This window comes from Phaseolus vulgaris, unplaced genomic scaffold, assembly GCF_000499845.2.
Source record: "Phaseolus vulgaris cultivar G19833 unplaced genomic scaffold, P. vulgaris v2.0 scaffold_77, whole genome shotgun sequence".
Lineage (NCBI taxonomy): Eukaryota > Viridiplantae > Streptophyta > Magnoliopsida > Fabales > Fabaceae > Phaseolus > Phaseolus vulgaris.
The window spans coordinates 48,236-116,977 of record NW_027174124.1 but is presented as its reverse complement, the minus strand read 5'-3'; the positions used below and the strand labels follow the sequence as shown (position 1 = coordinate 116,977).

Genomic DNA, 68,742 nt, shown 5'->3' with positions numbered 1-68,742 from the left:
GATCCTCATACACTCCTCGCCACTCACACATGTCAGAATTAGGTGCGTGAACCCGTGCCTGAACAGCACTCCATCCACGAGAGTATACCTTACAAAATTCTTTTTTATCCTCTTTCCCTCTCCAGGCTCTGCTGGGAGGATCCCATCTGCAATATATCGCCTATAGGGTGTCATCCATGTGTCTCCCTCTTCCAAGGCACATACCTGCGTCTGGTTTTCTTCTCCGGGCGAGGCCACATATGTGCTAATGCGGGGTGTCCTTGCCGTATCTTGGGTCAAGGAGCGATGGCTCCTTAGCTTTCCTCTTGTGTGCTAATGTGGAGAACATCCACCCTGTTATCTTCCACGAACCTTCGCGGCGCTTTGAGCGTTTCCTGGATGACTGTCCTCTGCCTCCCCCCTTGCCTGAGTTGGCCAGCTTGGCTAGCAGGTCAGCTCTGGCATTCTGTTCTCTTGGGACATGCACCAGCCAAAGGCGACGAGCGCTCTTTCAACACCTGGACATACTTCAGATATGCCGCCATCTGCGGGTCCTTTGCATGGTACTCCCCAGTCACCTTTCCTGTGACCAACTGTGGATCACTCTTCACCACGAGACTCTACGTGCCCATCTCTTTGGTCAAGAGCATTCCAGCTATCAGCGCCTCGTATTCAGCTTGGTTATTGCTTGCTTTGAAGGCGAAGCGTAGGGCCTACTCGATCAGCACCCCGTTAGGTCCTTCCAAAACTATCCTCGCGCCACTCCCCTGTTGATTGGAGGACCCATCCACTGAGAGGGACCACTGTGATCCTAACTCCATCTCTTGGGCGCCTCCTGGTGAGAGTTCTGCGTAGACTTGCCCTTTGATGGATCCCCTAGGCTCGTACTGAATATCAAACTCGGACAACTCCACCGCCCAGCGAACCATCCTTCCAGCTACATCTGGCTTCTGAAGTACCTTCTGAATGGGGAGGTTTGTCATCACCACCACTGTGAAGCTGTGAAAATAGTGGCGGAGCCTCCTGGCCGAGAACACTACTACCAGCGCCGCCTTCTCCAACTACTGGTACCTCGACTCTGGGCCCTGCAAAGCCTTACTGACAAAGTAGATGGGCCTCTACACTTGGTCCTGCTCCTGGACCAGCACAGAACTGATAGCCCACTCAGTCACGGCGAAGTACAAACGAAGGGGGACGCCTACCCGTAGCTTGCAGAGCACCGGTGGCGTCGCCAAGTACTCCTTTAACTTGAGGAACGCTGCCTCGCACTCATCTGTCCATGCAAACCAGCTTTCCTCTTGAGGCACTGAAAGTAGGGGTGGCCCTTCTCACCTCCAGCAGATACGAACCTTGACAAAGCTGCCATCTGCCCAGTCAGCTGCTGTACTTCTTTCACTGAGGTTGGGCTCCTCATGGCAGTAATAGCTGCACACTTATCAGGGTTCACCTCTATCCCTCTCTCTGTCAGTATAAAACCTAAGAACTTACCTGCCTCAACCCCGAAGACACACTTCTCGGGGTTCAGCTTGAGGCGATACTTCGATATGGTAGCAAATAGCTCTTCCAGATCGCTGCGTGCTGCCCTCTCTCTCGTGAGGTCACCACCCTGTCATCTACGTAGGCCTTCACGTTCCTCCCCAGCATGGAAGCAAGGACCTTGTCCATTAGCCTCTGGTAGGTGGCGCTTGCGTTCTTTAGCCCAAATGGCATCACCTTGTAACAGTAACTGCATGTCTCTGTCATGAACGTCGTTTTGCTTTCATCCCTGGGATGCATCTTGATCTAATTGTAACCTAAGAATGCATCCAAGAAACTCAGCATCTTGCAGCCTGAGGTGTTGTCCACCAATGCGTCGATGCTGGGCAGTGGGTATGAATCTTTGGGGCACGCTTTGTTCAAATCTGTGAAGTCGACGCACATTCTCCACTTCCCATTCGCTTTCTTCACCAGGACGACGTTGGCCAGCCACTCAGGGTATTGTATCTCCTGGATGTGCCCAGCACTTAACAACTTCTGCGTTTCTTCCTTTACTACGAGGCACCTTTCCTCGTTGAACTTCCTCCTCCTCTGTCGTATGGGGCGAACCTTGGCGTACATGGTGAGATGGTGGCACAAAAAGTCTGGGTCGATGCCTGGCATGTCTGAGGCGGACCATGCGAACGCATCTAGGTGGCGTCCAATCACTGCTGCCACTTCATCCTGCTCCTCCTGGCTCAACAAGCGCCCTAGCTTGAATATCCTGCCGCCAATTTGTCTCTCTACCACATTGTCTACCGGTTCGCTACCTTCACTCATAGTCGTCGCCTCATTGGCTTCTTCAGACGAAGCCTCCTCCGCTATTTTCTCCATGGGTGAGCCCCCCTTGGATACCTCTTCCATCGGCGTATCTGAAATGAGTGGTCGTTCAACCATCATGACCGCGCCTAATGTTCCCAGAATTGGCTGTGAGAACAGTGTGAGAAACCCCCCTTGGTGGAGTAAACTGCTCAGGCTCCTCTATGTCGCGCCATCCGTGGCGCAACTCCTCATTTGTGCGGTGGAGCTCTTCATTCCTCGCCTGAGATGTCGCGAGCTCCGCTTGCATGCGTTCTTGCTCCACTTTTGACGCAACCATCGCTTCCTGCAACCCCTGCACCATGTCCATGACCTGCTGCATGGTTAGGTCATCACTCCCTGCGCGTTTTGAACCTTGCCTTGTGGGTCTCATCTTTTGCGGTTTCTGGAAATCTTTCTGACTGTCGTGTAACTCCAAAGGAAATGAACTGAACCCAGAGCACTTGGTACAACTGCCCCAGGTTCGCGACGAACGGTGGGTCTTGGATAAGTCTTAGAGAAAGTGTCTTGAGAACTGGAAACTGAAAACTGAACTTGTGATGGGACTGACGTTTTAAATCGGCCCCACGGTGGGCGCCAAATGTTCTCGCCGGTTGACCGGATGCGTCTTCGTGCATGGCTTGTCCTCGTGAGCTAGGGCACCTTCGTTCTGCACCGTCTGTGAGTACCTGAAAAGAAGTGGACAAAGGGGCGCCCTCGCGGCCGTTTGCACTCCGACGATCAAGTCAGTTGGCGAGAAACATCAAGTGTGACACACCTCCATATCGGAACACCGTGACTGGATGCTCTGAAGGTGGTCAAAATAACTGCGTAACTAAATAACTGATGCCTTTTTCCCTAATTGCCAGTGTGTACAGTGGGTGTGCGAGCAAGCAACTAGAGAGTGTCTGTGTAAATCTGAGTCTCTCACTTTCCTCCCCTTGTCTCAAACGCCTAAAGCTCCTTTTAAACGTCTAAAGCATTTAAAGCGTCTTAAAGCGCATTTAAGGCGCTTAAAAACGTTCAACGCGTTTAAAACGTTCAAATAATTTAAAGCGTTTAAAGTGCTTTAAAGTGTTCAAAGCGTAAGCTAAATAAACGCGTACCTTAGCAAACTTTCAGGGCAACGTGTACACCCTGATGATTCGGTACTTACTGTCATGTGTTCTTCTGACTTGATCGATATTCTCTATGGAGGGCCTTACAGTGTCGTAACCCAACTTAAAGATAATCCATCGTGTAAGTCCTCCTTCCTCGAAGTGCATCTGGCGCAAGGGGAGACTTTTTGGGTGCCAACTCATGCGCCCCAACCTCTAGTCACTTGCCCTAAGAGTGTATCTATCTTTCTCTCGTACCATGCACATGGTTCACCCCTGGGCGTGGCCCTCTCATGGGTTGTATCTGTCCCAGGGGTCTCCCAGAGGTGGCGTGGGTACTTCACAAGTCAGGTTACTCCTTATTGGTACTAGAACTATGGCCTTGAAGCCACCTGTCTCTTTTCTTTATTACTGTTCTGAAGTACTGAGGCCTCTCGTGGTGTCGCCCCCTCCACGGTCTTTCCTACCCATGGGTATCGGGGGGTAACACTGTCGATGTCTCAATCTTGGCGACGCCTCAGCTTGGCAACGCCCCAGCTTGGCGACGCCTTAAGCGATCAATCTGTTGACTTTCTTTCTTAAGGGGTCCCACCATATGTTGACTTTGACTTAGCATTGACTTTGACTTTGACTTTGGTCAACGCCCGGGGACGGGACGGTACAATTACATTCTGTTTTAATATCTAAAAGCTCTTGTATTTGTTTTGGTATCTAGTGTTATATAGGTTATTGATCATGATCTTTCTTCAAAGCTATGCAAAGCAAAGGGTATTTGTCTCCATCAAACAGGGGGAGATTGTTGAAGAAGGATGAAGCTTCTTCTCTACCTAGTTTTAGTGGGTGTTTGATGTAGAAAATAGCTAGTTTGCTTTGAAGTTTGTAATGGGTTTAGATGATCTTGTATTTAGGCTTGTGTATGTGTAAGGTTGCCTTTTGGTACATGACATGCCCTAGATGCCTAGTCAAGGTTAGATCAAGCACTTGAAGTGGTTAAAGGTTTTTCCAAAAGCTTTTTAGAGTTTTTCTCAAAAATCAAGATATTGCACAAAAATAAATTTGTTTCTCTATAAAAGAATAGGTTTATTTTTGGTTTGCTGAAAGGATTTTCGAAAGTTGGTTAGGGCACCAAAGGTACAACTCAGTCAATTATTTCAGTTAGCTGAGTTGACAGTTTTCCTAAAATAAATTTGTTTCTCTGTAAAAGAATAGGTTTATTTTTGGTTTGCTGAAAGGATTTTGGAAAGTTGGTTAGGGCACCAAAGGTACAACTCAGTCAGTTATTTCAGTTAGCTGAGTTGGCAGTTTTCCTAAAATAAATTTGTTTAGTTTTAAACTGAATCTTTTGTTTTCATAACAGATTTTCAACTGTTTTTTGAAAAGTAGTTAAGAACTGTTTTCTATATAGAGAAAAGTTATTTTTTTTCACATGGAAGGGTGCTGAGCAATCACAGTTTAACAGAGATAAAACATTCCTTGTGTGAAAAAGAGAATTGAAAAGGTTTTGCAAAGGTTTTTCAATAGGAAAATACATGTGTGCTTGTTCTTAAAGAACCTTGTGCTGGATGAAGGTGTTGGTGTTGTCTTGAAGCAAATAGAACAACTGGTTTATGTTCTTGCATCATACTTTCAGGTGTAATCTTTCCCTTATTCATTCTTGAAATAGGTGTAAGTGTTAGTCACTCTTTGATAGTGTTTCTTGGAGTGCAAGGTGTGTTGAAATAGTGTTTTTCAGCCTTGCTTGTTGAAGTTCTTGTAGGGTTCAAGAACTGTTGTCTATGTTGTAATTGATTGCATATGTTTAGTGGATTCCACCTTGGAGTAAGTTGAACTGGACGTAGCTCTTGATGAGTGAACCAGTATAAAAATTCTCTCGTACTTTTCTTCTCATCCCTACACTTGTTTTTGGTTTTTGCTTAATTTTGTCAAGAACGAAATCTGTTCATTTGAAATCAAATTTGTTAATTTTGGGCTTAGTAAAAACTGTTCATCTTAATCTGGAAAAATTCTCTAATCATAAACAAATCTTTTGAATATAAGTTTGTAATTGAATTAAGAACTAACAGTTTTCTTCATAAAATTCATGTTAAAGATTCATTGCCTTTAAAGCTTTGTGTTGAATAATTTGATTGTTCTTTTGGTATAGTGTGTTCTTCAAAACTGTTAAAAGTGAACCAATCTGATTTAGCTATCTTTCACTATTTGATCTTAATCCCAATCTGGTGCAGTTCTGTTTGTGTCAGTCTGTTTTGAAGAATCAATCTATTCATTCTAAAATCAATCTGTTCTTTTACCTCTGATATACTGAAAACAGTTTGTGTTTGCGAAAATTTTATATGTTCAATTCACCCCTCCCCTCTTGAACTTAGACATTAATAGACCCAACACAGTCTATATCACATCTAGGTAACAAACAATTACAATGACACTAGACTCAAGCTTCAAAGCCTAATGTAATGTTTATTTTGAATCAGGGTATTGACAGCATGGTGCCAGCTTCCACAAATTTTGGAGTTGCAATCGCTGAATCACTTGGGTTTTTCTAAAAGATATGTGAGATGTTTGCAGGTATGATATTAAATACTACCTGAAAGTGTATGTACAGTGTTCAGTGCTATAGACAAAACCTCTTATTTGTTATGCTATGTATTTTCTCAACCAATATATTACTTACTACAAAGCTTGACAGATTTCAGAGGTTGTCAATAGCATGAAAGACATAATACATATCTGTGCACAACACAAAGTTGGGGTAATAAGTAATTTGCATGTAGTTTTTATGATGAGGTTACCCTATCGTGTTCTTGTTTTCAATTAATCTAGTTGTACGAAGCTGTTTGGAATTATATTCTTACATTGGCCATTGGCCTTGCCTGCAAAGTGTTTCAAACAATTATCCTCTACTAACAATAGCTTCAAAGCTCAAGATGCAATACATGCAGGAAATGGAGCACATGGCAAATGTTCATGGTCTACCAACTTATACAATCACACTCAATAACTTGATGGACTCTAACCACCCCAACCATATATTCATACTAAACCCTAAACCAACAAATACAAAACTCGTTTGTTCAACGATTAGACCATACAATTTATATGCTCTAACTTCATCACTGTGAAAAACATTTATCAATTTTATATCAGTGTGTCTACTAATAAAAAAAATACCAACAGTTCAGCATTCAAGGAAGAAAAGCTTCAAGAAACTCAAACTAAAATTGAATCATCAAACCATACTATTGTCACTCTAACAAATGTTGTAATATGACAATCCTAGTCAACCCTCTAGAACAACATCAAAATCACACAACATCATCAAAATCACACAACAACAATGTTTCACTTCATAATCCATTGAATAAAAAATATATTACCTTTATCACCTAACCACCGTGAAAAGATATGGAGGGCGTCCACCAAGCTCACACCGAATGACGACGACGACGAACAACACCACGAAACCACGGGACACGAAACCAATACAACAAAAAACTAAAAGAGGGAACAGTGCACTGGAGAACCACGACACCTTTGTGAAGAAGAAATTCAAAGAGGGAACAGTGCACTGCTGAACCACGACACCAAAGGAAGAAGAAATTGAAAAAGGGAGACTTCGGGTAAATGTAAATCCTAACCGTAATGGAAATTTGAACCAAATATTAAACATTTAAAAAAAATAGTTGGCCCCGCACAACATTTTAATATTAGTTTCTTTGCCACCTGGGCAGTTGTACACTGGAGCAATTAGATAATCGATTTTTCAACCAACATTTTCCATAACTCAAACACATCAAATTTCAATCAAAACATGCTAAACCATACTAGGCTCCCCAGACAGATGATTGCAGTCAAAAGGTTGTCAAGGGGATCCAGCAAAGGAGGCACAAAATTTAAGAATGAAGTGCTTTTAGTGGCCAAGCTTCAGCACACAAATTTAGTTATGCTACTTGTTTATGCTTGGAAGGGAGAGAAAGGCTACTTGTCTATAAATTTGTTCCTAACAAAAAAATTGATTATTTCATATTTGGTAGGTCTTAATGACTAATATATATATACCACTAGAACTATTGGTTGTATGGGAAATGTGATACAAAATCACTAGAGCTCCAAATTTTCATACCAGATTAGCATTCTAGAATTTAAAGTTTTTACTTGAATATCCCAGTCCAAATGTTTCAAACTGATTCGGACGGACTTGTATACTAAATTATACAAACTGATTTGTTTGGATTATATAAATCGATTTGTAAATAATAATATACAAACTAATATTCAAAATAAAATAAAAATTATTCTCAAGGATGTGTTTGATATGTCAAAATTATATGGAGGTGCAGGAAGGAGGCAATGGAGGTGCAGGGAGAATTTGTCTAATAGAAGGATAAAGTACCAAAAGGTATTCAAATAACAGAACTTGGATAGAAAAGTAAAACAGAATTGAAAAAGTGAAATAACTAATTGCCAGCAGTTTAAACAGTCAAGAGCAACAAATGACAAGATTTGGTAACTAGTGAGTTTTAAAATATATCAGAGGTTGATGGAAAAATTATGGTTAACTGAAAATGACAGTAGAAAGCTTAAGGGATAAAATAGATTAATAAAATGTAAAATAATATTACATATTCATCCAATGACAATATTATATATATATATATATATTTTAATTTTACTGACATTTGCAATAAATGTCTTAAAAATCATTACAACAGTGAATTGAATTAGATAGTAGTGTAAAATTATCATAGATAAGGATTTAGTACGATTAAGAAACAGAATTTTGTACATTTAAAATGAAAAACAACTTGAACCAAAAGAGAAAGTGATGTACAGAAGTAATTATCTGTAAAATAAAAAAATCCTATGCAAAATGTTGTCCGGCATACTTAATGAAACAGTATAGAACATTCTTCCTCAAAACATTACAATTTCGAAACTTAAGACTTGTGGTTCCAAAAAGAGAAGGAAAACACTCTTCTAACTGATACCAAAAGAAGACAGAAAAAAACAAAGCAACATTAGAAATTCCATTCCATGATCCCAAGTCTTTCCAATTCATGCTTGATAGATTCTACGGAGGAATTCCCAATAATAGTTCAACATGTGATCTGTAGGTCTCACTCTATCCCACTTCCCTGTAACAAATATAGCATATGCATCTGCTGCATACCTGATTGAAAAAGAATCAGAGTATCATCAACAACAGAGGCAAGAAAAGACATAAATATATATACACACAGAGCCAATAAAAGACACACATAAATATATATATACACACACACGGAAAGGGATCAAATCACAAATTTAAGTTACACACACCTACTATGGCACATTCATACAACCTCACCATGGATTGAATGTTCTTGTCACTAAGAAAATGACTACAAAAATTATATAATTCTAAATTACTTAATACTCAATTTATATTAATTAAGATAGTCATAATATATAATTCTTAAAGTGTATATTTTACTGATAAAGTCCCAATCATAGAACATAAACATACAACACGCTCCCGACATACTTAATGACGCATGCTCCTCCCAATAATTAAACGCAGTTATCAACAACATTACATTACTCCAAAACATACTTGAAACTACAGTTAAGGAGTACTTGGGCCTTCCTCAGAAATATAGCCCATAAAAATTGAGTATAAACAGGGAGGTACCCCAAGGTAAGGACTTCTGAACGTTTTTATTTTGAACATTCATCATTGTATAACACTAATTTGAGCATGGAGTGTTTTGAACGTTTTCATTTTGAACATCCATCATTGTATAACACTAACTTGAGCATGGAGTGTCATTGTAGGTACCCCGCTCCAAGGTCGAGAACCAAACGAATCCAAAACCGAGACAATAGAGGAGATCATCACTTAGACTAGGAATTTCAGTTAACCAGTTGTTTTATAGGGTCAACCGGCCTTGTAAAGATATATATAATTTATGAACTACTTGATTACTGTCTTATTGCTAATTTTTTTCTAAAATTTGACACAATCAAGGTAATATGTATTATTAGTATATATAGCAGACAAGATGACTTACTTCCCAACCCCATGCAATTGAGTTACGTGAGTCCAGCTTTCGTCCAAGTATTCCTCAGAGAGACGCTTTAACATTTTTGCTCTTTTGTGTTGAAAACCTAATGTCTTTATTGTTTCTTCAATTTCCTCGCGTGAAACTTCTGTGCAAGATTTTGCATCTGGGCATAACTTGAAAAAGTCTGACACAATATTTTTTGTCTGCATTTTGCAAAAATAATCCATTAGTACATATAGATATAATTTCAACATTTAAACTACACCTAGTTGCCCATCTTAATTGAAAGGAAACTTCAAAATGCATTAGAGTTTTCAACAAAAGCAGAAGTTCAACTCTGCCAATAACCAACCACCGGTTCTAATGGTACAATTTTAATTGTAGAATAACAAATATGGAATGGTTTCATCAAGAGGGATTGACTAGGCTTCATGATTCCTTAATTTAACACATTCTCAAACAGTCACCTTACCTACCTAATTGACACTATTCACCATATATACCATAAATGACAGCATGTTTGGTTTCGCATTAGATCAAGTCAAACTCAGATTTATGAACCACATTCAAGTTGAGGCTACTTTGGATAAGTTTCATTTTTCACTTCAGAAACGTGGATCTAAGGCTGCAAATGTCAAACCAAACACACTAAATTGATGGATTCAATATCCAATTTCAGCAACCAATGTTAAAACACGAATCGGAAGAATACATGACCAGCACTCTTGAAGTATTCACCAGAAGAAAAGTACCTAAAATCTGCAGAAAGTGATATGTGACAATCCTGTTACGTGTAGACATCCAAACAAAACACTGGAAGAAAGCTTAGGACTTCGAATGAGTTTGGAAAGGAGGAAACTCTGAAGATTAGAGTAGGTAAGAAATTAAAACAAAGATTTCCAAGAAAAAACCGGCAGAAGAAGCCATGGTCTAAACTGCATAGTTTAGCTGAAAGAGATATACTAAAGTAAACACGCAAGACTGTAATTCGCTAGCACCTCTATGATTGAAATGAAACCCAATTTGAAGAATAAACTGGGATATAATAGAATTGATTGAGTAAATAATTAAAAGTTGACACAGTAAAAATGTGACTTAAAAGAACTCGTAGATTAAATGGAACATTTCCCATTCAAATGTCTTCCCCATAATATTGAAAATTCTTCGTTGACAGCAATCAAGCAAAAGGCCCTCAAGATATGAAAAGGATGGCATCTATATTCCTCTATACTCTATACACAGATCCATAAACTATTTTTTCTCTTTTGAAACACGTCAAGAACTTGACACCTGAATGATGATTTCATTCATTTGTTCAATGATCACCTATTTATTCAAGGCAACATGGCATCACTCATAAGAAATGGTGAATAGAATACAAGCACGGTTAGCAAATCTACAAGGTAGGAAGAGTGAAGAACTTATTAACAACCTAGCATCACCTTTTCACTTACAAAACTAATCCTTGTAAATTTATAAAGAAAATAGTACACACTCTTTTAAACACAATCTCTACTATTAACTAAAATTTATTGCAATTACAATTTTGGTCTTGCTGCTTATTTTATGAATATTTCCTAATTTTGTAGTTTCCAATAAATTTTATCAAATAGTGGGGTGTATTAGGAGTGTTAGAGAGAGTTGTTAGCACTCCTCTTTCAAGAAAGATGACTATGTAGGCTTAATTGTTCTTACTTAGATACAAAGATATTGGAAATATTAAGGAAGAAAATAATGGCTGACTCACCAAAACTACAATCACAATATTATTCAGCTAAGAATTATGATCTACGTATTGCAATAACAAGAACCACGTGTCTGCATTAAGAGGCTCTGTAAAAAAGGCCTAAAGAATCACTTGGGGAAAGTTATGATATGCTACTTGTCGAGCATATAATTGCAGAAGGGTGTTGAGATTTTATTAGGCCAGATTACAAGGAGATTTAACAGATTGACTGGGGTCCCCAAATTCAACATTAACTATACACAATCATATTATAAATATGGAATGTTAGCTAACTTCAAAGAGGAAAAATAATGCAACAGAACTCCATACTATATTGTGCATCAATAGATTTTAAATATTCCTTTCATGTGATAGGTATATACAAGTCACCAAAACTTGTGCAAATCTAGCAAATCGCTAATAAGATGACAGGGGAGAACTAAATATTAATTTCAATGAGATTAGCATTGCTGAGAACTTTGAACTAACATGACTATCACTATAAAATTAGTCATCAGGCTTTTATTAGAAGCAACAATTCTACCACTCACCGCAAGATAAACCCTAATTTTCTTAGACCAAGTGAGAATAAAATATAATTCCCTAAGACCAAAGAGATAAAACATTAACGTCTAATCTTTCATTTCAAAGATGGCAATAGTAACCCCACATAAAATCATTTTAGAAAGGAAATAACAAGAACTATAGCCCTTTTTTTACCGTGTCTTTTATTGCAGATAAACAGATGAACTCACTGATGCCATATAACAGCTACAAATACAAGAGCTGGAAACATTTATGTTCCTCCAAATAGATGGACTTAAAAGCATATTATATGATGCCAGCTTTGGGCCAAGAGTAAAACAAAGGGCTAAAATGCAAAATAAACTATGCAAAAAATGTAAGATTACAGATGCTGTGAAATTATTATGCAAATAATTGATACCTGTCTACCAGAAGTCCGATTGAGAAGCATACAAATGACCAACACCCTCCAAGGGTCATGAGCATGATCCTCTTGAATGAGAACAGTCGCAGAGCGGGGAGGCTTCCATGTAATATCAGGAGTTTTTCTTTTGTAAGCCTCGTCCCACTTCTCAGAAGCAGAAAGATTTTTTTTAATTTCAATAGATTTTTCACTGCAACTAGATTTATTTTCCTCTGGTTTATCCTCCACGAAATTTTCAGTGGCATGTAAAGCAATAGATTCAAACTTGCTTCCCTCATCCAAAGGTTTCACGTCAATGTTCTTCCCACTATCATTATGAAAATAAGGGGAAACATATCTAATAGCATGGGCAACATTTTTCTGAACTAGAGGTTTTGATTTCACGCTCATCTTCCCACTATCATTATGAAAATAAGGGGAAACATATCTAATACCATGAGCAGCATTCTTCTGAACTAGAGGTTTTGTCTTCTTGGGTTTAACTTTACTAGTGGTATCTTTTCCATTCCCCTGCAGTTTATTGGAAATTGTTTTCTTCTTGATATTAATCAATCCATTTTCAATTACATTTCCATCCCCTAGCAGCTTATGTTCAAGGAGCATACCGCCAGTACAACATGATTCAGCACCAACCTTCTTCACATTGTTGCTTTGAAAGAAAGGAGAAACCTTTTGAATTTGAGCAAGCTCAGTTGTCCCTTCCGTATTAGATGTTCTCTTGCTTTCATATTTAAACATTTCAATTGGAATTTTATTTCCCAAAGTACAAGCACCCATTAAAGGTACAGAATCAATGTCACTTTCAAGCCCTTGGACTTTTACATTAACTGCCTTCTCCTTGTAATTCTGAAAATACGGAGAAACCTTCCGTACCTTGGCATGCCCCTCGGCTCTTTTCGTGCTGTTGGATTTTCTCTTCAATGATTCAATTTTAATGGTTTCAATTTCATTTCCAATTATTTGAGGTTCAACCTCAGAGAAATCTCCAGAACTAAACGCAACAGAATCAGCATGAACATGCTGTTTAACATTCTTCCCTCCATTATTTTCCATCAGTTTATCCTCCATGAAATTTCCAAAGATAGGTAAACCCATGGATTCAGACTTTATTTCCTTTTTCAGTGGTTGAACACTAAACTTCTTCCCACTGTCATTCTGAAAATAAGGGGAAACATATCTAACACCAACTTGGACTACATTTTCTGGAGCCATGGATTTCATATTCTTGGAATTAACATAACAAGCATTAGTGTCATTTCCATTCACTTGCAGATTATTTGCAATTACATCTCCATCCTCTGGCAGCTTATCTTCATGGAAATCACCACCAGTACTTGATAAGGCACTGAATCCAATCACACTGTCATAACAACATGATCCATAATCAACCTTCTTCCCATTGTTACTTTGAAGAAAAGGAGAAACCTTTAGATTTTGAGCATGCTTCACTATCTTGTTCTTTGCACATGTTCTATTACCTTGGAATTTAAAATTTTCAATTGCAATTTTATCACCAGAGTTGGCAATAGAATCAAAATCATTTTCATGATCAAGCGCTTCAACATTGACTGTTTTCTTGTCATTCTGAGAAAAAGGAGAAACCTTCCGAACCCTGCCCTGCTCCTCAGCAGTTTTTTTATTACTGGATTTTCTCTTTTTCTTGGATTCAACTTTAAGGGTTTCAATTTCATTTTCATTTTCATGCCATTCCACAAAGTCTCCAGAAGCAACTGGAAACACAAGAGGGTCAATACAACTATCAAGTACGCGTTCTTTAATTTTCTCCACCCCATGTTTTCCCTCCAGTTGATTCTCAATGGAATGTCCATAGATGGGTAAAGCAATGGAATCAGAACTGCTTTTCATATTCAACGAATTGCCTGTAATCTTCTCCACACTGTCACTATGGAATAAAGGGGAAACGTATTCAAAACAAAGGGCTGTATTTTTCTGAATCACAGACTCTGTCTTCATGAATTTAACATTTCTAGTTTCAGCATCATTTCCATTCTCTTGCAACTTATTTCTGAAATCTTTGATCTTCTTGAATTTAGTTGTTCCATTTTCCATTTCATTTCTATCAGCCCGCATCTTATCTCCAAAGAAGCTTCTACCAATACCCGGTGAAGCAAGGGATTCAATCTCACACCAACATGAATCAGCATCAACCTTCTTCTCAATGTCACTTTGAATGAAAGGTGAATTTTTTTGAATTGGATCATGCTCAACAATTTCAAGCTTCTCGTAACTTCCCATGCATTTGGATTTATTTTTTCCAATTGCAAATTTATCTTCATTCACTTCCTCCTTGTCTTGAACCATGCATCCACAAGTACCCATTGAAGCGACAATGTTATTATCACCATTATTAGGTGCTTCTAATTCAACAGTCTTCTTCACATTGTCATTCTGAAAGTAAGGAGAAACCTTTCTAGCATTGTCACTCTCAAAAAAAGTTTTCTGGCTATTAGATTTTTTCTTCTCGGATTTAATACCAATGGATTTGAATTCATTTCCATTTTCTTTCAGCTGATCCTCAAAGAAGTCTCTAGAAGCAGCAGATAAATAAACAGAATCAACATAACCTTCATGTCCCAGCTGATCAATCTGTACAGCACAACCATCTTCCTCCAGTTTATCCCCCAACAACTCTACAGAAGTAGGTAATGCAATAGGATTAGACTTGCTTTCCTTATCCAACGATTTGGCATTAATCTTCTCTGCACTATCATCATGAAAATATGGTGAAACATATTGAACACCAACTGGAACTGTATGTTTGTGAACTTCAGGTCCCATTTTCTCGGGGTTGAATTTACTGGTTGCAGCGCCATCACTATTCTCCCCCAGCTCCTCCTCAACTGAATTAACCTTTTCATCTACCAGCAACTTATCTTCAACAAATCCAATGTCACAGCCATAACAGCACAACTCAGGATCAATCTTCTCCCTGATGTCACCCTGACACTCACGCTTCTTGAGTATGTATTTACTGGTTTCATCATCACCACCTTTCTTCTTCTTCTTCTTTTTCTTGGATTTAATCTTTCCGTCTTTCAGCAGGTTATCTTCAATAAATCCAATGTCACAGCAATAAGACCACGATTCAGGATCAATCTTCTCCTTAATGCCACCTTGAGACTCACGCTTCATGAGTACAGATTTACTGGTTTCAGCATCATCACCACTCTCCCTCAGCTTATCCTTGACAACTTTTTTCTTCTTATTCTTTTCCTTGGATTTAATCTTTCCATCTACCAGCAAATTATCTTCAACAAATCCAATGTCAAAGCAATAAAAACACGAATCAGGATCAATCTTCTCCATGTTGTCACCTTGAGCCTCATGTTTAATTAACATGAAGTTACTGGTTTCGGTATCATCACCATTCTTCTGCAGCTTATTGTCAACCAATTTCTTCTTCCTCTTTTCCTTGGATTTAATCTTTCCATCTACCAACAGCTTATCTTCAACAAATCCAACGGCAAAGTCATCCTCCTGCAACTTATGGTCGACCACTTTCTTCTTCTTCTTGTCCTTGGATTCAATATTTCCGTCTACCACCAGCTTATCTTCAACAAATCCAATGTCACAGCCATCACAGCATAATTCCGTATCAATCTTCTCCCTGTTGTCATACTGAGGCTCACGCTTCTTGAGTATGAATTCACTGGTTTCAGCATCATCCCCATTCTCCCTCAGCTCCTCCTCGCCTGCTCTATTCTTCTTTACCTTGGAGTTTACCTCTCTGTCTACCAGCAACTTATCTTCAAGAAATCCAATGTCACAGCCATAACAGCACAATTCAGGATCAATCTTCTCCTTATTGACACCTTGAGGCTCACGCTTCTTGAGTATGAATTTACTGGTTTCAGCATCATCACCATTCTCCTTCACCTTATCCTTCACAGCTTTTCTCTTCTTATTCTTTTCCTTGGATTTAATCTTTCCATCTACCAGCAAATTATCTTCAACAAATCCAATGTCAAAGCCATAAAAACAAGAATCAGGATCAATCTTCTTCCTGTTGTCACCTTCAGGCTCGTGCTTTCTAAGTAGGAAGTTACTAGTTTCGGTATTACCACCATTCTTCTGCAGCTTATTGTCAACCAATTTCTTCTTCCTCTTTTCCTTGGATTTAATTTTTCCATCTACCAACAACTTATCTTCAACAAATCCAATGGCAAAGTCATCCTCTTGCAGCTTATGGTCAACCACTTTCTTCTTCTTCTTGTCCTTGGATTTAATCTTTCCATCTACCAGCAGTGTATCTTCAACAAATCCAATGTCACGGACAGAACAGAACAATTCTGGATCAATCTTCTCCCTGTTGTCATACTGTGGTTCACGTCTCTTGAGTATGAATTTACTGGTTTCAGTGTCATCACCGTTCTCCCGCTGCTCATCTTCAACTGTTTTCTTCTTCTTTTGCTTGGATTTAATCTTTCCATCTGACAGCAGCTTATCTCCAACAAAACGAATGTCACAACTACAAGAACACAAATCAGGACCAATCTTCTGCTCGTTGTCACCTTGATGAGGCTCACGCTTCTTGGACATTCTCTTCATTTCCGATTCGATCTTTTCAGTTGCAATTTCATGTCCATTCTCTTCACTGTCATAACTACAGGATTCAGCATCAACCTTCCGCTCAGAGGCACCAAGAGGCTCATGGTTCTTTGACCTTCTCTTATGTTTTGATTTGATCCTTCCACTCACAGTTTCGTCACCCTTCCCTTCATTGCCATAACAACAGAATCCAGTATCAACCTTCTTCTGGTCATCTCCTTGAGGCTCGTGCACAAGCTTCTTCAGCCTTTTTATATCCCTTTTGGATGTGATCTTTTCAACTGCAATCTCATCTCCATTCTCTTCCCAATTGACCTGCATAAATTTTTCACGTGCCTTCATAAAAGTAAGGAAAAAGAGGGGGAAAAACACATTTTTTAAGAAGTCTCCCCCATTCCATAGCCGTTTTCAGATAAACAAAAGTTGTTCCTTTTTATTTAGCATTACAAAAGAAGGTATCGTATTAATTAAGGTCACTTACTCCCTTCTTCCCATAGTCGTTCTTATTAAAGTTTGGAACTTTTTGATGCATTTTAGATGTCTTCTTCCTCTCGTTACTGCTTTTGTAACTTCCAATTCCCCTTTCTTCTTTAATCTTCCCACTTACTTCAATCACATGTCCTTCTTTCTGGGCAGGCAGCGCTAAAACGCACTCCATTCTCCTAAAATTCTCCTGCTATAACTAAAGACAAACCAAAGTCTGGGAAAAAATGTAAGAGTGTTAAGCACAATTTGCATCAAAGAATGCTTAACTAGGTCTAGGGAAATATGTGATGATCAGTTTCTTTAACTCACTCCACTGGTAAGCCTCTTCAGACTGTGAGGTAGGATTGGAGAGAGCCAAAATGAGAGGTTTCTGCAAGTCAGGCATGACAGAGTAGTTAATATGTAAAATTTAACTTGACATAAGAAATTACTATAAGCTAAAATCATTTAATATTGAATACCCAGAACCCAAAATCACGCATTCAATCAATATATCAGATAGAAAGCATGTAATGTTAAATAGCCAGAACCCAAAATTTAGTTTTGAAAAAGGAAAAAGGAAGTAACCCTGGAAAAGGGTTTCTGGTGTTGTTGGATTCAAGGTTGTGTATTTCTCCATTCTGCAACTACTCATATTCTCAAGAGCAACCAAAACGACCGCGCCACTGTTTCCCTCTTTCTACTCATAAAAAATATTTTAATGTATTTTTTGTCAATCACATTCATAATTCCTTTTTAATTGTTTTTCATACATTACTGTTAAAACGTAATATGAATTATATTTTAATAATAATATACCAGGGCTAAATTTTATGTATTTTTATTTTTTATTTTATTTTATATATGTGTAAATAAAATATATTTTATATTATATTATTTTAATTTATTATAAATTTATTTATATTTGTATTTTTTACATATCAACATATGTACAAAAAACAATTATACAACAGACCTTTCAAATTACTCATCAGTTTTAATTTTATATCTATATCTTAATATCTTAACTATCATAATATATTTATTAAATTATAATCATATACTATAAAAATGTGATTACGCGAACTGTATAATAATATATTTAGAAAACATAAATACATATGAATTTTTAAAAAATTAAAATATTACAGGAAAAATTTATATTAATATTTAAAATATATATATAACTAAATTTATGATAAATTAAAGATTATGTCCTAAGGTCATATATAATTTTTTTTATAAAACAAAGGAAATCTCAAACTAATGGATGTATCTTGCTGAATCGAGTCTTTCGGTATTGGGAGAAAATATTAAAGTATGTATCTTTAATTGAACCGGATATTTTAGGTGTTAGTATGAATATTGGTTAAGATATGTGTTTTTGGTCAAACCGAGGCTATAGGTGTCGGAAAGAAATACCGATTAAGGTATGCGTTCTTAGCCGAACCGAGTTTATAAGTATTAGGGGAATATTGATTAAGGTATGCATCCTTGGCCGAACCGAATCTTTAGGTATCGGGAGGGAATACCGGTTAAGATATGCGTCCTTGGCCAAACTGAGTCTTTATGTATCAGGAGAGAATACCATTTAAGGTATGCGTCCTTGGCCGAACCGAGTCTTTAGGTATCGGGAGGGAATACCGATTAAAGTATGTGTCCTTGGCCGAACTGAATCTTTAGGTATCGGGAGGGAATACCGGTTAAGGTATGCATCCTTAGCCAAACTGAGTGTTGCGAAAGAGTGTAAATTTAAAATGTACGTTTAGATACACATATTTGAAAAGAAATGTCTCATTAAAACCTTCCTGACCGAAAACCTTCCTTAAGGAAAAAACGGTTAGGCGAGGAAAGAATGTATAATTTTATTGATTTCAAATGTAATAGAATTTGAGGTGTGTGACATTTCACGTCATCAATACAATTTTTCCTAATAACCACTTTAGGTGGTATGCCCCTCCCAGCTACAACATCTCGAATCCCAGTTGGACGAGAACTTGCCATCTATCTTCCTAGCCTCACTTCGCATTCTCCACACAAGATCTCCCTTCTGAAAGCTTCTCGACTGAACCTTCACATTGTATCGCTTGGTCGCCCAGAGCTTGCATGTGGTTTCGCGAATCTTGCTTCTGTCTCAGAGCTCTTTTATGAGGTCGAGTCCAACTGACAAACTCTCATGATTAAGGGACAAATCAAAGATTTGCCTTCTAAGGGATGGCTCCCCTACCTCAACCGGAATCATGGCCTCGGTGCCATAGGTCAGGCTATAGGGTGTCTCCTTCGTCGAAGTTTGGGGCGTGCAACGGTATGCCCATAAGACTTCTACCAACTTTTCAGTCCACCGCCCTTTCGTCGTGCCAAGCCACTTCTTTTACTCATTAAGTATGACCTTATTCGCTACTTCGACCTGCCTATTGGTCTGAGGGTGCTCGACTAAGCTTATCACTGAGTTGATGTCAAGGTCTTCGTAAAAAGATTGAAGCCCTCGGTCAATGAACTGTCAGCCATTATCAGTTATGATTGTGCGGGGAACTTCGAACCAGCATACTATGCACCTCCACACGAAGTTTTGGACGTTCTTGGTCGAAATGGAGGCGAGGGGCTCGACCTCGATCCATTTGGTGAAGTAATCCACCCCGACCAAGAGGAATTTCGTTTGCCCTTTGCTCGGGCTGAAGGGATCGATGATGTTCATTCCCCATATGGCGAACAACCATGGAGACACCATGTTGTGGAGTGTCTCGGGCTTGAGATGGGACAAGGGGCCATACTCCTGACACTCAGTGCACTTCATATATTTTGAACAGTCGCTCTGGACGGTCGACCATAAGTATCCGACCCTGAGCACTTTTGCGACCATAATTCTCGCGCCCGAGTGGCTTTCACACCCCCCTCTTGGATCTCTTGAAGAACACACTCTGCCTGCTCCTTAGTGATACACTTCAGTAGTGGCATGGAGTATCCTCTTCTATAGAGGTCCTGATCGAATCATGGTATACCTGGCGCATTGCTGCCTCATCGTCTTCTCTTCATCCGGCTTGGATATGCCGAGCTCCAGGTATTTAATGATTGAGGTCATCCAGGTGTCGTCCTTAGTTATGGCCAAGAATTCAGCCTCTCCCACACTGGGACTCCGTAAGCAAATTTGTACCACAGATCTATGGTGGTTCTTCTTCTTAGTCGTGGCCAACCGAGACAATGCGTCGACCCTCATGTTATCCTCTTTGGGGACGTGCTCCACCGTTACCCTTTTGAACCGAGTGATGTGATACCTGTTAGAATATATGGCTTTAAACTAGAGGGAGGGTGAATTATTTAAAGAGGGTTTTCGAAAACTTTTAAGCCTTGAATGAGATTACTTCGAGAATATCTTGATTAAGGAATCAATTTTTCAAAACACAAAGCTAAAAGTACAGCACCAGCAAAACAATCGGTTGTTTCACAGAAACAATCGGTTGTTTATACCAATTAGCAAATATTAAAACTGAATTTAAAGAGTTAAGGGATAGAGAAAATGTACACAGAGATTTATACTAGTTCACTCTAAACCCAGAGCTACATCCAATCTTCTCAAAAGCCACTGAGGAATTCCAGTAAGCAATCAAACCTATATCACTTACAACACAACCAAGAAAGTGACCTTGATCCCCTCAAGAAACACACTTCTCTTGGCCAACACACCAACACTAAGAATGCTAATCTTGATCCCCTCAAGAACACACAACACTTCTCAGCAAACACACAAAGATTCTTGTTCAACAGATACAAGGATTACACTTGTTACAGAAGCAAATCTGAAATTAATACAAGCAGAAATCCTATCTCACACACTTTGATCAATCTCAATTTCTAAGCAATCTCAACTTTTCAAAATCTCAAAAACTTGTGTTCATTGAAAAATTCAAATCCATTTTTCTAAATATATTCAAATTTGTTGTTTGTTATCAAATCTTAACAAACTATTCATTGCATTTAAAGATTGGTCAAAGCATTAAAAACTATAGCGTAATCAGTTAGAAAATCATTTAAAGCTCAGTCAAAGCAAAAACCATTTTTATGTTATGGTACCAAAACAAACAATCGGCTGTTTCCTCAAATCAATCGGTTGTTTTGGTTTTAACAGCTCAACCATTTGAAAAACAATTTTCAATTTTTTCTAAAAACACCTAAGAATAAAACAATCGGTTGTTTCGACAAAACAACAGGTTGTTTTTCACTTAGCTTGAAAAACACTTTTTCTTTTTAAAAAGATTGAGAATGCCTATGCTTTGGATGCAATCAAGAGTGGATTACAAAACTCAATCTACCCCAGATCCTATCTAAGACAACTCAGCAACAGCAAGCACAACCTAGCCTTCAACATCCTTCAAAGGGTTTTGGATTCTTCAAAGCTTGAACACCACTTGGTTCAACAATGTCCCCCTATTTGATGAAGACAAATCCCCGGTGCTTGTGTTTGACTTGATTGAATCTGAAGCAGTACCTGCAAAAATAGCATATCTACCATCCAATGCTTCTTACAACAGCAGGTTAGTTTTTCACACATTTAAAACATAAAACCTGATAAACAATCGGTTGTTTACTCGAAACAATCGGTTGTTTCTATCAGCAACAGCAGAAACCAGTTTTATATAAGAGATTAAATAGATTTAAACAGATTCAGATAAGGATACACATGACCAAATAATTCTCCCCATATTTGTCTTCACAAATAGACTTTAACATGTAATTAAAACAGATTTAAGAGAGATTATTAAGATCAAGGATACCTAACTCATTTCTTAGAAAGAAGAACCTTTCCTTTGGTAGTGGTTTAGTGAAGATGTCAGCTAACTGCAGTTTGGTCTCCACAAACTTCACTTCACAGTTCCATTGTTTACATGATCCCTAATGAAATGATGTCTTATCTCAATATGTTTGGTCCTTGAGTGCTGAATTTGATTTTTGGTAAAGAGAGTCTTGTCTACCATTCCCCTTTCATAACCATGTGATCTTGCCGGTTCACTTAGCGCTAAAGCGTTGCCTCGTCACGAACTCCTCACTAGCTTGACTCCACGTGCCCTTCAAGTCCCCACCACAAAAAGCTTCTCTGAGAACCTGAAAACACAAGGTGGCGCCTCTGCGGCCGGTGGCGCTCCGACGCTCAAGTCAGTAACAAGAACACCCAAAAACTGAGAGAAAATATGCTCTGTAGGACCGTACTAAAGGCACACAACCCTAGCAACGAGCCGTAATGAAAACGTACCCCTGCAAATTCTGTTAAGGTTACCTTTATAGCTAGGTTTCTTCTCTCTCCAGGCCGTTATGCTTTTGGACACGTGGCTCGCATCCAACCCTGCACGTGTTGCCATCTGGGCTGGGATAGCAGGTAGCGCCCAGCCCTACACGTGTCATCATCTGAGTCAGGATAACTCGAGCGTCATTTCTCTATTGCTCCCAACCCTACACGTGTCATCATCTGGGTTGGAGTAACTGGTAACATCCAACCCTACACGTGTCGTCATCTGGGTTGGGGCAACTTGAATGTTATTTAGGAGTAAGCTAGAACACGACACGCGGCTAAGTCCTCTACTCAAGGAGTAAGCTAGCACGCGACATGCTCTGGAACACCACCTGACAAGGCGAGTATCGGGTGCAGCAAAGTGCACCATCTCTGTGATATCGCTTGTCGCTTAATGGCACCCTCCTTATCGCAGCGCCATGCATGTTCTGGCTGAGGAAACCTTCCCTTCAACGAATGTCCACTCTGGGAATCCTGTCGCTAATAGGCAAGATGTTCCCCTTCAACCCACACACCCTTCACGCCCCATGCTGGCGCAATAATCACCTTACTGAAATTATACGCTTGAACTTACTCTTCCGAGCCTTCAATAGCTTCTACTGAGTTTACTGGCGATGTGCTCCTCGCGGCGGTGTCAGACCACCTGATCTCCCATTGCCAAACACGTCGATGACAGATAAACCCGGCGACAACCAACCATGTTCACTACAGAACGCCAGTTCCATGAACCGGCGACTACGCTCACCTCTGAACCATCCATCTTTCTCTTGCCCACGTGTTCCGCTGAGCACGCCCCACATAGTCACGGCAAGACACGTCATCACACCCGATGACCTGGTCGGTACACAAGCCCCCAGTCTCGAGCTGCGACTTGTTCAGCGAGGAGACTAAAGAGGTTTAAATCCGGCGGCTTTCGTGGCTTTGTGCGTTGGCGCTAACACTGTTCACTGACTTGACATTTCACCAACTTCTTCGATCATTCGACACGTGGACTCATCAACGACCATTATTCACTGTCGTTTGCGCTTCTCGCAACGTTCGAAACTCTTCGAAACTCTTAAACACTTCGCGCACATTTCACTGTTTCATTATCTTCTACCTCTCTTCATACTCTCGAAACGCTCCAGCGAACGCTCCGATTCTCCCAACCTCCATCTTTCTGACTACTCTTCTGATCATCTAAAGGTAACTTTTTTATCACTTCTACTGATATTTGCTGCATTTTAATCGGTTTGCATAATCCATTACCTGTCTGGAGCATACGTTGTGGGATGTTTCTCTGCTTTGTTTTTCTCTTCTCTGCGTTTAGGGTTTCTGAACCTTTCTCTGCGAGCCCCTCTTGTTCTTCCCTCTTCTCTTCTTCTGTCGAGTCTTTCTGTTTACGAACACTCATACCTTTTCGTCTTCTTGCAGCTTCCTCGATGACTCTTTCAAAAATCACACCAAACCCTCCTCCATCTCCTCGCAACCCTCCGGCGAAAACCCGTAGGGCAAACCCCTCTTCTTCCCGCGACCCCCCAAGGGGTCCCAACGTCCCTTCCGACCGAGTCGCGAGACCCGCGTCCTCTCATCCTAGCCAACCACAACCAAACCCACCACAAACCAGCGCGATGGCGAAGCCTCTTCCAGATTACAAACGGCTATACCCGTGGGCTTCCGCGACCTTGCTGGGTGAGACCTCATCCGTCAACTCCGATCGCGACCTCCTTCGCCTCAAGAAAGGTGATAAGGAACACCTATCTTTCAGTAAAGAGCACGATGACAAAGTAATTGTGCGGCCTTGTCCTCCCGGTGAGCCAATCTGCATCGACAATCAGGGGAGCAACAACGCCTCCTTCTGCTTCATATACACTACTATGTTCAAGAAGCTCAAGCTCCGGTTTCCCTTCACACGCTTTGAGAGGGAGCTCCTGACCGAGCTCGACATAGCCCCCGCCCAGCTCCATCCCAACAGCTGGGCATTCGTACGGGCTTACCAAATTATCTGCGCGCATTTGGGACACCCGACCTCTGTGGATGTATTCCTCTACTTGTTCGAGGCGAAGAACCCGGGCGATCATTTGCGGGTCAGCCTAAATGGGGTCGCTGGGAGGTTTATCCTCTCCATCTTCCAACAATCCTATAAGGATTGGAAGGGGAAGTTTGTACGCGTATGCTGCAGCGATCAAGACCCTTCCCTCCTTGACGGGTTCCCCTTGTACTGGGTGAACAAGGGAAGGAAAGGCTAGGGAGCCAGAAAAAATGGGGGAGCTCGACAAGGACTTGTGCAGTTTCTGGAAGAAAGTCGCTTCTTCCAACGTGACCCTGTCGACTGCCTCCATCGTCTCCTTCGAGTTCTATGAAAGCCAATTGGACTTTCACATAGGTCTGCCCTTAAGCCTTCTAGCTCCCTTAGCTTGACTTTGCATTTTCTCGTTTCTACTCTGATGTTGTTGTTCTCATTTCGCATATGGTTTCAACCTCCTCCATGCATTATTACTTGTCGATTTTCTGTGTTGGTTGATAACTGTTGGCCCCCCTTTGCAGATACAATGTTGGGACAAGACAGGATGGTTGAGCTACGCGCCATAGCCAGGTCCCATAAGCTTGCGACGGGCTCTCAAACGATCCCGAACTCTGTTGCGGAGATCGCCGCCGCCCAGGGCCAATCCCCACCAGTTGGTCCACCCGCTGCTGCCGCTCTTCCAGCCCCCCAACGCAAGAAACTACCTCTCAAGAAGGCCAAAAGGAAAGCCCCCAGGGTAGTATCTGACGAAGAGGCGGATGAAAGCACCGAGGACGGGCTAATCTGCAAAAGGAAAAGGGTGGCGGTGACCGAGCCCCCAGCAATTGAGAGCGCCGCCCCAAACTTCATCGAGAACCCCCCAGCGCCTCCACACCATTCGAGTCCGCTGGGGACGTTCTCGTTTCAAACGCCTCAGTTGCTGAAGGCGCTCCTAAGCAACTTGCTGATACGCAAGCCTCCAATCCAGCCGCCGAAGAACTCCCTACCTCACCACCACGCCTCGAAGCTCCCCCCGCAATTCAACCTTCTGAGGGTTGTGGTGAGCACCAACCTCCGCCTCCTCCAACAACCTCAGGCCTCCCAGCCGCTCTTCAAGAAGCATTGAAGTCCTTCACCGTGCGCCTAAGTGCCATGGTTGACGATTGTCTTCCCCAAATCGTCAGCGAAGGGCTCAAGGACTCTTTGGAGAAGTTTGAGCTCGATAACCGGATCAACCAAGAGGTGGTAAGCACCGCGAAAGCTGCAGCCGAGAAGACCAAATGCGACATGCTGATGCAAGGCCTCGAGTTTTCGCGGGTCGAAAATGCCCTCAAGGACGAGCTCCAGAGCGTGCGCAAAGACAGCAAAGAACTGCGCAAGAAACTTCATGATAAACTCCAGGACGCCGTCGAGCTGGAGAGCAGGATCGTCCCTCTGAGGGAGAAAATTGCCACGCTGGAGGAGGCAAAGAAAACTGACGCCGAAAAGATGGCCAACTTAGAGAAGAGATCCATCGAGAGGGAGACTCTTCTGGGAAAGGTTGAGCAAGATCGGGATAAGGCTTCCCAAGAACTTAGCGAAACTGCTACTGAGCTTGCCCGAGTTCGCGAGGAGAACAGCGGGCTCAAGAAGAAGGCCGACGAGCTCGAGCTTGAAGTCACCCAGGTTCGTGAAGAGAACAGTGGGTTCAAGACGAAGATCGATGAGCTTCAGCTTGAGGCTGCCCAAGTTCTCACTTCCGGCTTTGGCACTGCTTTGGAGCAGTTTGCTTGCAAATATCCCGACCTTGATCTCTCCTAGTTCTCAGTATACAACGAGGTGGTGGACGGCAAGATCGTACCCCCAATTGATTTATCGCCTTGAAAACTCTTATGTTTTACCTTGGTCTGTAATAATTTTCATTCTGTTTGAACTGTTTGGTACTCATGTGCACATATATATATATATATATATATATATATATATAATCTTCTGACTTATCTGTCGTGCAATCAACTGGTTTAGCTGTATGGTTTTTTCTCAACTCAACGTGCCTTGTACCAACCGGTACTTAACTTTCTGCAACACACCTTAACTTAAACAAACGGTTAATTTGAACAATAACGTTTAACACGAAATCACTTACTCGGCAAAAAGGGCTTAGGTCGATCTTAGCATCTGAAACCTCTCTTGCCCGATTTACTAAGGGCCAAAGGCATTTCTACGTCGTCGCCCAGAACTTTGCTGACGCGGCCCTTGCCATGCGATTCTCTTTCTGTTTCAATCTCACACAATGGGCTTCTGGCGACATCACCTTCTTCTTAACTGGGAACGTCCCCTGCGGGACCGCCCTCTGATTCCATCTTTGCATAGCTGGGAGGAGAGTCGTCTCTTGGATCGCTCTCTACCTTCTCCGAGCCTTTATCCTGAGATAACTTACATCATTGTTCCCTCACCTGGGGGTAGAGTCGCCTTTCAGATCCTTCTCTACCTCCCTGAGTTTTAGAACAATGATTTGGGTGGTGGGGTGCCCTCTGCGAACCTCCCCAGCCGCCCTTAAACTTCTAATTTAACTGGTCTTACTAGGTCAATATTGGTGTCTCACTTAAGGGGGAAAAAGTTCTTCTCCAACCCTCCTTTCCCATACTTAAGATTGTTGACACCCCTGACTTTTCAGTTTCATCTTGCCTGAACTCACTTGAGGGTGAGAAGGACCTTTCCTGATGCCTCAACTTGCCCAGGGCCTACATCTCCTCCTCCCCCGGATGCATTGAGGGCTTTCAACTTGCCTCAATTTGCTCACGCAAAGAGGTCTTGTGATCTGTTCTTGCCTGTGCTCGCTCATGGCGAGGAGGACTTCAATCTTTTCTCGCCTACGCTCGCTCGAGGCGAGGAGGTCTTTCAAATCTCTTTCTCGCCTACACTCGCCCAAGGCGAGGAGGTCTTTTGCATCTCTTTCTCGCCTGCACTCGCTCGAGGCGAGGAGGTCTTTTAAATCTCTTTCTCGCCTGCACTCGCTCGAGGCGAGGAGGTCTTTTAAATCTCTTTCTCGCCTGGTGGCGGTCAGAAAAACTTCAATACTTGTGCCTCCGATCGCCGAGTGGCGGTGAGGACTTAAAAACTTTGTTTTTGTGCCTCCGATCACCATATGGCGATGAGGACTTAAAACTTAAACTTGCACCTCCGGTCGCCGAGTGGCGATGAGGGTTTAAAATTTCATGTTTCGAAGGTTTTGTACTGGATGCATGCGATTTGGATTTACCATTTTTAATCTTACCCCACAAACTTGAAAAACAAACAGCATGCAAACTTAATAACTGAGAAACTTTGATAAACTTTGAAACCTTCTTTATTGGGTGGCCTCATTAAAAACCCTTCTCAGGGAAAAAAGAGTGCCCCCTTGAAAAATTGTTTAAACTGATACATCTTAAACTGTTGGAGTTTATTGCTACTTACAATGCCTTAACTGTAGCAAAACTTGAGGTGGGTGGCGTTCCAAGTGCGAGGAATCGCCCCTCCCTCCAGCGTCTCCAAGCGGTAGGCGCCGTTCCTGAGTGCTTCGGTTATTCTGAATGGACCTGTCCACTTGGGTGACAATTTGTTTTTCATCTCGTACTGGTGGGCCTTCCTCATCACCAGGTCGCCATCTCTGAACTGCCTCGGCTTTACCTTGGAGTTGTATTTACGCTCGACCCTTCTCTTTACTGCTTCGGCCTTCACCCGCGCTTCCTCCCTGACCTCGTCCAGCAAATCCAAGTTCATCCTCCTTTCTTCGTTCGAATCTTCCGACACGAAGTTCAGGAATCTCGGCGAGCTTTCCTGGATTTCAATTGGAATCATCGCATCGCATCCATACACTAAGCTAAACGGGGTTTCGTGGGTTCCCGATTGCTCAGTAGTATGATATGCCCACACTATGCGGGGAACCTCCTCAACCCAAGACCCCTTGGCCTTTTCCAACCTCCTCTTCAATCCTCTCAGCAGAACCCGATTAGCGGATTCAACTTACCCATTCGTTTGCGGGTGTTCCACGGAAGCAAACACCTGTTGTGTCCCGATGTCCTCGCACAGCTTCTTCAACAGGCGGCTTGCGAATTGGGTCCCATTGTCTGATACTAGACGCTTGGGCACGCCAAAACGACACACAATATTCTTCCATACGAAACTTTGGATTTTGTGCACGGTGATTTGGGCTACTGGTTCTACTTCAATCCATTTCGTGAAGTATTCGATCGCCACAACCAAATACTTCATTTGTCTGATTGCCAACGGGAAGGGTCCCAGGATGTCGATTCCCCACGTGTGAAACGGCCAAGGGCTGTAGATTGACTTTAACTCTTCTGGGGGCGCCTTGTGCCAGTCGGCGTGCTGCTGGCATTGCTTGCAACACTGGGCATATCTCTTGCAATCTTCCCTCATTGTGGGCCAGTAGTAGCCTGCACGGATAGCCCTTGTTGCCAGAGATCGACCTCCAATGTGGCTCCCGCAAATCCCCTCATGGAGCTCAGCCATAATCCTCGTGCACTTCTCTCCATGTACGCATACAAGAAGAGGGTGTGTAAATCCGAACCTGTACAGCTCGCCGTCAATAAGGGTAAACTTGCTGGAGCTCTTCTTTATCTTTTTGGCCTCTGTTGAGTCCACTGGGAGCACGCCATCCGCTAAATAGCGTTGGTATGGCGTTATCCACGTGTCTGGTTCGTGGATAGCGCAAACTTGCATCGTTCTCACCTCTTCCGCTGGGCGCGCTCTGACCCTCGGCGTCCTCAAAGTTTCATGCGTTAGGGATCTATGGCTTCTCGTCGTTCTTTCCGTCGATCTGCAAACATGAAGAACCTGGTGGTCTGCCACGAATGCTCGAGGCGCTTTCAAGGTTTCTTGAATGACAGTCCTCTGTCTGCCCCCCTTGCCCGAACTGGCGAGCTTGGCTAGCAAGTCAGCTCGGGCATTCTGCTCTCCTGGCACGTGCACCACTTCAAATAAAGCGAAAGATCTCCTTAGCTCTTGCACGTACTCCAGGTAGGCTCCCATCTGCGGGTCCTTGGCTTGGAACTCGCCAGTTACCTGTCCAATGACCAGCAGTGAGTCGCTTTTGGCCATTAGCACCTTCGCTCCCATCTCCTTTGCCAACAGGATACCGGCGATCAAGGCCTCATATTCTGCTTGATTGTTGCTTGCTTTGAAAGCAAACCTCAGTGATTGCTCTATCAACACACCGTTGGGTCCCTCCAAAATGACCCCAGCCCCGCTGCCCAGCTGGTTGGACGACCCATCCACCAAGAGTACCCAACGAAAGTCATCCTTAGCGTTTTGCGCCGTTTCAGAAGACATCTCGACCACGAAATCAGTGAAAATTTGCCCCTTGATCGATCCCCGGGGCTCATATTTGATGTCGAATTCCGACAGCTCAACCGCCCACTTCACCATCCTTCCAGCTACATCTGGTTTCTTCAAAACCTTCTGGATTGGCAAGTCAGTCATTACCAACACCGTAAAGCTCTGGAAGTAATGGCGCAGCCTTCTCGCCGAAAATACAACCGCTAACGCTGCCTTTTCTAAGGCCTGGTACCTCACTTCTGGGCCTTGCAACACCTTGTTAACAAAATATATGGGTTTTTGGACCTGATCTTGATCCTGGACGAGCACTGCGCTTATTGCCCTCTCAGTTATGGCGAAATACAGCCTGAGTGGCATTGTGGCTTGGGGTTTGCATAGAACTGGTGGGCTTGCCAAATATTCTTTGAGCTTTATGAAGGCCTTCTCACACTCCTTCGTCCAGACAAACCTGTTGTTCCTCTTCAAACACTGGAAGTATGGGTGGCTCTTCTCTCCACTTGCCGATACGAATCGGGACAGAGCGGTCATCCGCCCCGTGAGCTGCTGCACCTCCTTCACAGTGGCAGGGCTTCTCATCACCAAAATGGCGGCACACTTCTCGGGGTTAGCCTCGATTCCCCTCTTCGACAGGAGAAATCCCAGAAATTTCCCTGCCTCTACACCAAAAACACACTTCTCAGGATTCAGTTTCACCTTGTACCTGGCTATTGTGATGAACAACTCTTCCAAATCGGCGACGTGCTTGTTTTTCTCCAGGGACGTCACGACCATGTCGTCAACGTATGCCTGCACATTCCTTCTGAGCATAGGTGCGAGCACCTTATCCATCAGCCTTTGGTACGTGGCCCCCACATTCTTCAACCCGAAGGGCATCACCTTGTAGCAGTAGCATGACCTTTCCGTCATGAAGGCAGTTTTCTCTTCGTCCATGGGGTGCATTTTGATTTGGTTGTACCCTGAGAAGGCATCCAGAAAACTGAGCAGCTTGCACCCTGATGCACTGTCTACCAGGACGTCTATGCTCCGCAAAGGATAAGAATCCTTAGGACAGGCCTTGTTCAGGTCTGTGAAGTCGACACACATCCGCCATTTTCCGCTACTCTTCTTGACCAGAACGACATTGGTGAGCCATTCTGGATATTGGATCTCCCTGATGTGGGCTGCTGCAAGGAGTTTTTGTGTTTCGTCTTTGATCGCCTGTCTTTTCTCCTCGTTGAACTTTCTCCTTCTTTGGCGGATGGGCCTGACTTGGGGGTCCATTGCTAAGCGATGGCACAAGAAATCGGGGTCGATCCCCAGCATATCTGAAGCAACCCATGCAAATGCATCCAGGTGTCTACTTATCACCTTGGCGATTTGGTCTTGCGTCTCGCTGTCCAAGGTTCTCCCCAGCTTAAACATTTTGTCGTTGATCTCCTTCTCGAGCCATTCCTCCACTGGCTGAGGCTTCTTTTCATTGGCGATCAGCGCCCTCGCGATACCTGTTTCCCTGGCGGTCTCTGAGCAGTTTCTTTCTCCCTCCAACCGAGCGGCGCTCTCGGTCCTCGCCTCCATATCTTCCATAGGCACATCGCCCTCGGCGGCCACCTCCAACGTCGTATCCGAAACTCGCCGGGTTTCCTGCGCAGATCCCACACCAGGGGGAGGCGTTGTGGTTACGTGGCACACATACCTCTTGTTCTTGAGGTTGTTCTCGTAACACTTCTTCGCCTCCTTTTGGTCAGAGCAAATGGTGAAGATCAAACCTTCCATAGACGGTAGTTTGACCTTCATGTGCCTTGTCGAAGGCACAACTCCCGTTCTGTTGAGCGTTGGCCTTCCCAACAGTATGTTGTATGCCGACGGGGCGTTTACGACAAGATACCTGATCTTCTTTGTTCGTGAGGCCAAACCATTTGTGAAGGTTGTCCTCAACTCGATATACCCCCTTACCTCCACTTGATCGCCGACGAAACCGTACAAGCAGTCCCCATATGGCCTCAGTTGATCGGGGGACAGTTGTAGCTTTTCAAAAGTCGGCCAAAACATTACATCTGCCGAACTTCCCTGGTCGACCAGCACCCGGTGGACGGTCCTTCCCGCCGTGACTAGAGAGATCACAATAGGGTCGTTGTCGTGAGGTACAACGTCCCTAAGGTCCCCTTTGGTGAACATGATGTCCACGTCAGGTGAGTGATCCTCAAAAACTTCCACTGACATCATTGACCTCGCGTACTTCTTGCGTTGCGACGAGCCGGAGAATCCACCAGCTATGGTGTGGATCTCACCGTGAATGGGCACCTCGTGCTGCTGTCCTTCGCTGCTCGCCGGTGTGGACCCTGACGCTTGGCCCGCTTGCTTCTCCAACAAGTAATCTTTCAAAAAACCACATTTGACCAACTCGGCGAGTTGGTGTCTCAAAGCCAAACACGAGTTGATAGAGTGGCCAAAGCTCTTGTGGAACTCGCACCACGCGTTTGGTTTTGGTCCCAAGACCTTTTCCGTCGTCTTCTCAGGCACCTTGAGCCTGGCAGCAATGTTTGGGATGGCAATCAGATCGGCCAACCCCATCACAAACTCGTACCTTAGAGGGCGATTAGCCTCCCTGGGCCGCCCTGGCCCCTTGTTCTTATTCTTCTTAGGGTCATAAGGATGGCGCATCCTTTGGTTCCTCTTCCCCGCTGCCGCCTCCATTACCCTCTGCAGCTGGACCCTTGCTTGGGCGCGCGATTTAGCTGGGGCCACGTTTCCCCTCTTCTCGGAGACTTCGCTCTCGGCGACGATGTGAGCCACAGCACGTCGGCGAATTTCAGCAAACGTGGCGGGGTGACTCCTGATAAGCGACTCACTAAAGGGCCCAGGTAACACACCCTTTTTGAAAGCGTGTACAAACATCTCTTCGTCTTTCCCTGGCAAACGGACTATCTGAGCTCCGAATCTGTTCAGGAAATCCTTCAAGGACTCCCCTTGGTACTGCCTCACGTCAAACAGGTCGTAAGACACCAATGGTGGTGCTTTGTTCACTATATACTGCTCGACAAACATCTTGGAAAACTGTTGAAACGTGGTAATGTGGCCAGTAGGTATACTGACGAACCAATCCAACGCTGTTCCACTAAGGGTGCTCATGAACACTGATGGAGATCAAGCTCAAGTGGACATGGAGGCCAATCAACAAGATCAAGAAGAGGTAGAGGCGCAAATAGAGGACGCCCATGGAGGTCAAAGCCCACCTCAAAGGCTTACAAGAAGCATGTTCAAAGCTTTAGGAGCTAGGGGACAATTATTTTCTCTTTTTGTAATTTCTTTGGTTGAAGGTGCTTAGAGGGAAACATTAGAAACCTCTATTGTTATAGCATCTTTTAGTCTTTAGTTAGGAACTTTAGGAGGGGTGTGTGTTAGTAGATAGGTGTAGAAGTAAATAAGGAGGTGCCAAAGTGAGAGAAGGGATCACACCTTCCTCATGTTTTGTTTAGGCGCCGGTTGTAGCTTCTTTTAGGAGGGAATTTTGAATTCTCTTAGTTTGATTTTTCAGCACCTTAGGCTATAAATATAGGTGCTGCCCTTGTACATTTCAGATTTGAATTTTAATTAGAGAAACTATACTCAAATTTTGAGAGAGCATTGGAGAGCTTTGTGCCTTCTTCTCTAGTCTTATCTTGATGGTTCCATGGTTACCTCAAGTGGCGGCTTGCACACTCATTTAGGAGTCTCCATCCTTCTAGTGGCGTGATCATCCAACCATACATCCATCTTCATGAGCTTTCTCCTCTCCTTCCTTCCTTCTCTTTTGATATTCATGTTTTGAGCTTTTGTTCTTGTTTTGGTTCGGCTATTTCTGTTTCCAGCAGCTGTTCTTCTTCTTTTCCATGTTTTGGTTCGGTGCTTTTATAATTCCAGCACTCCTTTTCAGTTTTCTTGCCTTTTAATTCATTTTAATCGGTTCAATTCTGTTCTTATTCATTTCTATTCGGTGCATTTGCTTTTTCCTCTCTTTTTGTTAGTTCAATTTGACAATATGTGGAACTTCCATATGAGTTTGGATTTGGTGCTAGTTTTGGTGAGTTCTTGACTTAGAACATTGATCCAATTCTAAGAAAAAGTGTCTAACTATTGTCCAACTCAAGTTGATTCCTAAGAATGTCAAGAATCATTCTCTTCTTTGCTATTGGAATCACATCAAACACCTTACAGTAAACCGTGTCAGACCCTCCCGAGAGCATCATCTGAGTATGAAACGCCGTGAGATGGGCCTCAGGGTCCTCCACCCCAGTGAAAGACGCTTTCACCGCCACAGTGTTAGCCGGGACCACCGAGTCCATGATCTCTTGGGAGAATGGCATGGGGAAGCTGTGCGGTGGGGATGGGGGTGCAGATCTGTCCCCGACCGCACGCTCCTGAAGGGCTTTGCGCAGCTCCTCGTTAATCCTGTTGAGCTCTTCATTCCTAGCTTGCGAGGCCACCAATGCCTCGTGCATCCTTTCCTGTTCAGAACGTGACGCGGCCACGTTCTCCTGCAGCGTCCTCATCATGTCCATCACTTGTGTCATGGACACATCATCTTCATCTGTCGACGACGCGACTGAACTAGACTGCGTTGTCCTCATCTTTTCTCAGCAAACTTAGCAACTCAAAGAAACTCCAAACTAGACATTTACAAAATATAATGTATTGGTGTATGAAAACCACTAAAAGTAGTTATGGAAGTTCACCTTATAGTTCTGTAGTAACTATCCATGTTACTCAATGCTCGGCCTTAACTATGAGGTAACTGCCTAGTCAACTAAATAATAGGGTACACGTAAGGAAGAACGTGGCCTAAACGGTTACTACAAAGTAGCCACTTTATTTTGGTCCCTACTTAAGTCCATGAGCCTATAAATACTTCAATTCTCTCACAAAGTAGATCTATCTTATTATTCGTTGACTTATACACAAAATCATACATTCTTACTAACTTGAGTATTAGAGATTCTTCCATAGGTACACCACCACTCATTGGAACAACTAGAAAATTCTTGTCATACTCATATACTATACACCTTGAAATAAGGATAACTCATCATACAAGAACAATTTCCATTTGGGATATGGAGGAATGTGCATGATGCAAAAAGGGTATTCTAGATATGCATGCACTTGGGAGTTCAATATTGATGCAAAGACTATGAAGCTATGTGGAGGCACCGCTTCCACACTTCACATTCAGCTTTTTTTCCAAAATTGAAAATGTTGGTTGCACATGTCCCACGGTGCCAGCCTTTTTGTTTTTAAGTTTTTCAATCTAAATTTAAATATGATTTATTATAATTATATAATATTATGTATTTTTATAATTTAAATATTATATTTTTATTTTATTTTTCAATTGAAAACTTAAAATTATATTTTTATAATTTAAATCTATTTTAAAATAGTAAATTAAAGTTTTATTAAAGATTAATATTTTAAAAAGATAAACTAAACTTTTACTTAAGAAATAATCATAGGAACACCATTTGCTTTGTTTTTTTACGCTTTTAGTTTATTCCAATTGGCCAATTTTGTTGGGCTCTACGTGCCAATTTTGCTGTAAGTTGCAATCTTTCTTTGCCAAATTACCTCATAAATCCAGCAACTTCTTCCTGCATCACATCAATTTAAACTTGCACCCTATTGTTTTTCAAATTTTCTAAAATTACTCTTTTTTTCGAATTTGAAAATCCAAAAATCAAAATCTCACTCTAAAATAAATCAAAAATGTAAAAAATACATTATGAAAAAAAATTAAAATTTAGAAATATGTTCCAAAAATCCAAATAAAAAAGTATTCTAAAAAAGGATTCTGACCACCAAAACTTTGCCCATAAATCCATGTGCAAGCTAGTACTGGTCGGGTCCTATTGTATGCCAACCTTATTTATGTGGGGGCCACTCATTTTTTTTTCATATTGGTTTAATTTTTACACCTCGGATGTGTTCCAAAATTATGGGCCTTTGTTTCTAGCCCCTCTTTTTGTTATTGGTAAGTTCTTTCTACACCCAATCATTTTTAACCTCCACCCAACATAATTTTTTTGTTTCCAAAAATGCCCTTCACAACGGAAATGAAAATCCAAAACTGAAAATAATACATTCTGGAAAAATATATCTAGAATTCAAAATTCAAAATCTCATTCCAGATAAAAAAAATTCATAATACATAAAATTCATTCTGAAAAAGAATATTCGGAATGTATAACCCTATTTATTTAAGGGTATTTTTGTCTTTTAATTTAAAATTGGGTGCAGTGATATGGTGCAGGAAGTAATTGCCTTTGTTATTTTGACCACCAGCTATGCTTGTTTTTTTACAAAAATCTGGGTCTATTCACTTAGTCCAGCAATTTTGCTAGCCACCACTAGTTGTTTATAGTCTCACCCCCCCAGTCTCTTAAAAGATCTGGGTCCATTCGGCTAGCGCTCCTTTTCAAAAGACTGGGCACATTCCACTGGGCTTGCAGCATTGCTATTTGCAGCCCATGTTTCAATATCTGCACCGTGCTTTTCAGAACTGTGCCATTCCACTGGCCCAGAAGCATTTATATTTGCATTCCATGTTTGGCAGTTTCTTCTTGCACCCCCACAATGTTTTGCAAAGATCAAATTGTCCCTATTAATCCTAAAATGCACTTGAACTGTATTTATTTTTTGCATTATGGATTATGGAATCCAGAAAAATTTCGGATTGACACTTCCGATAAAATTTCGAATCCACCAATTCGTAATTCAAAATATTCATTTCACATTCAAAAATCCAACATTCAAAAAACGTATTCCGGATCCACCAATCCATAATAGAAGTATGCATCTGGATTCAGAAATCTGTAATTAAAAAAAAAAAACATTCTGGATCCACGAATCCATAACAGAATTAGACTTCTGGGTTCAGCAATCCGAGAATCAATAATTTATGCAAAAATTGCTTCCGGAATATCCCCTCATCCGGAAAAAAAAATATTCAGTTCTGGATTGATGAATATGTAGCACACTTCCAGATCTCTATTTCCGGTAACCACAGTGTCCTTTTTCAAATAAAAGATTAAGATCAGTTTCTGGATTTAGAAAATTTTGGGGGAACAGGAAGAAAAATGTAGGAGTGCAGGAAGAAGAAGCTTCCATGTTTTTATATTCGTACCACCTTCCCTTAAGATTCGGCTGGCCCAGAAGTTTTGCTATTGCTACTCGTGTTTTTTATATTAGGATGTTTCTTTGCACCCATCAAATAGGTAAAATGACCAAATGCACCATCTAATGCGTCTTTATTCTGGAAAACACACTCCAAAAAAATTATTCCAATAAATATATTATGGAACATATTATATACATTCTGGAAAGTTTATTTCAGAAATTTTGTACCGAAAAACATTTTCCAAAATTTAATGAATTCTGGAAAGTATCTTCTGAAAAAAATCTTCCAAAAAAGTCATTTAAATTTGGGTAAAATACTAAAACTGTTTTTTTAAAAATTGATTTGGTGCAGGAAGAATTTTGACAGGTACAGGAATACCGTTGTGTTTTTAATATCCGCACCACTTTTTTTGAAAAGCTTCCGTTCACTCGGTTGGCTGCCACTATTTTTTATTGATATACCTATAAGGTTTGGTAGATTCTCCTTACACCATATTAGTTTTGATTGACACCCAACATGTTCGTGTGAAATGATCATAAAATCCTCAATAAAGTGAAAATTAGCTTACACTTAAAGTGCACCCAGCAATCAACACAGTGTCGTTCATTTTTTTTTTTTGGACATTCTCTTTCGGAAATCTTACACACATGCAGGCACGTTTAAGCGTCATTTAGGCAACATTTTTGAGCCACTACGGCAACGACAGAGAGCAAAGGCACCAGAGAAGGAGAAGCATCGCAAAACGGTGAGTTTTCACATTCCTTGTGGGTTCTGGATATTTTTGTTCGTAACTGTGTTATGAGTTCCAGATGTGTATATCCGGTTGAGCTCTGGATATTAATATCCGTATGCACCGCGAATGAGCAGATCCAAAAGTATTTTTTGTTAGGTCGGAATTTTGAAATCCAGAATGTGTTTATTAGATGCGTTTTTTTTCTGCCCTCAATGATGTTCCTGCTATCTCTATCCTCAATGAAGTCTCTTTCTAGTATGTTGTTGAAGTGGACATGACATCTTGGTGGTTAAACTATATAGTACTGTATGACTAATAACTGAATCACGTGATTATATTTTCTTTCATAATTAATGCATTTTGAAGTATATAAATGATAATATAAATATTTTAGAATAAAAAGCAAGTGTTCTAGTTTTATGGAAAAGATCGTAATTTTTGTTTCTATCAACTTGTTTCATTAACGTTTTAGTATTTTATTTTGTATTTAGTATATGACTAAGTTGAAAGTAAGTGAAGTTTAATGAAAGGTTGTTTTAGCCAAAAAAAAAAAAAAAAAAAAAACTTTGAACTTGGATTCTTAAATTGTAATAACTTGATTTGGTTTAGAAGAATTTTGGTTTGACACATAGAAGGTTGATTAAGAACATTGGTTTACATTATTTCCTCATGGAATGGTTGTGGAATATTCCAATACATTTCAATTTTTTTTTACAAAATTTAGAAATTTCTTTTACCTTTGTGACTCAGATGTATGCATGCACTTACATCTTTATGACTGAACAAGTGTTTTATTTGGTCTTTAGTTTTGGAGGACCAATTTATTTTTTATTTGATGGTATTTTATGAATAGTAAGATGGTGAGGACTAGAGGAAGAGGATCTTCTAATTCGAACCGTGTGCGACCAACTGCATCTGTGAGAAGAAGGCATGGTGGTCCTAATACTTCAATTCCAAATGAGGACTTTGAAGATTATATTGAACAAGAGGAAGTTGAAATTGATGACGAAGGTTATCCATGAGGGCCAGTGCATAAGTCATTACTGATTAATTATGAAGATCATGTGGCCAGACATTTATGGGATGGTTTGGTAAGTAATGAACATTAATCGAGTGTCTTATAATTGAGTGTCTTATGTATGTATTTATTGATGTTATATGTTGATTATTGTAGGATCGTGGTGAGTTGAAGGTCGTTTCTCATGGGAAAAAAATAAATAAGTTAGGAGCACCTCATGAGCACATAGAGGTTGCAATAGACATGTGTGGCTTAGGTGGTCTGGTTCATGCAAGTTACGAGAGTTTAGACCGAGGATTGCTTTGTGCATTTGTAGAGAGGTGGCATCCAGAGACAAACACATTTCATTTGCCTATTGGGGAGATGACCATCACTCTAGATGATGTGTCAAATTTGTTGTATATGCCCATTGTCGCCCAATTTTACCTGCACCAGGCGTTAGATGCAGATGCAATGAATGATTTGTTGGTAGAATCCCTACGTGTTGACCGTGGAGTTGCATCTGAAGAGACACGACGTTGTCGGGGAGCTCATGTGCGCCTTAATTGGTTGAGAGATGTGTACAAGGACGCATGCTCAAGGAGGTAGTGGATTGTAGCTACTAAAGCTTAATTACTTCACCTTGTTGGTTGCACTAAGTTTGCCGACAAGAGTGCTCGTTAGTGAGTGTGATATATCTTGGATTTTTTGTCGATCTGAAGCTGATTGGGGGATATGCTTGGGCGGCAGCTGCGCTAGCCCACATGTATGAGCAATTAGGAGATTATAGCTACGCAAATATTAGGCAACTAGTTGGTTATGCAACATTATTGCGGGGTTGGATTTATGAGCATTTCCCTTTTATAGGTATTAGACGTGTGCAATCCCAATATTCTGAAGAGGAACCCCGGTGTAGGAAGTATGAACCAGGGAAAGTTACTTCAATTGTTGTTGTACGATTGCAGCTAGATACATTGCCACCAACTTCCATTCATTTTTCCCCATACGACGGGAACAGGGAAGAACGTCCATTTGAGCAAATATCGTTATGTTGAACATAGGCTTTGATGTCTCAAAATCCAAGAAGATTGCTTGAAGACTTTGTTGTTGCTTGTGTGTGTGGGTTTTATGTAGTTTGGGTTTGTAAATCCACTCATAGATTTGATCCAAGGTTGCTTGATTCAAGTTCTTTTGAAACAAGATGTTTTCTAAAGAAAGTGGAAAATCAACCTGTTGAATTCTCGTTTCAACTGATTGTATTACTCTTAGTAATTTTGAAAAGAATTTGAAAAAGCTTGAAATTGGTTGACTTTGTTATCAAGCCAATTCAACCGATTATTTCGTGTTTTCAATCGATTGATTTTTGAAAATTCTTAACATAATTCAGTTGGACTAATTTAATCTATTTTGTTTGTTTTAAAACTGATTTGGCTTTTGCATTAAATGCTTTTAACAACTAATTGGAGTATATATAATTTGTTTTACGCTCCTAGTTGTTATTGATTCATGAGAATACATTCAAATAAACTTTTTCCAAGATTGCTTCAAGCTTTGGATTCTTTCTAAGAGTGGAATAGGATTGCTTTGTACTTCTTCTATTCAATTTGTGCTTGTATCAGATGTTATCATTCAGTTTCTCTCTTGACTATTGTATTTCTATAAGAACTATTGGTGTGCAGATTCAAAGGGTGTTCTAAATTTTGTGGTGTGATTGCCAAAGGTGGTGTGTGTTCTTGAAGGGTTCAAGATCACCACTTTGGTGTTTGTGTTGTAATCAAGGTGTTTTATTACTTAGTGGAATACTCAGAGGTTTTTTGGGGACTGGATGTAGCTCTTGGCTAAGAATGAACTAGTATAAATTTCCTATGTGGATCTTTTTATCCTTTATCTCTTTAAATCTGTTTTAGCTTGAAGTTTATAATTACTGTTATAAACAACTGATTGTTTCGCAAAAACAACCGATTGATTTTTTGTTGTTAAGTGAAAATTATTTTTAAATCAGCTGAACAGATTTCTAATTAATTGATTCTCATTGGCCTACACTATACCTTCAATATTTGCGAAAATCTTTGATAAACAATTCACTTCCCCTCTTGTTTAAGGCCTCCATTTCTAACAATTGGTATTAGAGCTAGGTTCTTGAAAGTCGTTCAAGTTTTTTATCCTAAAATATTTTTTCATTGTTGAAAAACTACCCTTTGGAGATGGTGCATCTATTAACAAACCACCTCTGTTTTGTGGTTTAAATTACCAGTTTTGGAAGGTAAGGATGAAAATCATTGTAGAATCAATTGATAAAGGAATTTGGGATGCAATTGAAAATTTTCATTTTGTTCCTATGCTTAGAAAATGATAAAGTAATTTCTGAAAAGCCTTGGTCACAATGGACTGCGCATGAAAGCAAACATGCTCAATATGATTGTATTGCAAATAATATCATTACATCTACCTTAAATTCTGATGAGTTTTTCAGGGTATCACAATGTGCCTCCGCAAAGGAAGTGTGGGATACTCTTGAAGTCACTCATGAAGGAACAAATGACGTGACAAGAGCAAGGGAGCATGCTCTTATCCAAAAATATGAGATGTTTAGAATGCAAAAAGGGGAGACAATTGCAGAAGTACAAAAGAGGTTTGCTCATATTGTCAACCACCTCATGAGTCTTGGAAAAATGTTTGAAAAATAGGAACTCAACATCAAGATACTCAAGTGCCTAGACAGATCTTGGCAGCCCAAGGTCACAACCATCTTTGAATCTAAAGGTTTAACATCCTTGACAATAACTTCACTGTTTGGGAATCTTAGAGAACGTGAATTGGAGATGAATAGGCTGAATGTTAAAGAAAATGAAGATAAGCATGTGAGAAACATTGCCATGAAGGTTGTTGGTCATAAAAACTGTCAAGTCTCAAGTGATGATAGTGATGGAGATCAAGATCAAGAAGAAATAGAGGTCGAAGATTAAGGACAAAAGGAGGTAGAATCCGAAGTTGAAGAAGCTCAAGAAGTCATTAGCTTACCTCGTAGGCTTACAAGGAGCAAGTTTAAGGAATTAGGAAGTAGTGGTAGATTGTTTTCTCTTTTTATAATGTCTTTTGTATAAAAAGTATAATGTTTAAATACTTAGTCTTTAGAAAGGTGCTTAGAGGGAAACATTAGATACCTCTTTTGTAAAGCATCTTTAGGCTTTAGTTTAGAATTTTCTAGAAGGTGACTCTTCATAAGTCACTAGAGGCGTTAGCTTAGGAGACTCTTGGGTAGCTTATGGTACAAGCTTTGTAAAGCTCATGACCGGCCCTTGCTCCTATAAAAGGAGGGCTTGGGTCCTTCTAAATTCAGATTGGAAATTTGTAGTAACAAAACTCTCCCAAATTGGTGATTGAGTGTAGTGAGAACTTGTCTTCTCCTCTTCCTAGTCTCATCTTGAGTACCTTGGTTCCCTCAAGTGGCAGCAATTCACACTTATCTTGGAGCATTCACATTTCAAGTGGCGTGTTCATCAACCAAGAACTACAACCACATAAGTCTTCTTTCTTCTCCATCTATTTCTTCCATTTCCATGCTCATATGAACTCCTAAACATGTCTTAGGTTCCTTTCTTGCAATTCTATTCGATGCTTTTGTTTTAAATCATATTTTGTTCGGTTCATCTTCTCCCTTGTTGGAAATAATCGGTTCTTCTTCATTTTTTGTTGATTTGTTCGGTGCAATTCACTTGTTATGCAATTTAATTGGTTCATTTGCATTCTTACATCTTTTAATCGGTTCAATTGACAAGAAATGGGTCTTCCATGTGAGCTTTGGTGTTTGGCGCAAGTTTTGGCGAGTTCTTGAAACATAGAACATTGATCCATTTCTATAAAAGTGCCTATTCAATCTCCAACTCAAGTTGATTCCATAAAATGTTAAATAATCTTCTATATCTTGCTATTGGAATCATATCAGATAGTGGTGGAGAAACCCTTAGCTTGCTGACCAGGAAATTCATCAAATTCTTGAAGAAAAACAACAACAAGAATCAACCATCTTATAGGTATAACAACAAGATTTCTTGCCCTCATTGTGACTTGGATTCTAACTCCAAGGGGGAGTAATCATTCAGTGCTTACTGAGGAAGATCTGGTGTATATCTTCTGCATCATGAAGAAGATCAAAATCAATTGGATCCACATCATCAAAGAGCACATGCAAAAGGCTATGAGGTTAAGTGACTATCACTATCCGTATGTTGTTTTGGTATCTAATTTTCTACTCTATTTTGAAGTGAACCTTGAAGATGAAACATATGAGTTGGTCAAGTCAACTCAAGAGTTGAACAATGGATCACTCAGCAAAATGGGTTTTACCAAAGTAGGTGGCAAATGGATTAGCAAAGATGGTGATCTTGGTGCCTCATCTAGTGCTGCTGCTGATCTTGAACAAGATGAACCTGTTGATATAGATGTTCAACATGAAGATCCTCCTGAAGATTATCAAGATGTTGGACCTAGTGCTGGGGCTGGAAATCAAGAAGAAAGGATGCAAACCATGTCTCCTTTTGAGAGACTCATGGTAAATAGGCTTGATAGCTTTGCGGAGAATCAAAGAAATCTCCATGATCTCTGTGTCAGTAATTTCCAGAGGTTTGACAACAGGTTTGACAACATGGATGCACACTTCATGACTCTAGATGAACAGATTGAAGCTGTCCAGAATCAAATCTATGATCTTCAATATGGTGATGATGATGAATGAAGAAAAACAACCGGTTGATGTATCGAAACAACCGATTGTTTTTTGTGGTTATATCTGGTTTTCAAATTTTCTTTCTTTCTGATGTTGCTGCTTTAATTCTGATGTAATCAAAACAATTATCTTGTTTTATCTCTTCTTTTTTTCTATTTGTGAAGACAAATAGGGGGAGATTTATGCTGTTTGTGTTTGATTTCGGTTTTTATGTTTTCCTGCAAAACAGTTTGCTGTTTTTTTTAATGTTGTTTACTCTGATATTATGCTCTGATTTTCTGTATTTGTTTCTGTGCTAACCAAATATCATAAGTTCTATGTTTTGCTTAAAATTGTATCTTGCAGGAACTGCTTCAGATTCAATCAAGTACAACACAAGCATCAGGGATTTGTCTTCATCAAATAGGGGGAGATTGTTGAACCAAGTGGTGTTCAAGCTTTGAAGAATCCAAACCCTTTGAAGGATGTTGAAGCCTTGGCTGAGCTTGTTGTTGCTGTGCTGTTTTAGTTAGGATCTGGGGTAGTTTGAGTATTGTAATCCACCCTTTGATTGGATCCAAAGCATAGGCATTCTCAATCTTTTTGAAAGAAAAATATTTTTCAAACTAAGTTAAAAAAAACCAATTGTTTTGTCGAAACAACCGATTGTTTTGTTGAAACAAACGATTGTTTATACTTAGATGTTTTTAGAAAAGATTGAAAACTGTTTTTCAAATGGTTGAACTGTTAGAACCAAAACAACCGATTGATTCGAGGAAACAACCAATTGTTTGTTTTGGTACCATAACAGAAAAAGTATTTTATCTTTGGCTGAGTTTTAAATGATTTAACTGCTTACGCTCCAGTCTTTAAATGCTTTGACCAATCATTAAATGCAATTAAATAGTTTGTTAAGATTTGATAACAAACAACATCTTTGAATAAATTCAGAAAAACATATTTGAGTAACAAGTTTTTGAATAAAGTTTTAGAGTTTTTCAAAGAGCTGAGATTGCTTAGAGGTGTGATTGATCAAAGTTTGTGGAATAGGATTCTGCTTGTATTGATTTCAGATTATCTTCTGTAACAAGTGTAATCCTTGTACTCTGCTAAACAAGTTTCATTTCTGTGTTTGCTGAGATTGGCTGTGTGTTCTTGAGGGGATCAAGATCAACAATCTTAGTGTTGGTGTGTTGGCCAAGAAGAGTGTGTGTCTTGTGGTGATCAAGGTCACTTTCTTGGTTGTGGTGTAAGTGATCAAGGTGTGATTGCTTAATGGATTTCCTCAGAGGTTTTCTGAGAAGACTGGATGTAGCTCTGGGTTTAGAGTGAACCAGTATAAACATCTGTGTGCAATCTCTCTATCCTTAATCTCTTTAAATTCAGTTTTGTTTGTTGTTTGCTGGTATAAACAACTGATTGTTTCTGTGAAACAACCGATTGTTTTTTCTGGTATTGCAGTTTTTGCTTGCTGTTTTGGCAAACTGAATTCTTTATCAATTGTTTCTTGAGAGAATTTCATTCTTGACTTAAAAGTTTGCGAAAACCCTCTTTAAACAATTCACCCCCCCTCTAGTTTAAAGCCATCCATTTTAACACAAAGTCCCTCATTGATCTGAGCAATGGCTAGAACTCCTTCATCGGCAAAAAGAATGAAAACCAGGGTTGTTAGAAGTTGTGGAAAGATTGAAGAGTGGTTCTCAGGAGAATCAGAACAAATCAACAAATTTCTACTTGAAACAAGTAGGAAAACTATCAACAAACCCAAGCTTGTATCCTTCATATGGATGAAGCCACAAAATTTGTCCACTGTGCAAAGTCTCCTCAAGGAGCAAAGATTGAAGAGATTCCTTGAGCTTACTGGAAACATATATCCAGATTTGGTGAAGGTATTTTGCACTAATCTTCAATTTGGTGGTGACTCACTTGTGTCTCATGTGAAGGGTGTAAACATGGTCATTACAAATGATGTATGGACTGCTGTGGCTGGATTAAAGTTCTCTGAAATCAGAATCAACAGAGGAAACCTTTGAGTAGGGGAAGATTTCAACAAAATCCACTTTTACAAAAGTTGTCTCAAGGATCCCTATTCCAAAGTGAGGAATTTTTCAGTTGGTGGGCTAAAGCTTGATGAAAGGCTCATAGCTTTCATTGTGTCTTGGATCATCACACCAAGGGGGAGCAATCACTCCACTCTTTCATAAGAGGATTTTTTTTTATCTATTGCATCATGAATAAAGTGAAGATCAATTGGATCCATACCATCAAAGAACATATGCAAAAAGCCACAAGGTTAAGTGACTTTCACTACCCTTATGGAATTTTGATATCTAAACTACTGCACTATTTTGAGGTAGATATTGAAGGAGAACTAGCTGAAATCATCAAGCCCTCAAGTGAGATCAACAATGGATCCCTAAGCAAAATGGGATTTACCAAAATTGGTGGGAGATGGGTGACCAAGCTGGCCCAAGTGGAATCAATGATGAAGATGAAGCTATTGAACCTGCTGCTACTGATTATTCTGGACCTAACACTGATGTTGGGGGAGAAAGAATCACCTCAATGACATCCTTTGAAAGACTTATGCTCAACCGGATGGATAGCTTTGCAACAACAAAACAATCTCTATGAGATGTGCCAAAACCGATTTCAGCAATTCGATCAGAACTTCCAGGGTCTAGATGCATGTTTGGAAATCTGAATGAACAGATTGAGGTCATACAAAACCAGATTTCAAATCTATAGTTTGGCAGGGACCATAGTCCTTCCTTTTAAGTGTACCAGCTTTCTTTCATGAACGCTTTATCTTGTTTCTTATATGTTGTCATTTAATCCTTTCTTTTGTCTATTTGAAAAGACAAATAAGGGGAGAATTAGTTGGTGCTCTGTGCTGTAATCCAAGAAGATTGCTTGAAGACTTTGCTGATGCTTGTGTGTGTGGGTTTTATGTAGTTTGAATTTGTAAAATCCATTCATAGATTTGATCCAAGGTTGCTTGATTCAAGTTCTTTTGAAAAAAGATGTTTTCGTAAGAAAGTGGAAAATCAACTTGTTGAATTGTCGTTTCAACCGATTGTTTTACACTTAGTGTTTTTGAACAGAATTTGAAAAGGCTTGATATTGGTTGACTTTGTTGTCAAGCCAATTCAATCGATTGTTTCGTGTTTTCAATTTGTTGAGTTTTGAAAATTCTTAACAAAATTCAGTTGGACTGATTAATCTGTTATGTTTGTTTTAAAACTGATTTGGCTTTTGCATTAAATACTTTTAACAACTGATTGGAGTATATATATTTTGTTTTACACTCCTGGTTGTTATTGATTCATGAGAATACTTTCAAATCAACTTTTTCCAAAATTGCTTCAAGCTTTGGATTCTTTCTAATAGTGGAAAAGGATTGCTTTGTACTTCTTCTATTCAATTTGTAATTGTATCAGGTGTTATCATTCCTTTTCTCTCTTGACTATTGTATTTTAGTAAGAACTGTTGGTGTGGAGATTCAAAGGGTGTTCTGAATTTTATGGTGTGATTGCTAAAGGTGGTGTGTGTTCTTGAAGGGTTCAAGATCACCACTTGGGTGTGTGTGTTGTAATCAAGGTGTTTGATTGCTTAGTGGAATACTCAGATATTTTCTGGAAACTAGATGTAGCTCTTGGTTAAGAGTGAACCAGTATAAATTTCATGTGTGGATCTTTCTATCCCTTATCTCTTTAAATCTGTTTTTGCTTGAAGTTTATAATTGTTGCTATAAACAACTGATTGTTTCCAAAAATCACCCGGTTGAATTTTTGTTGTTTAGTGAAAACTGTTTTTAAATCAGCTGAACAGATTTCTAATTGATTTATTCTCATTGGCCTTCACTATACCTTCAATATTTGTGAAAATAATTCATAAACAATTCACCCCCTCTTGTTTAAGGCCTCCATTTCTAACATGTTATTCTCCGGTTATTTGAGGCTTGGAAAGTGGAGACAATTGCTTTTGCCGAAACGTGTTCTTCGTCAGTATGGATATGTGCAGATCATCCCTCGGCACCCATCTGTAGTTAAAGATGGCGATCTGACTACAAATGAAGTGGTCTGGCAATGGTTAAATTTCAATGATTATGTCATACAGGATATGGACGTAGCACCTTATCTTGGCGCTTGCCTTCAACCGTACATGGAGTGGTTTCGAAGTATCACATCCATATTTCATTGACATGGCTGAGGATGATCGTCTTGTAGTCATACCTTCAAAAACACTTGCCCACGGACCAGTGGCAACGCATCCTCAAGAGACACATCCTGAAACATCCTGCTTTGGTATGTATGAACCATTAATAACATTTTCATTCATGTTAATTTTTGTCTAATATTATGACATTCATGGTTGTAGGGTATTTGTCGTAGAATTATAGAGACATTGCAACCATTACTTAATCATGGTGATGTGGTGGAGGGTAACCCTGTGTGGGAAGGAATACAAGTAGCATTGATGTTAGCACGAGAAGCGACCAATGACAGAGTTGTGTGTGTCAGAAGACAATCACGTATGAATGATTGATTATGTATTAGGACTATTATTGTAATATTTTTTATCCATGAACGATGTTGTTGTTTGAACTTGAATTTTAAGTATTTTGACCTTATGAATACCTTTTAGGGTGTGTTTGGATTAGAGGGTGTGGGGGAGTGGAAAGTTGAGGGTGAGTGGGAGTGGAAGTGTGAAGAAAGTGTGAAGAAAGTTGAGGTTGTTTGGATTGGGGTATGTTAGAGTGGATGTGTGAAGAAAGTTTATTGGAAATTGTGAATGGTGTGATAGTTGTGAGAGTATTTTAATATATTTTGAATAGTAAAATTTGTAAGATTACAATTTTACCCTTTATATAAAAAAGAATAAATAATGATTAATCCTATTTCATATTTTAGTTAATTATAATTTAAAATTAAAGTATAATTATATTATTTAACATTTTATTAATTAAGAATTATTTTTTATTTAAGTTAATTTATTTACATAATTTTAATATTATAAATGATTTTATAAATTATGTTATGTTATATACATACAAATATAATTAAAAACAATATGATTATGTAAATAAGTAGCATGAAAAGTAACATAAAACCTTAACAATAACAATGTCAACGTCAAAAATAACAAACACAATTCATCAATGTTCAACCTGAAACTTAGAAATAAAAATAACAATGACAATAACATAATAATAACACACTCAATGGCCTTGATGACGTCCAATGTCAGCCAGAGTAACCTTCATTCTGTCCATTCGGGTATTCATCTTTTCCATGCCGGACAAAATTTGATTTAACAATTCCCTTTGAGTGGGGTTTTCCTCCTCAGGTTGACCACCTTCATCATCTTGTGGTGGCAATTCATCCTCTTCATCATCTTCTTCGTTTGCATGTTGCGGTCTACCAAGTTGCCATATGCCATTGACCTGGAATATATTTAATTTTGTCATACTTTTTTTGCCAAAGTAATGATTCCAGCCTAGCATTGTTGCTTGTTCATTGGACAAGTCAAAGCCATACACCTGCAGATCCTCGTTATCAAATTTGCATATGGGAGAGACATCTTGTTATCCCGGCATTTGATGATCTGTTGCATTATGTAATGAGGCCAATTAATGCGTACGTTATTCTTGATTAACCACATCATGAAAATATCTTCATTCAGCAGTTGTGCATAGTTGCTTCCTGAGGGCACAAGATATGCACCCATGTGTAATGCAACAGTCGGTCATTCATCTTCAGACTACCGACATTTTTCAGATTTTCACCTTGAACATCTTCACGAATCATGGTGGATAGTGCTAGTGCTCAACCAAAATTCACTTCCTCAGGGATCGTCCCGGGGTTAACTTAAGACTGTCATACTGTAGATGAGCAATGGTCATCCAATCCACTTCTTTGATGTGTATCATTTTTCCGCAAATCTCAATGGCAAGGTGACCAGCAGGTGTGAATTTTGCATTTGTATAAAAAACCCTTACCAAATCCTCATAATATGGAAGATTAATTCCGAGGAAAGGTTGTAAACCTTGCCAATTGAGAAGATTTTGGAATTCAAATCCTGGACCAGCAAAAAATGGAGTATTCATCACTTTTGGTGGTAATACTGTTCTTGCGTGAAAATTCTTTTCAAAAACCACCATTTGACGCCTGGTACTGAAGTATCTTGAATAATCAAGAACTTCTGGAATCCTCGTTGGTGGAGGAGGAACGTCAACATCTTCTGCTGGAGATTTACCCTTACGGGTTCTGTTACGTTTGTGGGATGATGATGCCATCTATAATGAAAACCTATCAAAATATTTTTAAAATTTATAATTTCATTCTGTCAAAATATATTTTTTTAAATCTGTTTAATAAACAATTCATTTTGAAATAAATAATTACTTTCTACATTTATAATTAAAATATCAATTATTTGGATTCTGTAAACTTATTTATCTTTGTAATAATTTATTATCAATCCTAAAATAAACTTTTTCAACTTTTTAAATTACTATAACATTTTTTTTTAACATTTAATTCTAACACCAATAATTTATGTAAAATACAAATTAAAAAAAAATAACTCAAAATGATATTTCTACTTTAAACTTTTACTGTTATTTTTAATTAATACAACATTTTTATAATGTTTTTTATTATAACATTACTAAATTATGTTTAATCTACAAAAATAAAAACCCTATCAAAATATTTTTAAAATTTTTAATTCCATTCTGTCAAAATAATTTTTTTTAAATCTGTTTAATAAACAATTCATTTTGAAATAAATAATTACTTTCTACATTTATAATTAAAATATCAATTATTTGGATTCTGTAAACTTATTTATCTTTGTAATAATTTATTATCAATCCTAAAATAAACTTTTTCTGACTTTTTAAATTATTATAACATTTTTTTTAACATTTAATTCTAACACCAATAATTTATGTGAAATACAAATTAAAAAAAAATAACTCAAAATGATATTTCTACTTTAAACTTTTACTGTTATTTTTAATTAATATAACATTTTTATAATGTTTTTTATTATAACATTAATAAATTATGTTTAATCTACAAAAATGAAAACCCTATCAAAATATTTTTAAAATTTTTAATTCCATTCTGTCAAAATAATTTTTTTAAAATCTGTTTAATAAACAATTCATTTTGAAATAAATAATTACTTTCTACATTTATAATTAAAATATCAATTAAAAATAGCACTTATAAAATATCAATTACTTTTTAAAAAACCTACAAATTAAAAATTTCTATTTCCACTTGTAAAAATATTCATTTTAAATACATTTATATTCATAAACAAATTATATTACAAAACCATAATCATCCAATCATAAATATAAAACAGAAATAAAAAAATTAACTTTACATAAAAAAAATTAAAAACCTGAAGATAAGCAACAATAGCAGCACAAGGATAACTTTGGATGAAGAACCGTGCCTGAAAATCACATAAAAAAAAATTAAGAAACATAGAATTCAGAAAAATATAGAACATAATCGATTATGCTCTCAGTTATACAGAAAGGATAATCGATTATCCAGGCATAATCGATTATCTTCGTAGGCAAAAATAAAGCATAATCGATTATGGCACACAATAATCGATTATGGTCATTTTTCAACACTTCACATAATCGATTATGCCTGTAAATTTTTACAGATAATCGATTATGTTATTTGAAAAATCGATTATCTGCCTCATAATCGATTATCTTTCTGGTTCAAATTGAGGCATAATCGATTATGCACCATTGCAGAGAAAAAGCTCTAACCTCAGAACGAACCCAGATGAACCAGATTAATCCAGATGAATCACAACAACAACCCCAGGACGTGAGATGAACAAGGTATCCTAACAGAAACGAAGATGGCTTATAGGAATCTCTCCAACCACACTACAATGCACTCTCTATGGCTCGTATCTTCGGTTTTCTGTGAATGGAGGAAGGAATTCATGCTCTTATATAGCCAGCTTCACGCCCACCTACCTCACCCACTCACCCACTGCATTCACTCTCCTTTCACAGATTCACAGAGAGTCAAACGATTCCTGAGCCAAGTCAGGAATCTCATGGCTTCATGTGGCATGCATGCAGAGGGCGCAGGGGCACTGTTTCTCTTCATTCCAGCAAAAGCAAGGGCAACGTTGTAACTTGCTTGGGATGACTTGACACTCCCACTCTACAGTGCAACTTTCTCTTCATCTTTGCGCAGATCAACATTTCACTCAAATTGGTCTTTCCTTCCACACTCGCCCGCTAGCATGCATGGATCCAAACGGGGTGCTGTTGTGACTTCCGTCGTCGCCAACAATGGCACCCCTGGATCCAAACGAAGCCTTAATGTTGATTTTACTTATATTCTTTAAATTGGTTTGGTTTAGTGGGTTTTAGTCCATTAAAAGTAACAAAATCATCACACTGCCAAAAAAAAAAGGATAATTGGCTTCCATATATATATATATATATATATATATATATGATGGTGCCTTCCGGATAAAGATGTTTGTAATCAAAGAGTGCTAGTTCCAGATGACAATATCCATAGGCAAAACTGACACTTTTGGATGCCAATATCCATAGGCAAAGCTATCACTTCCGGATGTTAGTATCTGTAGGAAAAGTTGACACTTCCGGATGCCAATATCCATAGCCAAATATGTGATTTCTGAATATTGGCATCCGTAAGCAAATATGTGACAAAGACAAAATTGGATTTAAAAAGTTACGTCGAGTGCATATAAAAAATGATATGGTGCAGGGAGAAATTGCCACAAGATTTTATTTGTTTTAAAATAACATTGGGTCATTAAGTTGGCCCAACATTTCTCTTATTTGCCACCTATTTTTCACATATACAATCACCAACATATTTTTGTGTGAAAATGAAAATAAAAATATAATTTTGGTGGTATGTTTAATTAAATTTTAGATATTTGTATGACCATGTGTCATGATATTTAATACAATTATTTGAATATTTATATGATCGTATGCATCTTATACTCTTTCTAAAAAAAGTTAAAATATAATTTTTCTAAATAAAATTCACGCAAACTGTTAAGAACATCAGTGTATAATTTACACTACCTCCACTTACTATTTCATGTCACCTTAAATTAGTGTCAATTTTAATTGATTATTATTGTATAATGGAATGATTCAGTACCAAAGATATTCAAATAACAGAACTGGGATAGAAAAGTCAAATATAATTCAAAAGTGAGATAACTAATTGTCAGCAGTTTAAACAGTCAAGAACAACAAATGACAAGATTTGGCAACTAGTGAGTTTTAAAAAAAAAAAATCAAGAGGTTGATGGATAAATTATGGTTAACTAAATATCACACTATAAATTTTAAGGGATAAAATAGATTAATAAAAATGTAAAATAATATTACATATTCATCCAATCCAATGACAATATTATATGAAACTGAATTTCATTTCATCAAATTAGTTATCTGAAAATAAAAAGTCCTATGCAAAATGTTGTCGGGCATACTTATTGAAACAAAATAGCACATTCTTCCTCAAAACATTATAATTTCGAAACTTTAAGACTTGTGGTTCCAAAAAGAGAATGAAAACACTCTTCTAACTGATACCAAAAGAAAACACAGAAAAGACAAAGCAACATTAGAAATTTCATTCCATGATCCCCAAGTCTTTCCAGAGCAATTTAGCACATTCTTCCTCAAAACAATGCAATTTCGAAACTTAAGACTTGTGGTTCCAAAAAGAGAAGGAAAACAGTCTTCTAACTGATACCAAAAGAAAAGACAGAAAAGACAAAGCAACATTAGAAATTTCATTCCATGATCCCAAGTCTTTCCACTTCATGCTTGATAGATTCTACGGAGGAATTCCCAATAATAGTTCAACATTGTCATTCTGAAAGTAGGGAGAAACCTTTCTAGCATTGTCACTCTCAAATAAAGTTTTCCGACTATTAGATTTTTTCTTCTCGGATTTAATACCAATGGATTTGAATTCATTTCCATTTTCTTTCAGCTGATCCTCAAATAAGTCTCTCGAAGCAGCAGATAAATAAACAGAATCAACATAACCTTCATGTCCCAGCTGATCAATCTGTACAGCACAACCATCTTCCTCCAGTTTATCCCCCAACAACTCTCCAGAGGTAGGTAATGCAATAGGATTAGACTGGCTTTCCTTATCCAATGATTTGGCATTAATCTTCTCTGCACTATCATCATGAAAATATGGTGAAACATATTGAACACCAACTGGAACTGTATGTTTGTGAACTTCAGGTCCCATTTTCTCGGGGTTGAATTTACTGGTTGCAGCGCCATCACTATTCTCCCTCAGCTCCTCCTCAACTGAATTAACCTTTTCATCTACCAGAAAGTTATCTTCAACAAATCCAATGTCACAGCCATAACAGCACAACTCAGGATCAATCTTCTCCCTGATGTCACCCTGACGCTCACGCTTCTTGAGTATGTATTTACTGGTTTCATCATCACCACCTTTCTTCTTCTTCTTCTTCTTTTTCTTGGATTTAATCTTTCCGTCTTTCAGCAGGTTATCTTCAATAAATCCAATGTCACAGCAATAAGACCACGATTCAGAGCCACCTTGAGGCTCACGCTTCACGAGTACAGATTTACTGGTTTCAGCATCATCACCACTCTCCCTCAGCTTATCCTTGACAACTTTTTTCTTCTTATTCTTTTCCTTGGATTTAATCTTTCCATCTACCAGCAAATTATCTTCAACAAATCCAATGTCAAAGCCATAAAAACACGAATCAGGATCAATCTTCTCCCTGTTGTCATACTGAGGCTCACGCTTCTTGAGTATGAATTCACTGGTTTCAGCATCTTCCCCATTCTCCCTCAGCTCCTCCTCGCCTGCTTTATTCTTCTTTACCTTGGAGTTTACCTCTCTGTCTACCAGCAACTTATCTTCAAGAAATCCAATGTCACAGCCATAACAGCACAATTCAGGATCAATCTTCTCCTTATTGACACCTTGAGGCTCACGCTTCTTGAGTATGAATTTACTGGTTTCAGCATCATCACCATTCTCCTTCACCTTATCCTTCACAGCTTTTCTCTTCTTATTCTTTTCCTTGGATTTAATCTTTCCATCTACCAGCAAATTATCTTCAACAAATCCAATGTCAAAGCCATAAAAACAAGAATCAGGATCAATCTTCTTCCTGTTGTCACCTTCAGGCTCGTGCTTTCTAAGTAGGAAGTTACTAGTTTCGGTATTACCACCATTCTTCTGCAGCTTATTGTCAACCAATTTCTTCTTCCTCTTTTCCTTGGATTTAATTTTCCATCTACCAACAACTTATCTTCAACAAATCCAATGGCAAAGTCATCCTCTTGCAGCTTATGGTCAACCACTTTCTTCTTCTTCTTGTCCTTGGATTTAATCTTTCCATCTACCAGCAGTGTATCTTCAACAAATCCAATGTCACGGACAGAACAGAACAATTCTGGATCAATCTTCTCCCTGTTGTCATACTGTGGTTCACGTCTCTTGAGTATGAATTTACTGGTTTCAGTGTCATCACCGTTCTCCCGCTGCTCATCTTCAACTGTTTTCTTCTTCTTTTGCTTGGATTTAATCTTTCCATCTGACAGCAGCTTATCTCCAACAAAACGAATGTCACAACTACAAGAACACAAATCAGGACCAATCTTCTGCTCGTTGTCACCTTGATGAGGCTCACGCTTCTTGGACATTCTCTTCATTTCCGATTCGATCTTTTCAGTTGCAATTTCATGTCCATTCTCTTCACTGCCATAACTACAGGATTCAGCATCAACCTTCCGCTCAGAGGCACCAAGAGGCTCATGGTTCTTTGACCTTCTCTTATGTTTTGATTTGATCCTTCCACTCACAGTTTCGTCACCCTTCCCTTCATTGCCATAACAACAGAATCCAGTATCAACCTTCTTCTGGTCATCTCCTTGAGGCTCGTGCACAAGCTTCTTCAGCCTTTTTATATCCCTTTTGGATGTGATCTTTTCAACTGCAATCTCATCTCCATTCTCTTCCCAATTGACCTGCATAAATTTTTCACGTGCCTTCATAAAAGTAAGGAAAAAGAGGGGGAAAAACACATTTTTTAAGAAGTCTCCCCCATTCCATAGCCGTTTTCAGATAAACAAAAGTTGTTCCTTTTTATTTAGCATTACAAAAGAAGGTATCGTATTAATTAAGGTCACTTACTCCCTTCTTCCCATAGTCGTTCTTATTAAAGTTTGGAACTTTTTGATGCATTTTAGATGTCTTCTTCCTCTCGTTACTGCTTTTGTAACTTCCAATTCCCCTTTCTTCTTTAATCTTCCCACTTACTTCAATCACATGTCCTTCTTTCTGGGCAGGCAGCGCTAAAACGCACTCCATTCTCCTAAAATTCTCCTGCTATAACTAAAGACAAACCAAAGTCTGGGAAAAAATGTAAGAGTGTTAAGCACAATTTGCATCAAAGAATGCTTAACTAGGTCTAGGGAAATATGTGATGATCAGTTTCTTTAACTCACTCCACTGGTAAGCCTCTTCAGACTGTGAGGTAGGATTGGAGAGAGCCAAAATGAGAGGTTTCTGCAAGTCAGGCATGACAGAGTAGTTAATATGTAAAATTTAACTTGACATAAGAAATTACTATAAGCTAAAATCATTTAATATTGAATACCCAGAACCCAAAATCACGCATTCAATCAATATATCAGATAGAAAGCATGTAATGTTAAATAGCCAGAACCCAAAATTTAGTTTTGAAAAAGGAAAAAGGAAGTAACCCTGGAAAAGGGTTTCTGGTGTTGTTGGATTCAAGGTTGTGTATTTCTCCATTCTGCAACTACTCATATTCTCAAGAGCAACCAAAACGACCGCGCCACTGTTTCCCTCTTTCTACTCATAAAAAATATTTTAATGTATTTTTTGTCAATCACATTCATAATTCCTTTTTAATTGTTTTTCATACATTACTGTTAAAACGTAATATGAATTATATTTTAATAATAATATACCAGGGCTAAATTTTATGTATTTTTATTTTTTATTTTATTTATATATGTGTAAATAAAATATATTTTATATTATATTATTTTAATTTATTATAAATTTATTTATATTTGTATTTTTTACATATCAACATATGTACAAAAAACAATTATACAACAGACCTTTCAAATTACTCATCAGTTTTAATTTTATATCTATATCTTAATATCTTAACTATCATAATATATTTATTAAATTATAGTCATATACTATAAAAATGTGATTACGTAATAATATATTTTGAAAATATAAATACATATAAATTTAATAAAATTAAAATATTACAGGATAAATTTATAATAATATTTAATATATATATAACTAAATTTATGATAAATTAAAGAATATGTCATCATGTCATATTTACATTTTTTTTATACAAAGGAGGAAATCTCAGACATTATGTCATCCTGCTGAATCACATCATTTAATGAGTTATAAACTAATAATGATAAATAGTAATAGTTTATCAAAATTTATTTCATATTATTTTTATATCCTATTTGCTTTTATAATATATTATTTTGTTTTATACAAATAATATATGAGAATGTACTTGTATTTATATCCTATCTGCACTTTCTAATATAAATATACATTAAGTAGGTAGTGTAGTATACACCTTTCTAATATATATTTAATTTATCCAAATATTTATTTTATAATAGATATTACATCATGACAATAATCTACAAATATATATATATATATATATATATATTAATATTTATATTTATAGGTAGCGTAATTGATTTTTATAATATATGTATTAAATTGATTTATTGTATCTTTAATTATTAACTACAAATAATATATGAGAATGTACATATATTTATATCCTATCTGCACTTTCTAATATAAATATACATTAAGTAGGTAGTGTAGTATGCATCTTTTAATATATATTTAATTTATCCATATAATTTTATGATTTTTTAATAATATTTTTTTATTTCAATATTATGATATTTAATATTTAATTATATATTGTTTATTAATTGATATATTCTGAGACGCAATAGGTTTGTAATAAAATCAATTACAGGTAACTATTATAGATATTACATCATGACAATAATCTACAAATATAAATATAATATATATAGGTAGCGTAATTGATTTTTATAATATATATTAAATTGATTTATTGTATCTTTAATTATTAATACAAATATATATGGTAAGAAATAATAACTTGCACACCTACAAATAAATTAGTAAATAGGACACATGATCTATGTATATATAGGAAAATTTTAATTATAACTGCTTTGCTTTTAGTTGTATATAAATTTGTTATTATTTTATTTTTATATTAATATTTTATTTTATTATTTTATAATTAATTAAATTTAAAATTAAAAAAAAAGTTAATATTAAATTTGAAAGAGAGACGTACACTATATTTATTTGAAAATAATGAGTCAAATAAAGCTTTGAATTGAAATGTGTTTTGATGGAAAGTTACTTTAACCGGCAAAAAGACACATAAAAGAAAACTTTTGAGAGACGTGTGAGATGAAGAAACTGAAACGAAAAAAAAAATGAAAAGAAAAAGAAACATCTGATGAGCATATATTTATTCACACTCACTAGCCTTATTCATAGATTATTGGACTATAATAATAAATAAATAAATCTAATGTTTTAATTAATATTCTTATAATTGGGTTTATTTGGGCCTTAACTATTATTATTGTTAATTTTGTGTTTTTAGAGTAAATTATCCAGAGGGAGCATCTACCAATGGGTCAAATATGCAAAAGTCCAAGTTGCTTCTTGAACCAAAACAGAAAACAAATTCGGAGGAGAAGAAAGAGAAAATAAAATCTACAATATCTCAAAAACAGAATTGGAAGCAAATCTTCTGCAAAATACAAGAATTCTGGAAAGATAGAAACTTGGAAACGGTTAACAAAATATAAACTACAATATTCTCTCAAGATCCTTGGAGCAGAAAAGCCTATAAAAGGACACAAGCATCAAGGAGAAAGGGGAGAGCTTCATAGGGTTTTCTTAGATTATTTTCTTCTTAGTAATTCTTTTGTTTTGCCTCCGCACGGAAGGCTAAACCTTTTCCGTTGATTCCTTTGTAATTTCCCATTGAGTTCTGAGGTTTCGTTCTATAAAAGTTTCGATTTTTAAGTCTCTATAGCAGTTGTTTTTATTGTCTAATCTCCTGGAAAACTAGTTTTTGTGAGAGGTTGTACTTGAACGCATGATTGAGAGTCTTCCTTGTCTTAAACTTTGGTTTCTTAGTTAGTTCGAATTGTTCTAATTAATTTCTTGGGCGCATGATTCAAGAGAGAGGAGGTAAGCATTCCCATGGAGTATACACATGGAACAAAGTGGGTATGGATTAAATCAGTAGACGCATGCTTTACTGGTGAGTTTCAGTTGAATCAGATAGGGGCATGTTCAATATGGTTTAGCTTTGTTGGAGGATTGAGAAAAGATTAATCTTTAGACAACCTGTGAAGAATTCAATAGTGGAAGAACTTGGGGATCAATCACTTTTTATTTGTTATTTCAATCTCTTTTATATTTTCTACACAACCATCTCAAACCCCTTTTTTTTATCTTTATTGTTATTGCTAAATTTTATTGCTTGTAGATAGATTTTAAACCCTGATCAACTGATTTTACTATTGGATTCGTTGGGAGACGACTTGGGGTCATCTGACCACAGTTATACTATCATCTCTCTTGTTAGACAAGTCTACGCTAGAATCATATTAATTTGACAACAAAACGACAGCTATCAAATTTGGCGCCGTTGCCGGGGAATCCAATTTGATTTTGGTTATCAGGTTTTTCTTTCTTATCTGCATAATTTTTTTTTCCTAATTTTTTTTTTCTGAATATTTAACCTGTATTTTCTTCCTATTAGTATAGCAATAAAAAAAGCGAAAATAATAATAAAAAATCTAATATTTAGGATATCTCTTATCTTTATTTTGTTTTGATTTGTTTTTATTTTATTTTATCTCCTATATCTTTTATCTTTATTTTTTGTTTTTATTTTATTCCTTTATATCTTTTATCTTTATCTTATTTTGCCTTTATTTTATATCATTTATGTTTTTAGTTATTTCTTTTATTTTGTTTTGTCATCTTTATTTATTTCTGTTTTTGTTTTTGTTTACTGTTTTTATTTTCTATATTTTATTTATTTATTTATTTATTTTAACATAATTTTTTTTCTCTAACTATTTTTTTAAGCATTAAGTGTAGCATTTGCATTAATTTTTTTTTAGGATCTTGCATTTAGGGTAGACACTTCAGTTGCTACTCTTTGATTTCGATTTTTAAGTCTCTATAGCAGTTGTTTTTATTGTCTAATCTCCTGGAAAACTAGTTTTTGTGAGAGGTTGTACTTGAACGCATGATTGAGAGTCTTCCTTGTCTTAAACTTTGGTTTCTTAGTTAATTCGCATTGTTCTAATTAATTTCTTGGGCGCATGATTCAAGAGAGAGGAGGTAAGCATTCCCATGGAGTATACACATGGAACAAAGTGGGTATGGATTAAACCAGTAGACGCATGCTTTACTGGTGAGTTTCAGTTGAATCAGATAGGGGCATGTTCAATCTGGTTTAGCTTTGTTGGAGGATTGAGAAATGATTAATCTTTAGATAACCTGTGAATAATTCAATGGTGGAAGAACTTGGGGATCAATCACTTTTTATTTGTTATTTCAATCTCTTTTATATTTTCTGCACAACCATCTCAAACCCCTTTTTTTTTATCTTTATTGTTATTGCTAAATTTTATTGCTTGCTGATAGATTTTAAACCCTGATCAACTGATTTTACTATTGGATTCGTTGGGAGACGACTTGGGGTCATCTGACCACAGTTATACTATCATCTCTCTTGTTAGACAAGTCTACGCTAGAATCATATTAATTTGACAACAAAACGACAGCTATCAAATTTGGCGCCGTTGCCGGGGAATCCAATTTGATTTTGGTTATCAGGTTTTTCTTTCTTATCTGCATAATTTTTTTTTTCCTAATTTTTTTTCTTCTGAATATTTAACCTGTATTTTCTTCCTATTAGTATAGCAATAAAAAAAAACGAAAATAATAATAAAAAATCTAATATTTAGGATATCTCTTATCTTTATTTTGTTTTGATTTGTTTTTATTTTATTTTATCTCCTATATCTTTTATCTTTATTTTTTGTTTATTTTATTCCTTTATATCTTTTATCTTTATCTTATTTTGCCTTTATTTTATATCTTTTATGTTTTTAGTTATTTCTTTTATTTTGTTTTGTCATCTTTATTTATTTCTGTTTTTGTTTTTGTTTACTGTTTTTATTTTCTATATTTTATTTATTTATTTTAACATAATTTTTTTTTCTCTAACTATTTTTTAAGCATTAAGTGTATTATTTGCATTAATTTTTTTTTTAGGATCTTGCATTTAGGGTAGACACTTCAGTTGCTACTCTTTGATTTCGATTTTTAAGTCTCTATAGCAGTTGTTTTTATTGTCTAATCTCCTGGAAAACTAGTTTTTGTGAGAGGTTGTACTTGAACGCATGATTGAGAGTCTTCCTTGTCTTAAACTTTGGTTTCTTAGTTAATTCGCATTGTTCTAATTAATTTCTTGGGCGCATGATTCAAGAGAGAGGAGGTAAGCATTCCCATGGAGTATACACATGGAACAAAGTTGGTATGGATTAAACCAGTAGACGCATGCTTTACTGGTGAGTTTCAGTTGAATCAGATAGGGGCATGTTCAATCTGGTTTAGCTTTGTTGGAGGATTGAGAAAAGATTAATCTTTAGACAACCTGTGAAGAATTCAATGGTGGAAGAACTTGGGGATTGATCCTGCCTGTTGACCAGAACGTTGGAACCTGCCTCGTCAAAGGATCGACGTGTGCACCGCTTCAAACCTCCGTCCTTCTTCAAGATCCACCTCAAGAACCTGCAAAAGAACAGAGCGGCGCCGCTGCGGCCGATCGCCCTCCAACGCCCAAGTCAGTGACCGAACCACCAAATACTAAGAGCAAGAACACTCAAGAAATCTCAAGGAACCGTGAAATGTTCTCTCTCACAGTAAGCTCTAGAACTCGCAAGCGTAAAGAGTATAATCTGAACGCGCGTACCTCAGAAAGTTCGTTGAGAACTCTTATATACCTGGTCACTTTCTCTCTCCTGGAAGTTACAGACTTGGACACGTGGCTCGCATCCAGTCGTACACGTGCCATCATCTGGAGCCTCCTTGACTTGGGCGCTGCTTCTGACTCTCTTTTTGGCTAAGTTATTTATGCATGGTACTGCCTAGTGCATAGCTAACTTGGGAGCGCGATCTCTACTGGAATTGGCGAGTTAGGGTGCTCTCGTACACCTTCCCTGTGGTCTCGCCGGCCGCCTTCATAATCTGCACCACCTGGGCGATCTCCAAGCGCTTGGTCGCCTGAAATTACATCTGGCGACTTCATCTTCAACTGGGCGATCGCCGGTCCTGGTACGCTGGAGATTGGAGCACGCCAACTTAATAACTGGCGACTACACGAGCCCCCGACTTCCTTCCCTTCTGCAAATCTGGCGCCTTGTCAACACGCCTACACTGTAGCTTGATGCCACGTCATCACTTACGACTACCAGGGCGGTACAGGGATCAATCACTTTTTATTTGTTATTTCAATCTCTTTTATATTTTCTGCACAACCATCTCAAACCCCTTTTTTTATCTTTATTGTTATTGCTAAATTTTATTGCTTGCAGATAGATTTTAAACCCTGATCAATTGATTTTACTATTGGATTCGTTGGGAGACGACTTGGGGTCATCTGACCGCAGTTATACTATCATCTCTCTAGTTAGACAAGTCTACGCTAGAATCATATTAATTTGACAACAAAACGACAGCTATCAAATTTGGCGCCGTTGCCGGGGAATCCAATTTGATTTTGGTTATCAGGTTTTTCTTTCTTATCTGCATAATTTTTTTTCCTAATTTTTTTTTCCTGAATATTTAACCTGTATTTTCTTCCTATTAGTATAGCAATAAAAAAAACGAAAATAATAATAAAAAATCTAATATTTAGGATATCTCTTATCTTTATTTTGTTTTGATTTGTTTTTATTTTATTTTATCTCCTATATCTTTTATCTTTATTTTTTGTTTTTATTTTATTCCTTTATATCTTTTATCTTTATCTTATTTTGCCTTTATTTTATATCTTTTATGTTTTTAGTTATTTCTTTTATTTTGTTTTGTCATCTTTATTTATTTCTGTTTTGGTTTTTGTTTACTGTTTTTATTTTCTATATTTTATTTATTTATTTATTTATTTTAACATAATTTTTTTTTCTCTAACTCTTTTTTTAAGCATTAAGTGTAGCATTTGCATTAATTTTTTTTTAGGATCTTGCATTTAGGGTAGACACTTCAGTTGCTACTCTTTGATTTCGATTTTTAAGTCTCTATAGCAGTTGTTTTTATTGTCTAATCTCCTGGAAAACTAGTTTTTGTGAGAGGTTGTACTTGAACGCATGATTGAGAGTCTTCCTTGTCTTAAACTTTGGTTTCTTAGTTAATTCGCATTGTTCTAATTAATTTCTTGGGCGCATGATTCAAGAGAGAGAAGGTAAGCATTCCCATGGAGTATACACATGGAACAAAGTGGGTATGGATTAAACCAGTAGACGCATGCTTTACTGGTGAGTTTCAGTTGAATCAAATAGGGGCATGTTCAATCTGGTTTAGCTTTGTTGGAGGATTGAGAAAAGATTAATCTTTAGACAACCTGTGAAGAATTCAATGGTGGAAGAACTTGGGGATCAATCACTTTTTATTTGTTATTTCAATCTCTTTTATATTTTTTGCACAACCATCTCAAACCCCCCTTTTTTTTATCTTTATTGTTATTGCTAACTTTTATTGCTTGTAGATAGATTTTAAACCCTGATCAACTGATTTTACTATTGGATTCGTTGGGAGACGACTTGGGGGACCACAGTTATACTATCCTCTCTCGTGTTAGACAAGTTTACGCTAGAATCATATTAATTTGACAACAAAACGACAGCTATCAAATTTGGCGCCGTTGCCGGGGAATCCAATTTGATTTTGGTTATCAGGTTTTTCTTTCTTAACTTCATAATTTTTTTTTCCTAATTTTTTTTTTCTGAATATTTAACCTGTATTTTCTTCCTATTAGTATAGCAATAAAAAAAAAACAAAAATAATAATAAAAAATCTAATATTTAGGATATCTCTTATCTTTATTTTGTTTTGATTTTTTATTTTATTTTTTTTATCTCCTATATCTTTTATCTTTATTTTTGTTTTTATTTTATTCCTTTATATCTTTTATCTTTATCTTATTTTGCCTTTATTTTATATCTTTTATGTTTTTAGTTATTTCTTTTATTTTGTTTTGTCATCTTTATTTATTTCTGTTTTTGTTTACTGTTTTTATTTTCTATATTTTATTTATTTCTTTATTTATTTTAACAATTTTTTTTTCTCTAACTATTTTTTTAAGCATTAAGTGTAGCACTTGCATTAATTTTTTTTTTAGGATCTTGCATTTAGGGTAGACACTTCAGTTGCTACTCTTTGATTTAGATTTTTAAGTCTCTATAGCAGTTGTTTTTATTGTCTAATATCCTGGAAAACTAGTTTTTGTGAGAGGTTGTACTTGAACGCATGACTGAGAGTCTTCCTTGTCTTAAACTTTGGTTTCTTAGTTAGTTCGCATTGTTCTAATTAATTTCTTGGGCGCATGATTCAAGAGAGAGGAGGTAAGCATTCCCATGGAGTATACACATGGAACAAAGTGGGTATGGATTAAACCAGTAGACGCATGCTTTACTAGTGAGTTTCGGTTGAATCAGATAGGGGCATGTTCAATCTGGTTTAGCTTTGTTGGAGGATTGAGAAAAGATTAATCTTTAGACAACCTGTGAAGAATTCAATGGTGGAAGAACTTGGGGATCAATCACTTTTTATTTGTTATTTCAATCTCTTTTATATTTTCTGCACAACCATCTCAAACCTCCCCTTTTTTTTATCTTTATTGTTATTGCTAACTTTTATTGCTTGTTGATAGATTTTAAACCCTGATCAACTGATTTTACTATTGGATTCGTTGGGAGACGACTTGGGGGACCACAGTTATACTATCCTCTCTCGTGTTAGACAAGTTTACGCTAGAATCATATTAATTTGACAACAAAACGACAACTATCAAATTTGGCGCCGTTGCCGGGGAATCCAATTTGATTTTGGTTATCAGGTTTTTCTTTCTTAACTTCATAATTTTTTTTTCCTATTTTTTTCTGAATATTTAACCTGTATTTTCTTCCTATTAGTATAGCAATAAAAAAAAACGAAAATAATAATAAAAAATCTAATATTTAGGATATCTCTTATCTTTATTTTGTTTTGATTTGTTTTTATTTTATTTTATCTCCTATATCTTTTATCTTTATTTTTGTTTTTATTTTATTCCTTTATATCTTTTATCTTTATCTTATTTTGCCTTTATTTTATATCTTTTATGTTTTCAGTTTTTTCTTTTATTTTGTTTTGTCATCTTTATTTATTTCTGTTTTTGTTTTTGTTTACTGTTTTTATTTTCTATATTTTATTTATTTATTTATTTATTTTAACATAATTTTTTTTTCTCTAACTATTTTTTTTAAGCATTAAGTGTAGTATTTGCATTAATTATTTTTTAGGAACTTGCATTTAGGGTAGACACTTCAGTTGCTACTCTTTGATTTCGATTTTTAAGTCTCTATAGCAGTTGTTTTTATTGTCTAATCTCCTGGAAAACTAGTTTTTGTGAGAGGTTGTACTTGAACGCATGATTGAGAGTCTTCCTTGTCTTAAACTTTGGTTTCTTAGTTAGTTCGCATTGTTCTAATTAATTTCTTGGGCGCATGATTCAAGAGATAGGAGGTAAGCATTCCCATGGAGTATACACACGGAACAAAGTGGGTATGGATTAAACCAGTAGATGCATGCTTTACAGGTGAGTTTCAGTTGAATTAGATAGGGGCATGTTCAATCTGGTTTAGCTTTGTTGGAGGATTGAGAAAAGATTAATCTTTAGACAACCTGTGAAGAATTCATTGGTGGAAGAACTTGGGGATCAACCACTTTTTATTTGTTATTTCAATCTCTTTTATATTTTCTGCACAACCATCTCAAACTCCTTTTTTTTATCTTTATTGTTATTGCTAAATTTTATTGCTTGCAGATAGATTTTAAACCCTGATCAACTGATTTTACTATTGGATTCGTTGGGAGACGACTTGGGGTCATCTGACCACAATTATACTATCATCTCTCGTGTTAGACAAGTCTACGCTAGAATCATATTAATTTGACAACAAAATGACAACTATCAAATTTGGCGCCGTTGCCGGGGAATCCAATTTGATTTTGGTTATCAGGTTTTTCTTTCTTATCTGCATAATTTTTTTTTCCTAATTTTTTTTTTCTGAATATTTAACCTGTATTTTCTTCCTATTAGTATAGCAATAAAAAAAAACGAAAATAATAATAAAAAATATAATATTTAGGATATCTCTTATCTTTATTTTGTTTTGTTTTGTTTTTATTTTATTTTATCTCCTATATCTTTTATCTTTATTTTTTGTTTTTATTTTATTTCTTTATATCTTTTATCTTTATCTTATTTTGCCTTTATTTTATATCTTTTATGTTTTTAGTTATTTCTTTTATTTTGTTTTGTCATCTTTATTTATTTCTGTTTTTGTTTTTGTTTACTGTTTTTATTTTCTATATTTTATTTATTTCTTTATTTATTTTAACATAATTTTTTTTCTCTAACTATTTTTTTTAAGCATTAAGTGTAGTATTTGCATTAATTTTTTTTAGGATCTTGCATTTAGGGTAGACACTTTAGTTGCTACTCTTTGATTTTTTAATATTGAAAGCAATTTAGGGAAGACTCTGGCTAGGAAAGACTTGGTTTCTAAGTTTGTCCACTTGGGACTCACCTCTCTTTCCTGGGAGTTTACTTGGTTTGCGTTTCAATTTAAACAAAAAAAGAGTTTGCTCTAAGGCGTCTAGTAGGTGTTGGTGTGCATAATATACATCCCCTGTTTTCAATTCTAAAATGGGACGGAAATTAGTTGAAGAAATTTACAATTATGATATTCATTATGAGCCATATTTGCAGCAACCTTCACAATTTTATGAGCAGCCTCTACATTGTGAACCATATTTTCAACAACCTCAACATTTTAATCCATATTATCAGCCGTCATATGAGCAACCTCAACAGCAACCATATTATCAACAGTACTATTTTGATGAAAGGCAAACACCTTTTCAACCATTTTTATAAACTGATAATATTCCTCATAATCTTGAAAAGCCATCTTTAGAGGAGCTGGTGAGACAATTAATGATAAATACAATGAAATCTCAACAAAGCATAGATGCTAGTCTATTAAAATTAGAAGAGAAAGCTAGTCAATTGGTTAGACAAGTTGAAGATATTGCTAAGAATTTTGATGATACATGTGCAACATGTGTTGAGATGAACAAATGCATATCGTCTGATGATATGATTTGCACTACAGACGCTAATATTACTACACCATTGAATGCTACTATCCAACCTCTACTGATGGAGGAGAAATCATTGCTAAATCATGAGGGATTAAAAGTTGTGACATGTGAAGATCATTTAGTGCATCACATAAACACTGAGGATGAAAATGTGTTTGAGTTTCTAGGAGATTTTAACTTCTCCAATCCAATTAAATGTACAGATGTTGAGACAGAATGCACTAACTCTTGTGATGCAGGTCTTGATAGAGAAGTTGTTGATGCTGCTATACTTACCGAATCTAGTGAAAAAGATTGTGCACTAGTAGATGGCTCTGACATAGTTTTGGAGGTAATACAAGAAGAGGAAGAGCAGATGTTACCCATCCTTCAAGTAGACACTGCTAGTGGAGAAGAAGATGATATTATTCTTCCATCCTTAAAGCTTCAAAGAATACAACCTCCACTATTTAAGGTGAAGCCCATATCACTCATTCCATCATCTCCACTGGCTACACCTTTTATCATAATTGGAACGTTTGAAAGCAACCTTTACCAGCCACCACCACCTCCTAACTTACATTTCATTCCATCTCCCACCCCAACTAGACTGTCTACCCTAGCTAGACTGTCTAGCCTTAGATCACTACCCTTAGACGATCCCCAAATAGCTAACCATATCAGATCGTCTATGATGAATAAATTTTTGTCTTCCATCTATACTCTGGAAAATACCATCATCCATCCATGGAAGAAACTGTACCATTTCACACGTCCTCCAGACCTACCTCGGTTCCATCCACTATTTCAAGGCTTCTTCATCATAATATTTTTGTTACATAGTTTACCAAGGTACTGCATGCTTTGATTAGACACTTCAGTTGATAGTGTTTCTACACCACTATGGATGAAGAGTCTTGGCTTATACGGTAGAGGGGATGGTTGAAACAACTGCAACTGCCACTTCCCTCAAGCTGAATGAGGGAGTACTTCTTCTCTCACTTTTATTATACACATTTATTTGTTGATTTTACATTGAGGACAATGTATGATTTAAGTGTGGGGGAGGAGAATCATAGTTTAGGATTTATCTTTTGTTGTTTTATTTTGTTTTTTAATTTATTTGTTTGAATTTTTTTTTGCTTCTGTTAAAATCAATAAGCTTTTTAGGATTGTCTAATGGCTGACATGTTTTATAATTCTTGAAAATCTTGGTTTCTTGATATTTGTTGTTTGGATTTTCTTACAAATTGATAAATAAGTTGGTTATGAGAAATTTTGGGTTGAATCTTTTGATAGAATGTACCTAGTGAGTTTTGAGCCTTAATTGATATATCATTTAATACTCTTTTTAGTGTGTTTTCACTCATGTTTGCTTATACTCTAGAACTTAGCTTGATTCTTTGTTTTACAATTGTGATTTACGTGCATGAACTGATATGATAGCTGTCGTTTTGTTGTCAAATTAATATGATTCTAGCGTAGACTTGTGTAACACGAGAGATGATAGTATAACTGTGGTCAGATGACCCCAAGTCGTCTCCCAACGAATCCAATAGTAAAATCAGTTGATCAGGGTTTAAAATCTATCTGCAAACAATAAAAGTTAGCAATAACAATAAAGATAAAAAAAAGGGGTTTGAGATGGTTGTGCAGAAGAAACATAAAAGAAAACTTTTGAGAGACGTGTGAGAAGAAGAAACTGAAACGAAAAAAAAAATGAAAAGAAAAAGAAACATCAAAAAATGAATGTAAACCACCAAAATTTAATTTTTTTTAAGGTATTTTTTATTGAACCAATGTCATTATCGTTTAATTT

General features: G+C 37.7%; 4 protein-coding genes across 6 annotated transcripts; 2 read left to right on the top strand and 2 right to left on the bottom strand.

Annotated features, from left to right (window-relative positions):
- Window positions 1-8,125: 8,125 nt before the first annotated feature.
- LOC137817471 (uncharacterized) lies at window positions 8,126-17,866 on the bottom strand. 3 transcript variants are annotated; one of them, XM_068620760.1, is made up of 6 exons: window positions 17,728-17,866; window positions 17,470-17,530; window positions 17,156-17,374; window positions 12,103-16,989; window positions 9,437-9,633; window positions 8,126-8,556 (listed from the first exon to the last, which is right to left on the bottom strand). In XM_068620760.1, exons 3-6 carry the CDS (start codon window positions 17,330-17,332, stop codon window positions 8,442-8,444), a joined length of 5,376 nt encoding a protein of 1,791 aa, XP_068476861.1. In that variant the 5' UTR covers window positions 17,333-17,374; window positions 17,470-17,530; window positions 17,728-17,866; the 3' UTR covers window positions 8,126-8,441. The 3 variants fall into 3 exon arrangements, with proteins under 3 accessions (XP_068476861.1, XP_068476862.1, XP_068476863.1); XM_068620761.1 differs by having other exon boundaries at window positions 17,622-17,767; XM_068620762.1 differs by lacking the exon at window positions 17,728-17,866 and having other exon boundaries at window positions 17,156-17,472.
- A 7,690-nt stretch (window positions 17,867-25,556) lies between these two features.
- LOC137817474 (tropomyosin-like) lies at window positions 25,557-26,204 on the top strand. The gene has a single exon (XM_068620765.1). The coding sequence runs from the start codon at window positions 25,557-25,559 to the stop codon at window positions 26,202-26,204; it is 648 nt and encodes a 215-aa protein (XP_068476866.1).
- Window positions 26,205-27,656: 1,452 nt separating this feature from the next.
- On the bottom strand, window positions 27,657-32,828 carry LOC137817473 (uncharacterized). Its single transcript, XM_068620764.1, has 4 exons — window positions 31,821-32,828; window positions 30,729-31,724; window positions 29,841-30,596; window positions 27,657-27,668 (listed from the first exon to the last, which is right to left on the bottom strand). The coding sequence occupies exons 1-4, from the start codon at window positions 32,826-32,828 to the stop codon at window positions 27,657-27,659; spliced, it is 2,772 nt and encodes a 923-aa protein (XP_068476865.1).
- Window positions 32,829-38,439: 5,611 nt separating this feature from the next.
- On the top strand, window positions 38,440-39,188 carry LOC137817472 (protein MAIN-LIKE 1-like). Its single transcript, XM_068620763.1, has 3 exons — window positions 38,440-38,593; window positions 38,642-38,673; window positions 38,757-39,188. The coding sequence occupies exons 1-3, from the start codon at window positions 38,440-38,442 to the stop codon at window positions 39,186-39,188; spliced, it is 618 nt and encodes a 205-aa protein (XP_068476864.1).
- The last annotated feature ends 29,554 nt before the right edge of the window (window positions 39,189-68,742 follow it).

Excerpts from the sequence above, each read along its gene's own strand:
- LOC137817471 (XM_068620760.1), bottom strand. The coding sequence starts at position 17,332 with ATGGAGTGCGTTTTAGCGCTGCCTGCCCAGAAAGAAGGACATGTGATT. Across the intron at positions 9,634-12,102 it reads ATCGGACTTCTGGTAGACAG|ACAAAAAATATTGTGTCAGA; the intron begins GTATCAATTATT and ends TGCAAAATGCAG. Across the intron at positions 8,557-9,436 it reads CAATTGCATGGGGTTGGGAA|GTATGCAGCAGATGCATATG; the intron begins GTAAGTCATCTT and ends TTTTTCAATCAG.
- LOC137817473 (XM_068620764.1), bottom strand. The coding sequence starts at position 32,828 with ATGAGCACCCTTAGTGGAACAGCGTTGGATTGGTTCGTCAGTATACCT. Across the intron at positions 31,725-31,820 it reads CTCACGACAACGACCCTATT|CTACAACTGTCCCCCGATCA; the intron begins GTGATCTCTCTA and ends ACTTTTGAAAAG. Across the intron at positions 30,597-30,728 it reads TGCGGAGCATAGACGTCCTG|GTGATGCCCTTCGGGTTGAA; the intron begins GTAGACAGTGCA and ends TACTGCTACAAG.
- LOC137817472 (XM_068620763.1), top strand. The coding sequence starts at position 38,440 with ATGGTGAGGACTAGAGGAAGAGGATCTTCTAATTCGAACCGTGTGCGA. Across the intron at positions 38,594-38,641 it reads AGTTGAAATTGATGACGAAG|ATCATGTGGCCAGACATTTA; the intron begins GTTATCCATGAG and ends TTAATTATGAAG. Across the intron at positions 38,674-38,756 it reads GACATTTATGGGATGGTTTG|GATCGTGGTGAGTTGAAGGT; the intron begins GTAAGTAATGAA and ends TGATTATTGTAG.
- LOC137817474 (XM_068620765.1), top strand. The coding sequence starts at position 25,557 with ATGGTTGACGATTGTCTTCCCCAAATCGTCAGCGAAGGGCTCAAGGAC.